Consider the following 72,089-nt stretch of genomic DNA (forward strand, 5'->3'; position numbering starts at 1 on the left):
GAATGCTCTGAACCCAAAATGCCCACCCCAGAGCTCATATTTGTCGGTATTCCTCTTGCCCATAGATTCCATATTGCTCATAGGCTACCTATGCAGACCTGCAGATCTGTAGGAGGAGCTGTATAGAGCCAGAGGAGAGATGAAGGACAGAACCTCACTTGCTCCTTTCTTCACATAGAAATAGTGAAGAAAGGTCTGTGCCTGGAGACCACCTCTTCTACCCTGTGGTGTTACCAGCCAGCAAGTCCTGCTTCCTACTGGCACCTTGTCAGTGGCACATACCTTTGTTTTACATGGCTGAGGTAGAGGAAAGGAGCCACGTGCTAAAGGAGAAAGTAGTTGTTAGGCTTCCCATCAGCTTTGTGGGTGAATGCATGTGAAAAGAGAGGACAGCTGCTGTCATAGCCTCTGGTACATCAATCATAAATGGGCTGCTGCTTGGAGTAAAATGTTCCGCAGAAAGAGTTTCACACACAAATATTATATAGGAGTAGAAACCCCCAGTTGTTAACATTTTAAGCAATACGTTTCTCATCACCGAAGCCTGCTGGAGACAGTTTTTCTCCAGTGAGTTGTAGCTACAGCCCTCATGTACCATGGCACGTTCACCATTGCTTCACTTGGGAGAGCTGAGCAGTAGAAATGTTTTTCTGCATGGGAAAGTATAGTATATGTTTGAAAATTCCCTGGGGCACAAGAGAACTGCTGAGTGAGACATGGGCTGAGGATTGACCTGTACAGGGCTGAACTTCAGAAGATGCAAACTGTTTTTAAATCAGTCATTTATTTTGCTTTAGTTCCAGTTAGTCTGACTTCATCTTGATAAACCAGAGGAAGCTAGATTACTTCCCAGGAGACATAAATCTTTCTAGCCAATGACAAATTAATGCTTCTTGTGAGTAGTCTGAGAATAATGCAATTCCTATGTAAATCTTGTAGGAGAAATGCTGTAAATTCTCAAACCTGGAATTCAAGAGAAGCTTTGTTTGTATACAAGGATTTGGCCCCTACATTTTCCACAGAGCTGGGTTATTCCTTAATCCAAAGCTCTTTACTAATTCTTCTGAAGCTTCTCTGAACTCCCCAGTGGCAGAAAATAAGGGTGATACCTGTCTGCATGTTCCAGCATATATGCAAAATGCCTGTTCTGTTCATTCCTCGGGTGACAAGAAATGGAAACGTTACCACTTGGCAATATTCAGCCTCCCAACTGGCTTTAGCTGGGATGATATGACAGGATAGATCATGTCAGATCTATTCATCTCAATCCAGATAGCAGCTCAACACTTGCAAGACTGAGTATGTCACATTTTAAACTCCATCACCTGGAAAAAAAGCTCCACAGAGACATAAGAAAATGAGGCCTTAGCCAAGAAGTTGACAATGCTTTCCAAAAGAAAAAATAGTTTGTTTTGAGATGCTTTGTAGGGAGGCCAGCCTAGGAATTCAATAAGATCACTCCTAAATGTGATTTGGAATATCGTGTTCTATATTTGGACCACTCAAAAAAAAATAAAATATATATATATATATGTATACACACACACATATATATACATATATATATTTGTGCATATCTACATATGTATATATACATATGTAAATATATACGTGTACTATAACGCATATAATATCGTATTTAACATTTTATATAATGTTATATATAAAACATACACGAGCATGTCCATGAATATATACATGTATATTTATATATATTTTTCCTATTGTGAAGTCTGTGGTGCATAAAATAAAGTGCACATATAACATGTATTTATATGTATAATAAGTCATTCCTACAAGTACACATAGAGAAGCAAAAAAACAGGATAAAAATACAGACCCAAAGCTGTGGCACTTAATATGCTTGCGTAGCTTTGCAATTATCTAACACTGTAACCATCATAATCAAATTCTGCAGTGGCTGAAACACACAGCTTTCATTGAGAGATAAAAGAAGCTATTGTAAGCTAATGCATGACCAGCAGCTCCAGCGTGTGTTGGTTTTCAGTGAAGTGAATGCCTAGAAACCACAGATCTTCCCCCACGCATCCAAGATGTTTCTGTTTCTCGCCTGGTTTCCTTAGGGAACCAGGCATATGCAATCATGCTGTCCATTTGTTCATCTGTCAGTCACTCCCTTGGTGGGGAATTTCAAACAAAGTAGGCAGAAGAGTAAAGATCTCAAAAACATTGTGATTCCTGAAATAAAAACAAACAAACAAGCAAATAAATAAAATAACAGAACAGAGGAAACACCCAGCACATTGCTTGTACCAAGCCCACCCACTTCTGCCAGAAAGCCAGAACAGCTGCAGCACGGCCCAACCACAACAGCAGCATTAAGACGTTTTGAACAGATGCACCATTTGGAAATGCGCAGCCGTGGTGAAGGGAATGCTGAGGGCATCATGGACAGGAAATATTGGTTGTTAGAGTGCTGTAAGGGAATTTCTGACAAAAAAGCTATCAGAGATCAAGCTTCATTAGCTCTGCTGTTTGTGCAACTGCTTTTCTTTCTAGTGACAATGAAAGAGGATGAGGAACACTTATAACGAATGACCTTGTCTTGCAGTTTGTGGTGCTTTAGAGCTCCTTTATTTTAAAGGATATTTACAGGAAGACTAACTCTAGGACTACATAAAGAAACTAGCCTTTAGAAACTAGCCTTTAGATTCAATTCCTTGTCTCCCTGAGAGCTTGGGCAAGTCATCAATCTTTACATGAATACCTTTGTGGTTACTATTTAAATGTGCTGAGGAGCTAGATCCTCAAAAACTTTCATGGATCCAGCCCTTTGCTTCACTTATCCTCAGTTCTTCATCAGTGTAGCCAGAAGAACAAAGCCCTAGTGTCCATCTCCTCTGGTGAGAGTGAAAACTCCTCCATCAGCAGGAACTGATGCTCACTGTGCAATTGTACAGTGCCTCATACAATGGGTCCAGGTCTCTGCTGGGACCTGAAAGTGGTACTATCATCCAAAAAAAAAAAAACAACAAACAAACAAACAAACAAAAAAAAAAAAAACAATAATCCTATTGTGGAGATAGCAGGCTCTGAGCTGGTGCTAGATCCCTTTGGTGCAGTAGTCCAGGGATGGGCTTGAGAAAGGATGGAAGTGATGATTTTGCAATCCAGGCTAAACTGAGGCTGTTTGACCCACACCCCTCTCATGCCAATCATCATGTTGGTCTAGTAGTCTGTGAGAAGGATGGAGGATGGGATTTTGAGGGGCAGCTCACATTAAATGTATTTGCTATATTTGCTTTCCACAGGGGCTTTCCAGTGTCAGTATGGTGGCTCAGGCTGCTTTGTTTGGGAATACCAGAAAAGATTCTACTCACTGAAGGATGAAAAGAAGCAATCATGTAGCTTATAAAGACGCCTTTTACCAGAGCTCTGACTAGAATTTATAGCAATTTCAGTGTGCATGCAACTGAAAACAGGGTGTGGTGCAGTTGCTTTATTTTTGATGTGTTCACGGGGATTGTGCTGTATATATGTAATACAGCAGGACTGCAACATTCAGAAACTCTGAGTCATCCAGTAAATTAAACCCTGTGACTTTTTCCCCCAGTTTTTTGAAGTTTTAAGACAGTTTATTAAACTGTTGGAGGCAGAGTTCTCTCATTAGCTACAAGCACATATCCATACACGTATCTTTTCAAACTGTTACTTTCCTAATTTAACAGTCCTGCAGAGCTATTTCTGTAAGCTTCATATGCTGAAATATATGAAATATTAATGGGAAAAACAGATCGGGTTGGCAGTGTCAGTCTGAGTTACACCAACAATGTAAAATGTATAGTTTGTTCATACAGCTTCATGGTGAGGTTTTGTAGGTGGCATGCTGCTGCTATGCTTTAAATACATTAAATAACCTCATAAGTGGTAAATGATTAATGGATCTATGACTGACATGTCATTTAGAGGCTTAGACAAGCAAAAGAAGGTAAAGTATGTTTACCACTGACATTTCTTTTTCCTTTTCCAATCTCCTCACCTGGCCAATGTCCAAGTGTGGGTTTGCAATGTGTGACAAAACCCTGAGCTGAAGAACACGTACAAATGAAAACAAAGAGACAGTAGTATAAAGAAAAAAAAAAAAATAAAAAAATATTGCTCTGACAGCAATTCCCTTACTGTGAATATTTTGGCAGCTTGAGAATGTCAGGTATTCTCCAACTCGTGTCGTTTTGTGATGGTCTGTTTCCAGCCTTTTTTTTTTCTTTTTTTTTTTTCTTTTTTTTTTTTTTTTTCCATCACCCTTAGTAGATCAGTCTAAGAGTCTAGACTCTTAGAGCAAAGTTGAGTGTGTTACTTAACCTCCATAAGCCTGTCTTTTTTTTTTGTCATCTCTCTTGAGAGTCTGTAAGAATAACCTGTTTGCAGCAGCCATATGGACAGAAATTATTCAAACAATGATAATGATGACAAGAGGAAACACATTTAAATTACAGATTCGTTATTCCATACCCCAGCATTTACAAATCCTCAGAGCTAACCCCAGTAAGGATTCCACCATTTAGTTATAGAAGAGGTAAATTATCACTATCTGGAGGTTTTCAGAGTTTTCCCACAAACCAGGTTTGCCTTTCAGCCTGAACTGTGATACCCACCAGAAGGAACTGGAACCAGCTCCAGTAGGAACTCAAAACACTTTCTGTGGCCTCCTGCATCCTGCAATGATGGGTCTGTGTGCTGGGATTGCTCATGGCTACTGGGGCACTAGGTGAGAAAGCAACCTCTCCCCAGCCTTCTGTGCCTTTCTTTGGTTGGGAAGGGAAGTCCTCTGCAATGTAAATACTTTTTGACCAGCCAAATCTCCAGAACAGATTTCAGCAAAGGTAGCACCTTTTCCTTCTGCCTCTACAGGCATCAGAAGTCTCATCTAGCTGATGCTTCTTCTGCTTGCACATATGGAGCCTCCAAGTACACTGTCTTGCATGAAGAGTGTCTTGGATGCTTTCACAGCCACTGCATTTGGACTCGTCTGGAAACCTATCACCTCCTAAGTACTTTGCACTTTCCAAATGAAGTACTGACAGCCAAGCTGGGCTCTGCTCCCATAAGAAACCCCACCCTGAGCCTCTGTGAGCAGTGGGGAGGGAAGAGCTGAGGGATCAAGTTTTATTGGCAGATGGTGGTAAAGAACTAAGACTTCTTGGAGTTATTCTTTAGCTACCACTAATAATAAATGAAAACACATGGTAATTGATCAAGTAAAAACTATTCCCCTGGTGGGGAGATGCAAGTGTAGGCAAAAGAGGCCAAGATGAGTCTCACCGGTGTGTGACAGGCTGGGTGACACCACTGCTCAGGGCAGTCTTACCAAGCCCTACAGCAGGTTGGCCATGCTCCATGCCAGGACCACCCCATGGGATGAAACCACAGCTTGGCAGACTCACCTTTGCTGCACACCTTGCTGCATGCAGGGTGCTGGGCCTCGCAGGGATGTACACTCACAGGAACAAACACCAAGCTGCTGGCAGCTCTTGATCTCTTTCAAGAGCCACCAGTCATGGCTGTAGGCTTTGTATGGAGCTGCCCTGTGTCTCTGTGAGTGCAACCACCCAGCAAAAAGCCCTTCCCTGCCCCCAGCTCTCCCCACACACTGACCTTGACCTGAATACCATAATCCCCTTCAGCCATAAGCAGTAGCAGGGAGTGGCAGGTCACCCAAGGATAGTTTTTCAGCTGTACTGTGGGTCAGAGCCCACCATGGTGGCAGTGACTGCGCTAGGTGCTGCTTGGGAAGGAATTGCTGCCTGATTATCCCCTGTCCCACCCGTTGAGCTCTCCTGGAGATGCTCAATGATGTTTGTTTCCGGCGTTTGACATGCATCATGCAGCCATCAGTGTCAAAAGTACACATGGTAAGGAATAGGGGATTGCCTCTTTAATTACACCCAAATAACAGCTCTCCTCCAGCTTCCTGCAGGTGCTGGGTGAGCAAAAGATCCCCATGCTGGATTGCAGGGAACAGACATCAGACTGTTTGGCAGTTGCAATCGAAAGCCTTTTTTTTTTTTCTTTCTTTCCCCAACGCTGGTCAGCAGCTGTGTTGTTTATAAAATGAATGGAGCCCTTAATGAAGGAATAGATAGAAACAGTGAGAGGCTGTGTCTCTCTGTTGCAAAGGGCTGAGGGGGAAGGGTTGATCTCTTAAAATACCCTGACATCCTTTCTCTTGGTTGTTTAAACATCAGACAAAACAGTTATCAGCTATCAACATAAAGCCTATATTTGGCTCTGTGGAAACACTAAATCCACACATCAAAACAGATGCTGATATGTACAGACCCAGAGAGACTTACAGGTCCAGCAAATGTGGGATAGTGCAACACAGTGCAAAACAGTGCAAAAAATGCAGCTGGCATGTGTAAGGGGGCAGGCCAAGTTACTCATGAGACACTGCTGGATGTGTTGTTGTGGTGAAAACAATTACGTTATACTGGCACATCACAGATTGCAACAGATATTCTGCCCAAGATGCAAAAACAGACAGGAAGAGGATTCCAGCACTGGAGAGAAAAATAAGCGGCTTTTCTATAAACTGTTTTCTCTGCAGCTCAGTCCATCACTTGCAACACGTGACATTAATCATAAACCCCCAAAACACATCTAGGTTAAAGTTTCCAGCTGTTTAGTTTCTAGAGACTTTTAAAGAGAAAAGCAGCATCCTTCAGCACAAAAGTCCTGCTGTGCTGACATGGTATTGGCGTGTCCAGATCCACTCCTGCTCTGCAAGGACAGGGAAGGGAAAGCTCTACTTAAGTTCAGTTGATTTTTGCATAGTAGATCTTGAGACCCAGGCAGAGGTGGGAAGAACTGATTTCAGCAATTACACTCTGTGTACTACAAGTGGTTCTGAAGAGCTTCCCTGTTGGTCCAGGGAAGCCCATTCTCCTCTTAGTAACCCCCAAAACACTGTGAAGGCTGAACTGTTTATTTTCTGGAAGCCTCCTGTTATCCACTTGGAATTTCCTCTCTGCCATAAGATCTCCTTGCTCCCTAGTGGCCATTCATCCTTTCAGGAAAAGGTGAAAATCCAACTCATCTTCACTAGTTTAATGCCACTACAGTCTCCAAGAAAGAGGAACTGAGCATTTTCAAAGTGTAGGAAGGAAGTTATTTAAAAATAAATTCTAATAAAACTGGAAGCCACTTACATCTCTTCAGTTTAAGTACCATTAAAAGATGCCAGAAGACCAGTACTGTGGGTAAAAAGGAGCCATAACTCCTTTTAAAAGGTAAGGCACCTCTCCTCTGTACTGTCCTCCAGCTTTTCTGTACAGGTACACACTGTTCCTCGCCCAATGAATACTTTTTGTTGCAAAGCTAACATTTATAGTGGTCCTAGCAACTCCTAGCTGCTCAGAAGTGCTCGCAGATCCCTTTGTGCTGCAAGAAGGATTGGATGCATTCCTCCCTGTTAAACAATAATAAACTGCCAAGGCTTGACAAGCACACCACGGTGTCCTTGTGGAAGGAATGATTAGCCATTCCCAGAAAAGCTCAGAGAAGAACATAACTTTGCCCTTCTTTTGTAAGATGAGCTGGCAGAGATCCCTCCCATTTTTCACTGGCAGTGGCATGGGCTGTGGATGACCAAATCAAGCCATTTGCTGGTACCAGTCCAGTGACAACTGCTGAATAATCACATTTAGCAGAACCTGGGCTCTGGCAGGCCAAATATTTGCTTTTGCCTCTTCCTATCACAGGATTTTTATTTTATTTTATTTTTAAATACAGAAGGAAGGAGCCACCAAAATAGTTCCAGCAAAGTCACAAAACCCACCTACCCCTGAAACTCCCAATACATTAAATCAGTCACTAGGTAAGAGCACCAAGGTAAGTAAAAAGGTGACCAGAGTGGTCTACCAGCACCCAGACTGGCATAAGAAAGGAAACCTATACTTCTGCTTTAAGGATAGAAGTAAAATCCAGTTCCTGTGAGGAAGTCAGACCACAAACTGCAGGTCTATGTGCTAGCCAGGATTGTATCTAAGGATACAAAGAAAACTTCTAACTTCAGATAAGAAGTACTCTGTACTGAGGCTTAATTTTTTAATGCATTTGTTAGAGCAAAATTATCTTTTGAATAGTCAGTAACACTTGATACTGAACTACATTGTGTTTTGTTAAAATAAAAGTAGGCTGCAGTAAAAAAAAAAGTGGAAAAAAAAGTTCACAGCATGAACGTAGGGAATGGCAGGGACAAGAGCACAATTAAAAAGACTTTGTTGCTAAAAAGCAATGACAAGGAACTACTAACCCCATTGAGAAAGATCATTGTACTCCTGGTAAAAGATGAAGACACATACAAGACATTGCAAAGTTACAAATTTATTTGTTTTGAAATAAATACAAATACTTCATTAAGAAACTTTTCTTGATAGACTTTACACAATAGCTTTATTCTTTCTTGAAATTGTCTGTTCTTCCCACAAACCACTATGGATATTCTACACAAAAGCTGAAGTTAGTCAATATAAAGTAACCTAGACGGTGTTCTTCTGAACAAGCAATCCCAAAGTATTAACATTTTCTATTTAACTGTTTTCTTGTTTATGCAAGGACTGCAATGCAGCAGGTATGCATTGGAGCTCAGGAAATCCCATCCCACTACATATGGAAGGACAAACTTAAGAACACCCAACTGTGAAAATCTGACTGGTAGAAAGATATCAAACCACTAGCATCAACACAAGTAACCCTAGGTATCAGGTGGCTATGTAAAGATGCAGAACCAGCAGATCATTACATTTATGCAGTCATTAAACACTGTATTGCTCAGTTACAGTGTTGCCATTCCATCACTTTGTGGAATATACTTCTCAGCACCAGCGAGAACTCAGAGTTTTAATTCTAGTAATTAGTGGCAGTTGAATGTACAGTATCTAATTACATGCCATTCCACAGTTATTCATCTCTCTTGACAAAGAACAGCTGGATCTGGCTTTGCTTACAGAATTCTGAATTTCTTACAGTTGTGCTGGACACAAAAACTTGAGCTGCAAAGATAAGAAGCTGTCTGAAGTAAAAATCAAGCTGCTTCTGCTTTGCTGGCATGTATGGCTACCCTACTTGTTCAAACTACACCAACTTCTGCAGTATTGTAAACCCTTTGACCCAAGATCCCAAAGAGGAGATGCTACCTTTCTTATAAAATTTAAATCTTGTCCTCATTTGGCTAAGGGGGGTTTAGGGTCTAGGAGGTGGGGGGGGGTGGGAAAGAAAGGAAGACCAGAACTAAATCTCAAAAAAGTGAAATAAAAAAGCTTAAAGATTTAGTTCGTCTTAAAGTCACATTAAATTTGTCTATTTTAGTAGTATATTATTATACATAGGAAAACAGGCTTGAATACTAATGAATTAGAAGATCTATAAATGCATGATACATTAACTTCTCTATCATTTGAAGTCAAGCTATATACAATGCATTCTACTCCAGCTTCAACATGAGGCCGTAACACATTTGTTTCATTTCCTTTTTTTAAAAGCCATCCACAACAGTAATTTCTCTCCCCCTCTTTGAAACTCATCTCAAATTGTGCCAGTTTACTTCAAGAGAATTAGGAATAAAGGGATGTGGAATAGTTTTGATTTTAAAGGAGGATATTAAGCATGTCTGGTTTGACTCTGAAGTGTTTACAACCATATCAGCTTTTGGCAAGTTTCCTTTAGAATTTGGCATCCATTGAAGGAGGGCACAATAGCAGCAGCTGTCTGAGTTACAAGAGTAACGATAGAGGAAATGAGATGCTTCTTTTCTTTGGTCCCCATCAGACCCTGGTGAACAGAGCTCATCTTACAGAATAGCTTGAGATTAATACCAGTTATGTTTTTGTGGTACACAAGGGGCATCCTTTACTTTTCCAAACTGTGACCAGTTTACACCTCCTGCACACACTTAACAGGACACTTCCATGGACTTGGGGCCTGATTGCTCAGCATTGCTTGCTGAATTCGGTGTCAGCTCAATGCGCGTGTCTGTGTGGGAGCGGTTCCTGGAACCCTCCCCGGTGTGGGATCGGCTCCTAGTTCCCTCCCCGGTGTGAGACCGGCTTCTTGTGCCTTCTCCAGTGTGAGACCGGCTCCTCTGTCCTTCCAAAGAGGTTACACTGGAGCCAGAAGCTGTGCGGGACCTCATCAGCCTGGTCATACTAGCAGAGGGCACTGGAAGAAAAGACTTTCATTAACTCCTTGTTGTGTAGACTTGGTAGAAACCCCTTTCTTACTTCCAGCCCTAACCACCCTTGGAGAAGCCTTCAGGGTTCAAAATAGTTTTCATGGTAGCTTCATGTTTAGAAGTAGTAGCAACGCTCCAGACATACAGCTAATAAACCCAAATTGCTAAGGCAAAATTGGTGGTCAGCAGTGAGGGATTCAAGACTATTTCATGGCATGCTTTTGTGGCTGCAAAAAGCCTGACGAAAACTGAGGAGACTCATTAGACCTCTTTTTACTTTCAGATGGTTAATTTTTGCTGGCAGCCCAGGCTAGAAATGCACCTACCCAACAACAGCTGTCAGAAGGGCATGTAATTTTATGAAATGTTGCCTGCTGCTTTCCTTGGGACAAAGCAGTTTTGTTTAAGGATAGCTTTATGCCTTCTCTCAAGCATGGAAATGTCCCATTCCATGACCTATTGGTCATTAAAGAACTTACAGAATAACATGAGTAATGTGTATTAGAAAACATGGCTTAGATAAGATGCATGGGAATTACAGACAATTGCTTAAATAAAATAAAGGCAAAAGAGCTTCACCTTCATTTTGGAGAAATACTTGGTGATAGCTTTGTAGATAGACTTCTATCTACTATTTAGTAACATGATTTGGACTAAAAAAATCCTCTTCCAAACACCACAGGTTTTTTGTTTTGGTTTTTGTTTCCCTTGCAAATGCATATCCAACAGGGAAAAGACAACACATCTGGGATCAGAAGGCTCTCTGCATGCCTAGATACCCAACAAACTCTGGAAGCTGAATGAACCATTCCATAATGCCAGTACTTACTGTATCCCATGCCTTGAACAAAGTATTTGAAAGCTTCTGCAAGCTTTGCAGGCTGCAAAAGAAACAGAGTATTATTGTACATGATGATCAACAATTTAGTTTCATTACAATGTAATGCCATAGATGTCTAATCTTAATAAGAACATCTTAAATATTCTCTGTGTTCTTCTAAATTTGCCCGAAATTTCATTTACATGAGAAAATTCCACCATTGTTCTCTCTTGTCTGTTCACTCACCCCCATTGTTTTAAATGAAAAGTCATTCAAGAGCATTTGAGAATAAGATTTTTGGAGAAGTGACTACAAGTGGTCTAAGCCGGGTCCAAACTCTACTCGTGCAGTTACTTAAGCTGATGAGCCAAAGTAAAACAACTGGCCTCATAAATATGAGGATCAATAATTCAGCAGTTCCTAACACCACATTGTATTGTGTAGAAATCTCGTTAGAAAACATCACATCCTAAAGCTGACTTACAGATCAGCTCTTGAAGTGAAGCAAGACTAGAACAAAGGTAAGTTTTTAAGTTTCCCAGCCTGCTTTTACTAGCAGCCTTGGAATGTATGCCTAAATATATTTTAGAAACTCCAGTTCATTCTCAGTCAAGCCAGGTCAGCGTATGTAAGAACACAGAACTGTTATTTCCTGCCTCCCACTTTCCTGATCTATCCTAAAAATAGTCCAAATAAAAATACGGTTTTAAAATGCTGGTGCAGAAGTCTTAATCCATGTTAGCTTAGTAGACAGGCATAAAATAATACCTCTGCATTCCCACCTCAGACCTTTACTTGGTTAAGACTTAATTAGTGGAAATAATATCCCCTTCTAATCTTAATTTTGAGCTTCATTGGTCTTTAAAGAAAAAAGAAAGCTCAGATGACCGACTGACTTCATTACTCATGAAATCATAACTGTCCTTTTGGCTGACATTTGGGAACAGCAAGTACCCAGAAGGAAAACACCCATTTATTGCAGTCTGAGATGCTGCAGAACAGGATTAGTAGGATTTCTGTCAGCCAAATCATACCTGGGAAACTTGGGGGAGCCCACCACAGTCAGCCATCTGAAATAGGGATGAGAACAGCCAGTTAGTGTATTGCCAGAGAAATACATTTATGCTGAGGATATATTAAAATGACCTTTTTAACTATCTGACAGAAAAACATTTCACTTTGTTGTATGAGTAACGTTCATGTAGATGAGTGCATCAAAGTAGCTCAGCATTCATGAAAGCTACAACTGCACCTCAGAAAACATCAAATTACCTTGATCCCCTGGCAAAGCATCAGCTGGAGCTACAAATAAATGTTTTTGATAGCAAGTGATTACCAGTTTCTTAGAAACTAGCCCATTAGTCCTTATTACAGGTTCAGTTCTGAATTACAATAATGTGATGCAGTATTGGCCTGAACGACAAAGAGAGAACAAACACCTAAACCTCAGGGGTGAGAGGGAAAAATGCTTTGCTGAGATTGTGGATGGCAAGCATCAGCCTGACTTGCCAAGGGAAACAAGGAAAGCCAAATTAAAAAAAGCTATCTTGAGTGCATGCAGTATTTTTGGAGCACTTCATTTTTCCTGCCACTCCACCCCTCAAAGTCAACCCAACAAAAACAGTCCTGTTCCAAGGAACACCACAAAGTGAAATCAGTTAAGTTGTGAATTACAGGAAACCCCAAATCCTATCTAGGATTAGTTAGCAGCAAAACAGCCCTGTAACAGGTCTGGCATCAGCTGTAACCCTGAATGAGGAAAAGTTGGCCACCGATAAGTGTTTCGGATAGCGTCAGATTTTTCCTTAGAATAAGTCTGCCATGGCCATGTGGTAGGTCAGCACTCAACCGCCTCACCATTAGGAGGAAAAATTACTTACAACTCATTGTTTATTATCATTATCACTGCCCAGTTCAGTAAACAGAGATACAGTAGAAGGTCCCAGTAGAAGCATGACAAAATTTGTGTCACCGTTTGTAATCTATTACACTTACTGCACTTTATGTCATCACTAATGAACTGAAGACTGCACCCATACTTAATGCCAAGAAGCAGCCAAAGATTTGGCTTCATTCTTTGCTGTTTTGACAGTCCATTTTATCAACTTTTTGGAAAACACAGAAGTCATTTCCAAATGTAAGCTGTCCTGGACTGCATTCAAATAAAAAGCAGGATGACAGAACTGTGATGGATAGATTAGTTATCTATTCACCTTACGCTGCTGTTGAGGAAAAGGCAAGGACAGAAACAGAATGTTTTTGCAATTCTACTCTGCTGAAGGTTTTTTCAAACCTTTCCAAATACCAACATCAACTTTGCCAGCTCTGGTCAAATTCATTATTGGTATGTGAAATACAGAGCATTTCAGGTCTCACCTCTAGTGTTTCAAAATAGAGGAGCTGAGAAATTCCCTGTTGTTAACCTTGATGAGAAGCACCCAGCTTGGTTTATCCCAGTAAAATGCTCTTATCCTGAAGGCACTGCTCTTCCACATCAGAACTGAATTTTGATCGTGTTACCAGTACTGTAGCACATTGGTTTGGTTCTGCTTTTATAGTTAATTGAGATAATATTAAATGAGGGGAATGTTTATTTAAAGAAACAACTTTTATTATTACCTTCAGAAGCGTTGTCCTTGTTGGGTCCAGCTTTGAATTGCATTCAACCTATATGAAATAAGAGTAACATAAGATATTGTATGCAAAATATTAATTATGAACTGCTGGATGAAAACAAACTAAATACCTAATCTTCTGTCTTAATACTGACTAAATTGGGTTTCTTAGTCTTCCGTATAAGGACTTTCTTTATGTGTGCATATATCATTATAAGGGATCAATTAGGTCAGTTAACACTTATGGCTATTCTTTTCCATGTACAAACAAACCCATTTACTGGGAATTAGATTTTTTTTGTGTTTCTGGGACTCCAGTGGCAACCAGGGTTGTTTATCTTGTGATTCGGGGTCATCTGGTAGCATCCCAAGTGGTGAGTAGCCACGTGGCCAACAGCCAGCAGGCGGGCATGCCTGTTAAGGCACAACAAGAAGTCATCCAGTCATCTGGGGCGAGTTATAATGGTCAAAAAGCAGCTCTTCGCTTCCATAGTGACCCAGGGCAGAACTCCAACACCACAGAACAAGTTAAAATGCCAGCAGCAGATTCCTCTCCGAAGGAAAATATTTGTGGTTCACTAGAATTGCTCTGGCAATTGTTCCTAACACAGTAGCTATTAAATAGTGGTACACAGAGGGTACAAACAGTCAGGAATAATGGCAGCTCTCCTGCAGCCTGAAAGAGGATAGCCATCTGATAGCTGGCGAGATTTGCTGCGCCTCTGGGAGCCCTGCCGGGCTCACTCAGCATCTTGGGTTGCCTGCCCATTAGCACAGTGGTGAGGAAGGCTCGATATACACACCACAGCATCCACTGCTGGGGAGCTGTCGCCAACCACCAGGAGGACGGGGCATCTGCAAGGAAACACACAAAAGCTGTGTTATTTCTGTGGTCCGGCCCAGGCTTGCCCTCAGCTTTACTTTGCGTCCAGGGAAGAATGAGATGGTTAAATGTGGGAAAATTGTTTATTTTTTATTCCAGAAACTTTAAGGACACATTAAATCTCCCATATTATGGAATCACAGAATAGTTGAGTTGGAAGGTCTAGAGGTCATCTGGTCCAGCCCCCTGCTCAAGAGGGCCTACCTACCGCAGGTTGCCCAGGAGCACATCCACATTCCTTTTGAAGATCTCCAAGGATGCAGACCTCACAACCTCTCTGGGCAACCTGTGCCAGTGCCCAGTCACCCGCACAGTAAAAGTGCAGATAAACTGACATACTCTGATACCTTGCCTGAGAACCTGTCCTTTTCCTCACCTTGTGGTAATCAGCCCTTCCCATTGCTCTTATTCCCTGTTTTATAAGGAATTGAATGTGGTAATCAGCATCAAAGTCTCACCCTACTTCTTGCTCCTCTCCCAGCTCCAACTTTTGGAATGTCAGCCAATTTCAACCTCTGGCAGAAAAACAGAGTCTCAAGGCCTGCCATGTTTAAACATCAGCAGCTGAGCAATGGACTGGACAACTATTTTGTTTACAAATTGCAGCATAAGTGAAAAGCCATCAGTAGAAAATCTGGTAGATAAACGTTCTCTGCCATAACTGCTCCATCTTCCAACCTAGAAATTCTGTGATTCTGTGATCTTCTTGAATTACTGTTTTTTAATTGGTTCTGGTCATGTTTCTTTGGCTGCATAGGCATGGCTTAAGTGCATCCAGAGCCATAGTTTCCATTAAGTCTCCGTAATGGGTGTCCCTGACAATATATCAACATATCAATAACAATATATCTCCAAAATGAAGCTACAAGACCCTTTTCTAGCACGGAAGCAGGGCAACTCAGCAACATCTTTGCAATGTTTGCATACCACACCCCCAGATCACATCTCTTTGCTCACATCATGTAGAGGTGAACTGATTGGAAATAAAATACTTACTGAAGGGTGACAACATTTACTCCAGGAACAGGGCGTTCAATCTCTAGGTCTCGCCGACTAAAAAAAAAAATGGAGAGGACAAACATTTTTGATACACACAAATTGAACATATATGCCCATATTCTAATTTACAGAAAGCACAGGGACTCACATGTGTTAATCTTATATATGTTGTAATCTCCATAACTGATGGAGAACCACTTTTAAACTGAAACATCAATATCTTTGTTCAGTCCAAGTGTACCATCTTTCGCCCCACAAACACACAAGGACCTTCTCCCATAAGCAAGCCACCTGAGATCCCTAAAGGTGTTGTCAACCATAACTTTATACTGGGGGAAAACAAGTAACTCCACCACACAAATAGTACTGGCTAAAAAAAGAGCTGGACAGACTCTTAAAACAGTTTCCAGTTAGAAATCAGGTAAATGTATTTACCTGGTGTAAGAGTTGACAAAGAGATGAAGGTTGGTTTGATTCATATCATTAATAATATGCTGACGGTAAGTATGGATCAGGTCAGGGTTGCTGTGAATCTCTTCCTACAGGGGAGACAGAATCATTCAGAATAGGGGCTATTTTCTGAAAAGATCTGAAGACATGGCACAGCAGTCGTGTATCAGACTCATCTCCACACAACAGGAGTGCACCCTTAGAGAAGGGAGAACTTGCAACACTCAGTGGTTTCACCCAGAGCTAACATTAGCCTCTGACTGTCGTTCCACATTTTTCAATTTAAGTTATCAGTGTGTTGTAATATCACAATCATACAGTTGCAAAACACTGTTGTAGTGCAGATGGTTACAGTCAAACAAGTGTGAGGTTCTAAAACAAAAGAGTCAGAGTAAGAAGCTCCATAAATGTTTCCACGATAAAGCTGATGTTCAAAGCTTACAAACATATGTAATGTGAAACTCATTTTCACAATAATAAATAACTAAGCTTCAAGGACTTAAACCACTAACATTTTCAAACTGTTTGGTTCTATAATCTTTACAGATTAGTTCCTTGTTCTGCTGGAATGGAGTTTTCCATTGCATTTACTAACAGTTTCAAGTCCAGCAATATGGCCTTATAAAATAGTATTGAAATAGGTTTGCATTGAAGAGCAATGTTTCTACTAGTAACCATTTTTCTCAGAGTTACAAGCATGTTACGGTATAAAAGCCTTTGGGCAAATTCTTCTCAGAATGTTACCACATACAATGCTTTACTCATGCTTAAGTATCAACTACCTAAACAGGGAGCTGCCACTTCTGGAGTTGTTACAACTGCAGTGTGCTTGAGTCTTTGGAACTCAGGAAGCCTCACGGCAATATACACACTCCAAAGTGCTGGGAACGCAAGTATTCATCCTATCCCACAGTTTAATTTTGTATTTTGTTGTTTAAGTAAAATGTTCTCCCCTCCTCCCAGCTCTAGGAGGTAAATAAAGATGACTGAATACATCAGAGGAATGTTTTGAACATGCTTACCTTTCCAAAAAGATGTGAAATGACCAAGTCTGGTAAAGCATTTGTCCAACCTGAAATCTGAACAGCAGGATTATCTAAGTATCTGATATTAAAACAATCTTTGAACAATTGAAACCTTTTAATTACCCATAAGAAGACCAATAGATATTTCTCTGCTGCTCTTATGTACAATATCCTGGACTGATTTTTTTTCCCTCGAATCCTACTATACCATCAGGTATTGTTTACGTTTTGGTTGTTCTCATAGGATGTCTTTACTAATTTGATTACATAGAAAACACACTACCAGTGACATGAGTATATACAGAATCACTCCCTGAAAGAAAATTAAGTAAATCAGCCAGATATGTGTAATTTAACCAATCTTGTCCCTAGCAATCAACACAGAGTACTTTGGAGCTGATCCCTAAAGACCATGGAGCTCTGGTGTTCACACAGTGCATGGTCTTGATTTGGAAGGACAGAAGGATACAGGGGGCACACTGTACACCTAAGGTTGTCAATAGCTAGGAGAGGTAGACGGCAGTGACACAGATGTGAAAGAATTTAATTATGGTGAGATATTGGATGAGATAACTAAAATGAGTCAACTGGTCTATCTCATTGTGGCAGAGATAATAAACAAAATTCCAGTTCAAACTTACCAAAATAAACTGGTATGCTAAACTTTTTTTTTTTTTTAAAGGAGTAATCAGCATTGGAAAAATGTTACATCCCTGCTTTGGAAAGTTTCTCCTAGTACTACAAGGCTGTCATTGCACTTAATATCCCCTTAACACACTTAGAATAGGTTGATTATATGTGTGGTTAAAAGACAAAACACCAATTTTTGAACTTCTGTGTTTATAACAACCTCCATTCATTAAAACATGACCCTGAATGATACAATAAATGTATTCCATCAGCTTACCCTGAAAAAAATGTTTTCATAGGTTAAGTGAGTGACATGCAATGTATCAATTATACCTATTTCTCCATTAGCTCCAGGAGGCCATCTGAAACCAGCTCTCAACCTGTTTTCCCACACTGTAATCTTACAACTACAAAAGAATAAAGTGTACAGGGGCTTTGTTTGTGAATATCACTTAAAAGTCTGATTGTACAGACAATCTGACTATTGTTACTGTAGCTAATGCCCTTTTGAGTCTTTTTAGCATCTCAGATTCAGCTAGATGACTAAAACCAGGAATATATTGTTTTGATTTTTTTTTCTGTGCTCCAATTCACTTCTTGGACTATGCTTGTAAACAAAGCCACAGACAAGAGAGAAAAAAAAAAAAAAAAAAAGAAGAAAGAATGTTACACTAAGATTCAAGTTTAATTGGAAGAAAGTTGTTTCCAAAACTATTCCATGTCCAAGATAAAGTATTTTTTTCATTACCAACTCTTAAGAATTGTCCGTACCCAGTAGCTCCATTATACCATAGGTATCTGCTTCCTAGAAGTACCAATTTTATTTTATTTATTTATTTTTATCACTGGCTCTACAGGAGGTATGTTTGTAAATGGAAAAAATAAATCCAAAAGGAATTAGTCTGTGATATTTTGTGTCTGCAGCCATGCCTTAACACACAAGCTTGCCCAGCTCCTCATGCTTGTCATGTTCACAGTATGATTTATTTTTCTAACTTAAGAATGTTTACCTTTGTCGCTGCCCAGTCCATCCAACCTTCAGCACAAGGGTTTACATTAATGAGAACTAATCCCTCCACCATGTCTGCATGGTTTAACTGAAAAAAAAAAGAAAGAAAAAAAAAGAAAAAAAAAAACACCTTTGAGTTAAGATTTATCTTGTGTCCTTTGCAAGCTGACAGACATCATAAAATTTAAATTAGCAAATTATCTCCTGGGAAGGAAGGCAGTAGGTCTAGTTTTATCTTGCACAAAACAAGCATATGTATGGAAAAAAAAAAAAAAAATCATTAAAGCAATTCAACGGAGCAGCTGGAGAATATTAAGATTTAACTTCTTCTCCACCCTCAGTTTAAATAGAGAACTCCCATTAAAAAAACCTTCTGCAGACTAACTGGCCTTAAAACGGAAAATCTAGGTCTTCTGGATTAGCTATCCCGCAGACCATGGTATTTCACTTAAAAGCCTGGCTGCTTACTTGGATGGATACAGTAGAGCAGGAAGTCTCTGCAGACCCTATGGAGGCAGCAATACATCTAGAAAATCAGGTTCGAGACTTTAAGAAAGCTCCATGAAATGAAACTTACAGCAAATCTGGTCAGGATGTAGGCACCAGCTCCAGTTCCCATTCCAATAACAGTCTTCAGCCTGCACAGCAGTTGCATGCCATGAAATGAAAGAGACAAATCAGTAAGGGTGCACTGAAAATAAGTAAAACTCTGTCAGCAGCCTTCCTCTTGCACATGCCAATGGAAGGACAGGTTGCACATTGGGCAAGCTGTGGACCCTCAGCAATGCCAGTAGCTCCAGTAAGGAGCTTGCAGAGCAAATTGGATTTCAGCAGATTCTTGGGCCTATGGTCTTCATATATTGCAGTGCAGCAACAATCCTCACTTATCTTTAAGTAAATACACTGAGCAACCACAGCATTGTTCTGGTTCTGTAAGGAAATGGCTACTCTCTGCCAGAAAAACTTCTAAGATACAGTCCTGAGGTCTGCAGTCAAAACACAAAGCCCCCCACCCCAGGCTCCCCTATCCTCCACGACAAAGCTATCAAACTGTGATGCTGATTCCTCTCTAGCAGGGAGCTGGCAGGGAAACCTCTTATGCTATCCAGCTGCTGGGGCAAGCAAATTTAAACTTCATAACTAAGCAGGGCAGAGACAAACTAAATATTTGCATTCACTGAAATTGGTTTTAAAGCACCACCTTCAAGGTCTTAGAAAATACATGGAAGGGGAGACTAGACAAAACCACTCAGAAAAACATGCTATACGATGCTTTTAGGAAAATGCCTAGAGAAAAGTTTAATTCTCATTACAGTATTAAATCGAGGTTCCGTAAGTACACTCCAGCTTAGTTGATTTTCAAGATATTGACATTATGTTAGCATTTTTTTTTTTTAAAGAGAACAGCAGAATTGCCAATACTGTGCCTTGGTTTAATAAAAAGAAAAAAAAAAGTGTTTCAAACAATACATTTGTTTTAAAAATGTAGAGAGACCAAAGAAGTAAACTAGTCCAAGGTATTGCTACAACTAGTTTGCATGCTGAACAATGTTTAAATTCATGTGCTGGTCTAAGACAAAAGCTCCACCAGCAGTGCAGCCTGTCTGTTCTCCAAGGCTCCCTAACCCTGAATGTCAGATTCTCTTCTTAGTTTGAAAACCCACTGGAGGTGCCTACTTGCAGTCTCCACTGCACATCAGGAGCACTAGTTCCTCAGAGAAGGTACTTCTCATGCATAACTTCTGCTAAAACTATGCTTTAAAGGAGGACACTTGACTAAACTTGCTGCAGGTACACAGCAAAGGAACACTGCCTGTACCAGGTTCCTCAGCATCAGCAGTCTGGCTTATGTACTAGTAGTACAAGAGGCTTGAAGAAGCAGGAATGACCCCTAAAGACACTCAAGCCACAGAAACAAAACATTAAGTGTCTTCAGATGGGTCTACATTTTTTTCTACTAACCACACAGGAAAACGTGGGTTGTTACAGTGGGAAGAACAGATTGTCTGTGTCCTATCTCTGTCACGGCTACACAGAAAATGTACTGGAGGAAACCCCTAAATTATGCACATGTGATTTCACTTGAAGCTGCTTCCTGTTTAAAAATAAACAGACTTTTCAAAAACTGAAAGGGCAAAATATAAGCTTCTTCAGAAACAAAGGCAAAATAGCCAACTGTAATAAAAGAGTTAAAAAAGAACCACAACAGAAATTATAGCAAAATGCCAGGAAGCTTCAGGGGCAGAACAGAGGAATACCTGATCTTCCCTGCTCTTTCTTCAGTGTGCCACATAAAAACAAGAATGAGGAAAATAAGTCAGGAATTCTGCACTCACCCAAACTGTTTCAGGATTCCAGGAATCATTTCAGCCAGCTGATCCATGGAGGGATATACATACCTACAACAAATACATGTTTGTGGAGTTACTACACACATTCAGTAGAGTAGTCTGGTATATTTAGAGACACACTGGTCACTGTAGATTTAATAACAAATGTGCCTATTACCATATCATTAACAGCATGAACTGAATTTAAATCAGGAGCAAGTACAAGTAAGTGATTTAGCAGAAATATGTATGTACTCAATATGGTGCTTTATGTGAGTTACAGGATGATAGTCTAGTCCAGCTAAAAGCAAAACAGACCATAATGAATCTCTTCCAAGAAAAAGTTAACATCAAAAATTTATTAAAGAGTTTGGACTTAAGAAGTGAGTTTCCAGCCACATTCACCACATTTGTACTTTTGGTTCACCACAAAAAGGTTTCCCCATGTTGCAGAATCACAGACTACAGCAATGCAATCTAGATCTTTGGCAAATAGTTCGCATGCATATTTTCAGGGACATGCATTTCTGCAGATAGAAAATTAGGATAACTTTCTATTAATATTCATGGAGTAAATGAAGCCATAGAAAGGTCTGTGAAGCTGTTGAAGAAATTCGACAAATGGCTGTAAGTTAATGTCTCTGGTCTTCTGCAGAGTGGCAACAAAATTCTGAGAAGGATATATTTAACAAAACTTTGACCAAGCAGCACAAGGAAAAAAAAATCCACCCTAAGAAGCCACAGAACATCTGCCTAGGATACATACAAATTTCTGCTTTCCATCAGAACTATACTTAATGATTCTCTAGTCTCCCCCCACTCCCAAAAACAAAAAAAAAAAAAAAAAAAGAAAGAACATTGCAAAACTGTTTTACATGGTTTTCTTAGATTTTCTTGTTGGGAAAGTAAAGCTTGTCATGACTTTCAGCCGGAGGGCTAAGAGATAGTACAGTTTCTTGTGCTGTCATCATAATGATTAAGTAGTGGTCTTTACTAGCACAGACCACGATCTTTGCCCTGTGCAGCTGACAACCCAGAAGTGTTAATGCCTGTTCAGGACATGAGGGTTAAGACACTTAAAAGCTTTTGGTTCAAACATATACAAAGGGAAGTGACTAAAATAGCTTTGTCATCTGCTTGGGTAGACAACTGGGCCATTGCAGTTAACACTTGCTGAGCACCTGGCCCATGATAACCTCCTCAGCCAGACTAGCTTAACAATTAAGAAGGTAAATAGACTGGCTCATGCATTAGGGTATGTACAAGCTCCTTAATACCTAGTTCTTACTGTCTCTTGACTTCTGCCCTCACTTGGCATGTTGGCTCCTTCCTTCCTCAACCAAGCTGACTCCTGTCCAAGAGGCATCTTCAGGCAAACCATCTCCTCTGACTAAATGGGACAAGTATTTTGGCAAAGACAGCACTTAACGACATTCAAGTTTCCAAGAGTTACAACATCATATATGATACATAGTCGGGAGGATGCAGGAATTTACAATATCCCAAGGGTTACATCACTTTGTTACTGTCCAGCCACTTGGAATTTCTAGTAAGCTTATCGAGTTTATTTATCAACATCTACCATGCTAGTATTTCCTAAAAGCCACAGACTTAGGAAAGACGTGATATAGTACTAATGCCTATTTTGTTTACAGAAACAATTTAGTTTTGTATTTGTATTCAAGATTTCATTACAAAACATGGCAACCCATTATTTAAGCTGACAGATGTAGAGATATGTCACGGAACTGCTTTACAAGTGTGGTTGTCAGCAATAAAACACAAAATTACAGCCCCAAAGTTTACTGTGAATTGGTAAGACAAAACAGAGATTCAGAAAATTAGAAATAGAATGTGTCAGTGTTCAAAAGCCAATTACTCTTCTTTCTGCAATTGCTTTTCAATTGAATTGCCGATTAATGCTCTTTTTCCAGCCACTGAAAGAGGATAACTCTGAAAACATGGGCTGTTTCTGTGATAACTCACCCAGTTTGGAAAGATGGTGCACCATCCTGCTGACCAGGTGCATCCACATGGCAAACTGCAAAGTGCTGAGTGATTTCCTGCATATCCTCAAAGTTGAACAGAGGATTGAAGCAAGTTTTATCTTGAAAAGAAAAAGAAAACATGGAATATTTGTGCTGAGAGGAAATTTGTTCGATAGTAAGTCTGCATCTATAATAAAATCATTTATTTCATTAATGTTATCTCTAATATAAACTTTTCTTAACTGCAGGCCAGGTTTCAACAATCAGCTGAGCTATGGTATAGCCTGGAAAAAGTGACAATCCTTTATTTCTAAGGAGGAAAAAACAGTAAAGCCCTGCTACAAAGCAACCTCTGAAAAGTTGTTTTAATTCCTTGAAGAGAAAAAAAAAACGAAAAGCTCTCTCTTCATGGCCAGCTAAGGTTTATCCATGTTATTTTGGTCCTTGCCAGAAGTATTGGCTTGGTGCCCCAAAATCTAAAGAAATCATTATTTATGCGAAGGTAAAATAGTCATAAAATGCCATCAGAAATATTCACCCTGGGTTTTGGCTTAGGTAAAATTATTCATTTACTTGTCCAGTCATTTTTCTTTGGATTATGTCAAAACAGATGGCGAGAAAAGGTATCCAACTCTGAGATCGTGACTTGTGCTTTTGCCCAAATATTACAAGATAAACATTATATTCATGTCTCTCAAGGCAGGCAACTCAAGACAAAAGTGTCCTTTTGGGATACTTAATTCTGTAGGACCCAACTCTGAGATGATTTGATTTCTGATGTTTAATGAATATTAATGTAGGGAGAAGGTTAGCATACTTTCCTTCTGGAGTGGAAAGCATGAACTCTGCAGCACCATCTTTAAGACGCATAGAAAACAGTTCAATATTTTGTGTGTGTTTCTGAATGTCCTCTTACTACACAACATGCAAACAAAATCATTAGAGAATATACAGTATTTTTAGCTAAAATCCAGCTTTAGGAGAATATATGAGTTAGGGATAAAGCTTCCTTGCCTTTTAGAAAGAGAGAAAGTTTATTCACCATACAGAGTTTGTATCTCTAGAAAGAAAAAAGTTTTATTCAGAAGTGAGACCTAGATCTCTTCTGTGATCCACAGAAAATCCAAAATAAAGTAAATCAGGTCTACTCAAGAAAATAAGAAAAAGATCTTTTTCTTATTAGCAATATCGTCCCCTCTCCTTTCCAATCCAGGCTTTACAGATTTGCAGATGTTTTTAATATTAAAATTCATATCTCATTAAGAAATAGCAAATTGTATGAAGCAAACAGTACTGTGAAAAGAACAAACTTGAGCAGATCTGGACATATAGGTCATTATATTCCTATATAATGACCTGGATAAGATAAATGGCACTTAAAGTTATTTTATTAATACTGATTTGATATGCAATTCATATAAGCGCATCGCAGCATAAGACTGGTTTTCAGACAGGAATCTACAAGCCAAAGCAACAGCAATGTCCTTATCAATCCTGCTGGCAACACAGAATCACAGAATGGCTTGGGTTGGGAGCCATGGACCTCAAAGCCCGTCCAGTTCCAACCCTCCTGCCATGGGCAGGGACACGTCCCACCACATCAGGTTTCCCAAAGCCCCATCCAGCCTGGCCCTGAACACTCCCAGAGATGGGACATCCCCAGCTCCTCTGGATAACCTGTCCCACTGCCTCACCACCTTCAGAGTAAAGAATTTCCTCCTCATATCTAATCTAAATCTCCCCTCTTTTAGTTTAAAGCCATTATTCTTTGTCCTATCACTGCACTTCCTGACAGAGTCCCTCCCCTGAGCTAACATAGCCTCAGCCATTCTTTACAGATATTTTTACATCATTTATAGAAGGTTGTTACAAGCTATCAGAGATTCTTTTCCTCCCTTAAGTGAAATATTCCAATTATTTACATTGGTAGGATAGAAACTGAGAATTAAGCTGTCTGTAAGAAAAATATTAGATTAGGCACGTTTGTATACAAAGAATGGTGCCATGTAACAGGTTGCAATGGACATAAGTTGGCAAGGACCTGGGAAAGGTTTCCTAACCTCCGCAGTTTCCATACCTTTGACTACAGCAGTAGTGTTAAGTAACCAGGCCATAGCTGTACTATAAAATAAAAAGCCTACTTACGATTCAGCCCAATGTCGTGGTAGGTGAGAATAGCAGGTCTGTTCCCTCTGGGAGTCCCGCACATGGTGACATGGACCGAGCCATGCACAGTCTCCACATCTTGCTCCTGATAAAGAACAAGGGGAATCTGTCAGCAGCTTGTCCAAGGGCTCTGATTAACACCCACCGCAGCAGTACAGCTCCTGCCTTATCCCAGGGCTGTCTGCAGCCCCTCTGGCCCCAGGATCTCTGCAATTCCTGTGCTAACGCACCCCATGCCTCCCCACAGTGTGGGCTCTCTGCTGACATTTTACATGTGGTTGTCATTTACTGCAGTCCACAGACAACTGCAGAAGCACTCAAGCTGCTAGCTCTAACCAGATATTGAGGAAACACTTTCTGACCACAGCAAAAGGCAGAGAGGAAGAAAAAAAAAAAAAAAAAAAAAAAAAGCAGTTCGGTGCAATGATGCCTAAAACAACAGCTTACAACTATGGCCAGCAGCATTTGCAAAGGTGCAGGTTGCCAAAAGAAAACACTTCTGCTTTCTAGGAAAATGATTTTAACTGAGCAAGCAATTATTATTTCCCTAAAGAACAGGCTATTAAATAGCCTGTATTCACCATAAAGACTTATCACACTCCGGGACCTTGCGGTTTTAGTAAAAACACAGTAAACATAACAGCTACATGTGTTAGCTTTATGGCTTGCTATTGTTTAGATCTAAGCACAAACACAAATGAATAAAGTTTGCTACAGAATAGCATGGCTATACCTTTGATATGGTGATTATCACAGAAACAACCTTTAAAAGCCCAGTGCTATTATTTGACATAACTGGATTTTGTACTATTTAATGAGATTATAACACACGTAGTATCAAATCAGAGACACTCTCACTACCATCTTTTATTTACTGGATGTATGTGTAGGTTAGAGAGACTTGTTGCATACTAACATTCTTGACATATGGAATAGTCTTAGTTTCTTTTACACTTGCTCTTAAGATAGGTATAAACAGTTTGTTAGCTTGTCAATGTGTTTAAAGGGAATCACAGAACAACAGTTGGCCATGACACATTTACAGTACTGTTACATTTATGTTATCAAAGCAGTATGTATTTAGTAGCCAGCCTTAACATTTCATAAGAATGTTTTCCGTATAGGATACAGACATCATTGTCATTCGGTACAGTATACAGTCTGCTCTGTGCTTACTTGACTTGCTCTGTGCAATAATGCCTGGAGACAAAGTCCAAGTTAAATTCAAATCTGTTACAAATTACGCCGTAGAAATTAGCAGCATACAGCCTCTACAAAAGCCTTTACACAGGAAAACTCAGAAGCTCTTCAAAGATCTGAAGTATTGATTCAATCTAAATCTCAGCTCAGACATTTCATACATGAACTATACCATGCATTTTGTTGAAAATAAGGATGCTAGGCAGCACCACACCACATTTCACCTATTTTCCTTGCAATTACACATTCAAATCAGTTTTGAGTTGCAAACATACAAAGACTCCCCCCTTCTCTTGAACAACAGGCGAGCTGTGTATCTCTGCTAGCTGAACTATACTATAACTAATGCTTGGCTTTTATGTCTCCTTAGAAATTAATTTCTCTGCATACTCACTGCATTATTTAGCAAGTAAGCTGTATCTTCCATATCCAGTACCATCTTTAGCAAAACAGGGTGATAAATCCAGCAAGTCAGACAGAAGACAGTAGCTGGTTTCGAATTTGCCCAAGCAGGAAACTGGGTTATATAGGCAAGCTGCTATTCTGCATAGGCTTATGACTCCCATAATGCCCAGCTAGAAAAACCAAAACAGACTAATTCAGGACAACGTCATTCTTAAATAGGATTTGAGTCAGGTTTGACCAGGAGAAGTGCTTATTCAACACAGCTCAGACATCAAAGATGAACTAAGTCTCTGCCACATAATGTACAAATGGCCAACTTTCAAACCTGGGAATTAGTTATTAGTACTGGTTTTCCTGCTGTTGTTTCAGTTAGGCTTTGATAAGCTTAGATTCATTTCAGATTTTGTTAACTCAAAAACTAAAAGACATTAAAAATATTCTGAATTAAATTGGTAGCAAGTTCTTTCCTGTAAGTCAAGAGTAAAGTTGCCAATAAGAACACAGTGCAAAGATTTTAAAAACTTACTGTAACTCAGAATGATCCTGTACAACAGCACGAGAAGAAAGAATCTGACATTCAGTATTTGAAATCTAGTATTTTCCAAACTAGATAAGCAGTATTTAGTCTACAGTATTGCTACTTCAGTCTTGCTAAAGTTAACGTAAGTTTCACTTTTGGTAGAAAATAGCATGTTGTTGTTATATTCATTATTTAATACTCCAGAATGTATTTGCAGTAGCAATAGATAGCAATTAATAAAATTAGCAATTAATACTTTCAACATTCTACCTTCCTTCTGCATTTAATCATAGAATAATAGAATCATTTCAGATGGAAACAGACCTCAAAGATCGTCTGGACCAACCTAGGTTATTCAGGTAATTTTCAATACAAAGCATAAGAATTGATAGGTTGGAAACCTTAACACCAATAAGGAGAGTAACACGCCTTCTGTTAAATGTGGAATATTGAAATTATTTCCTCCTCAGTTAGAGTCTAATGAGCATTTCATATTGTCAGGTTTTTATTGTTGTGAATGCTAGAATTTTCCAGCACTGAAAAACCTAGAACAGTTTTTCTGAGGAGAGATCAACTTTCAAGATTCGGGTTCTTCATCCTTTGCACGCAAAAAACAATCTGTTTGTGCCAGATAAAGCCAGACACTTGAACCTGCGCATCCCACTGACCTCCACAGCTAATCATTCTGGAACTAGAAACCTGAGACTAGTTCAAATTCAGTGTCAACTAAAAATAGTTCAGAGATGAACTGAAGACCATACTGCTAATTACTGGCACTGTCAGTTTAATTCCTCATTATCTTCACAATAAGGCTTCTGTAATTCAAGAATGTTGTGCTGTTTTTCATTAGCATGAATTCTTAGGTACAAATACCCAGAAAGTTCTCCTAAAAAACAATTCAAGCCAGTTTCTTCAGTGATGTCAAAAAAACAACTCCACGTCCCTATTGATCCTATTAAAGATCAAGAGATTTGTCTACGTGATGTCGGGATGGATGTTTTCAAAACACAGAGCACTGAAAACAGATGGCAGCACATCCCAATCAACGTCAACATTGTAGTAAGAAGCTCTTCACCAACTGATTTGTATTAAAACACTATCTTAGAAAAACATCCAAGGTACACTAATCCGATAGAAGGATAAAGACAAGCATGCCATCTGTTCACATCTCTCACTTTAACAGAGGTGCAGCCTTTCCTTAGTGCCCTAAAAGCACACACACAAATACTCACGATACATGCAATTGAGTGGTTATCTTAGTTTAAAAAGGAGTTGTTCCCTACTAAAGAAAATTTTCTCTTTTTGACATGACATTTTGTCCTGCAATTAGAAGGGGGAAACAATTTAAACACCAATAGCACAAGAGTTTATTTATTCCTTCTCCCCTTTATCCTGGCTAAGGAAGACATAGATTGAGGAACATGTTTATGAACAGTTTACTGTTTTCTAAAGTATGGAATACTCAATGCTCTCTAGAAAGAGAAATTACACACATGGCCCATTTTGTTAAAACAATGTATTTTTTATTTTAAATTAAATACTGTATTCCACCAAGATTATTTTAAAGCTTTCAAAAATACTTAATCCCCAATTACTGTCTCATGCTTTTATTTAATTTAAATTATATTATGCCTGTCAAATATATTTCCCTTGTCTTACCTCAGAACTGAGAGAAAAGCTTCAGAGCTCTTTTAAAAATTGCTAGGAGACAGTGTATTTTACTTGAGAAATTTAATATACTAATACCTGCTTATGCTATTTTTTATTTTTATTTTTTTTACTTTTTTTTTCCCCTTCATATCTTGAAGATGAAAAGCATTTGAGCTTTTAATGTGAAATTACAATGTTGTATTTCAAAATCCCCCTTATCCTTGTTATTTTTCCTCTAGCTTTTTCTACTCTAAAACAATTATTTGTATTAATCTTAGGTTCTGCTAAAATCCCAATGCCCACCCTTCCAGGTATTAATTTATTTATTACACTTAATTAATATTTGTTTTAAATTAACTATTAAGAAAAGGTTCTCCAATTTGGGTTGTGAGTTGGGTACTTTAGTGTCATGACCTTATGTTTAAATGCAAACAATTCTGTTAAGGTAGAAACCAGGACATTTTTTGGAATGTTTCTATATGTACCTGTTACACAAGCAACAAAAACATTGATATAGGAACTGCAGTAGATGATTATAATAGTTCTGTCCTGGCATTCTTCCTAGCCTATTTTGCATGGGGTCACACTGCTCTGCAAAACAAAAAACCTCAGCTGTCCCCCCCCTCCTTTCCTTCAGAGACTTAAAACGATCCTAAAGGAAAACCAGGTCTAATAAACTGAAAAGCCCCCAAAACTACAGCCATAATGCCACGAGGACCAGCTGATTTGTCTCCCGTTGCAAGGTGACTGTTTCCTTCTCCCCTTGAAGGCAGGAGGATGAGGGAAAACAGAAATGGCTATGCTGATGACCATGAGCCCTGAACTGCAAGGTACAAACTCATCTCTGCCACCTACTGCTGTCACATAGCTCAGAGTTTTCCTTTGTTATCGAGAAAGTGGTCTCCTGACACTGCTCATTTCTGAAATACAAAGCCAAGGGAATGCATACAGGGATACGGAGTCAGTCCTCCATCAACTCCAATATTACCAGGTAAGTGAACAGGCAAATATACTAATCTGCAAATACAATAAAGAAGTACTTGGCATTAAGCCAACATAAAACAGCACAGGGCATGCTGCCCTGCACTAATTGATCTCGAATTGTGCTAGAACAGGCTTCATGAGGAACACTCCCCTTCCTGGGAGGCAGTAACTTCACTCACATTTTCAGGTAAGTGCCACAGACAGAAATACTGACAGAGAGTACAGCCGTGGTACATCACAGCTGTCAGTTCTGCCATTCACCTCTTGTCTTGGCCATTCCCTAGTAACTCTGTGAAAGATTTCCTCCAGAGAACAAGCACACATATCTTGCAATTTGCAGCATAATATTGTGTCATACAGTGGGTGACTTCAAAAATAGAAAGTATGTTTTAACTCGGGTCTGTCTAAAATAGCATGCAAAATAAGAGCCTACTTCTTTCCAAATCTGAATAACTAGATGAAATGTATTATTGGAACAAAACCACCTCATGGACAGCCATTACTTTTCACTAGTGGCAGAAACAAAATTATTTGTACATTGCTTAACTTCTCTGCAGAAGGACCAAGCAAGTGATACAGTGGACATCCACATACATATGTAGACACATATGAGAAGCTCCATCCTACCAGGTCCTGAGAACCTACTGTCCTGCCCAGGTCCCTCCTTCTCCCAAACATGGCTCATGAGACAGGTTGTTCATTAAGCTCATTTGTTATCTTCAGTGTCAGTCCTAAGTGACCTGGATCCTCCAGGGACACTCAAACTTATCTAATGAACTAAGCAGTCAAAGCACTCACAACATCTTCAAACCACTTTTTTCATAGGTCAACCACAAAGAAACCTAAAGATGCATAGGTAGGGTTTTTGTGGTTTTAAGCACCAAAGCTAAGCCTCCTTTCCAGTAGTAGTTCTTAAAATAACAGATTGAGGCTGTTCTCACACATTTTTCCTTCTTGAACTAGAACAACCAAAGATTAAGGTCTAAGCAAGAAAGATCATTAAAAAAGCAGGAGCTGGCAGAGCAAGGCTAAATGACAAGAACCACGGGCCTGGATTAGCGACATTTAATCCAAAACATGGGGAAAAAAAAACAAAATGGCTTAGAGAATTTGATCTTGCAAGTTAAAAATCTATATATACGCATGGTTTACAAGCCAAGCAAATTTATTCCAAGAATAGAAATGAAATACAGGTCACTTCTTGATTTTAATCAAAATGTTGCAGTATTCCTGTTCAAAGACTTAATCCTTGATTCAGATTTATTTAGAACAAGTGGTCAATCTGGGACAAAACAGTGAGCTTCTCCCATGCTGTGATCAGTCCTGCAGGAAGTCTGATGAGGAGAATTTTAACCTATATTTATCAAGACTTCAGGCAGTGGGTTTCATCATTAGAAAGGATGAATGAAGAATTAATATGAACTGTATTTTTGCTACAAAAGTAAGTGCCATTGAAAGAGGATGAGATGTTTGAGAGACTTGCCTCTCCTGGTTTCCAGGGAAAAGACTGCTGCATTTCTACTAGATTTTTAAACAATTTGGACAGCACTGAATAACAAATAGAGAAGTACTAATAAAGTGCAACATGTCACAATGTTCAACAGGGTTATTTTTAAAGGACCTCCACTTGCACATACAAGAGACTAGAAAAACTCAATAGCTCTCCTTACACCCCTTTGATAGACAACCAGCAAGCCTCATTGCTCAACTCATACTCGTCCCCAGTGGTGGGAATTCAATGCTCACTCTTCTTGTCAAGGCAGGTACATGTTCACTGCTGTCTCTCTCAGTTCAAACCAGTCTCCCTCCAACACTAATCCATTTCCTTATTTGCAGTTTAAGAACCATCAAAAACAAAAACTCAGTTGTAATCCCAAATAGAGATAAAATAATACAAAGAGGGAACTACAAGAATTATAAAGTCACCTCTCAAAAACAAGACATCTGAGGAAAATGGAAAGCTATTACCATTAGCTACATTAGCTACTACCATTTGACCTGGTAGTGCACTTTACGCATGTTTATGTGCTGGCTGTAAATAAATATACAGAAACTGCTGTCACTCTTGGTACAAACAAAATTGATTCCTTAGTGCCTTCCTCCAGTCCCCATGTTTCAGGAATCTTTTGGAAACTTTTAATGACATAATGGGATACACAGAGAGACATTTCCTCAGAGGAAATGCAAGCACACCACTAATGAAAGCAAATTAACTGGGGAAATTGTGTGCTCATGTGGGAGGAGTATATTTTGCTTTCACTGCCATTGCTAAAGAATCTTTCTGTTAGCAAGAACAGAGCTGCTTGCAACTCATTCACCTCTTTTGGATGAGGCTTTCCCAGCTTTAGTTTGAAAAGACCTCCTGCAGTCCCCTTCATATCATTGCATAAGAGCCCCATTCAGACCCTGTCTCACAACTACAGTACTTTTGATGAGCAGTCACTTATTTCTGATCACATTTTGCCGTTTTCTCAAATGTCAATTCAGTTTCCCTTTATACAACAACAAAAAAGAATAGCTTTACTTGCCTGAACATCGAAGTCTGGTAGGAGGCGAGTGATAGCCTGTGAAGAGATTTTAAAACATTAATTCATTTAACTTTTGCAGTTACAAAAATCTGCACTTGCATATACACTCTGACACATGTTCTAACCCACTGGTTCTGCAGCAGAGAGCGCTATCACATACCCTTCACTGAATTAATAGTTTTAGTGCTAAATATCAAACTTCACCCAAGAGCTTTACCCACTCATCACCACAGATTATGGAAGCAGTAAAATAATAGTCTATAGAAAAGTAAAATAAAGTACAAAAGCTGGCACAGGTGAAGTTATTACTGGAGTCACTGGACAAGTGATAGCTATAAAAATTGAATGTTTCTCCATTTCTTGTGGTAGCCACAGGACTGCCAACAGCTCACTTAAGTCCTGTCTAGAATGGAAAGTCTTTGAACATGCCCTGTGCTCTTGCAAGATGCACTTGTTTCTGGGATTTGGTTGTGTGATGTGGAAGGTTGGAAGGGTTTTACCCAGCCAAAATTAAAAGTTCTTATGCTCGGGAGGCTGGCTGGACAAGAAGAAGTCCATTCCAACCTGTGACTGGCTATTGCTGTTACTGAGAAGCTCCTATGCTTGCCCTGCATCTCCACCAGAAAAGGAGTAATGCAACATCCTCCCCATCTCTCATCTCATTCCTTGAGGGAAGAAATGCCTTCAGGCCTCAAGGAAGAAATGCCTTAAAGTCACCTCCACCTAGTAAAAGACAAGTAAGAAGTCAGTTAGCTTCACTGGGGGTATGAACAAAGTAGGAAGAGCACTTCTCACACTGCAGACTATGGCAGGGAAGCCAAAGCCTGAGAAAGAAGTACAAAGATAAAAAGAAAAATCTAGAAACCTGGCAAGGAGATCATGCAGTCCCAGAGTCCTACATAAATTAAGGACAAAAGGTGTCAAAAGCAATGCAACTGCTGTCCATACCATCTCAGAGGATGGACTTCAAAGCATTGCAATACAACCCACAATTATGACACATCTCTAGAGCCATGATAGTTAGGTAATTAAGTAGTATAATGTATATGCAAACAGGTATCTGAGGTGCTGACTGAGCTTGTGGAAGTCATTTTGCACAGCCTGAACACAAGACTTGAAGTTTACTCTTTACACTGTTTTTAATCTTGAACAATGTGCTGACTTAATGGCATCCATCTAGACAGTGTATGAAATAAGAATCCATCACTGTTCAGAAACCTAGTACACAATAAGCCAGGATGTAACTTCAGAGAGTATCATGCACTCAACACCAGCTCCACGACTAACCCCAGCCCATGCTGAGTGTCCTTCAGGGCAATCATTTTTTTTCCACTTTCTCAAAATATATTAACAAACTTCCTTCACTCTGTGATAAGAATGGCTGCACAGGTGATCAAACCAGAGTAACTCTGCTAGTTTCCCCATGTAGACAAAAATTAAGGCATCTGTGAATAAAAGCATACAGGGTTCCTTGTCAAGATACCAAGTTTTCATCTACATGCAACAGAAACCCAGTAAGTTCTTCAGTGTTTTAAGACATTTCTGAACTTTAAAGCAAAGACATTTCATTAATATTAGGACTTCTCCTTTGTTTTGTGGTTACAGAACAACATTGGCACTAAAAAGGGGTCTTAGTTTCTGAAGTTTGAGTGGTACTTTCACTGGTATCCAGACAAACTCTGCTTTCATGCAATGTTCTTGGCAAAGAAACTGTGTTTAAAGTTTCTCTTTTCATTTCATTACATTCATAAATAGAAATCATTTTCTGAAGTGTTTACCTAAAAAGAGTTAGGAAATAAAAACTTAAAGTAGAAGATAAAGCAATGAGCAATCCAAGTGTAGAAATCCAGAAAAAACCCTCACCACATTTATATACACCATTGTCAGGAATTACAGGCATTGGGAACAAAAGAAATATCTTAGCTTTGATTCAAGAAAAAAGCTGAGAGTTTCCGTCAAATATTGCACTGAATTAATATGCAATGAACACACACAGGGTATGACTACCATTGAACAGAGTCAGACAGCCAGTGACCCCAGACACTGTGGGCAGAGATTTGGAGAAAAATATGAAAACAAATGGAAAGTTAACAATGGAATAAAGACAAAAAAAAAAAAAAAAAAAAAAAAAAAAGACACCGTGCAGATATTTCTGTGCTGCAGTCCCAGAGGCATGGCTGTAGCTTGTGCACCCCCAGCTGGCTGCAGACCTGGTAAGAGTGTGTCTGTAGCAATTCATAGCTCAGGACAACCTGAGCAGACTAGGTGGGGCAGAGGTACCCAGAGGAAATGTAAAGGCACTCTCTGCATATCTGCACCTCTTTGAAAGTCAGCAGATAGAGCAAAGCGTGTATCTCTACATTGAGGTGTCTACAGGTATAGATGAGTTTGGCCATCTGGAATTGTTCAAAATAGTTAAAGACACTCAGAGCTGTCATTATTCAGAAAAAAAAAAAAAAGGAAAAAAAAATCACAATCTGATTAGAGAAACACAAAACCAAAAACTGAGAAAGCAATAAACACAACTTAATTTTGCTTTATTATTAAAACACCCCTCTCGTTGCATTTTCAGTTTCTCTTGTCTATTTTTCCATAGGAAAAAAAAAAAGTTTGTTAGAACTAAGAATACATGTGCAGTTCCAACAGTAACCCTGAAATAAGACAGACAAGCTCTAAAGAGCTTTAAACTAATTACCTCTTCCTTCTCCACCAGAGGTTTCACCTCTGCGAGGTGGGCATCCTGGAACTCTGTTGACATGGTCAGTAGCTGGTATCTGTGAAGATGAAAAAAAAGATTTGTTTTCAGCTTGCACCAAAGATTAAATATAGAAACAAATTTCCATCAACCTCCACTACTACTTGATATCTCAGGTTATAGTTTGAAAGACCTTTGCAAGAAGGTTATGAATCTGTTATAAAATGCCTCCCTGGTTTATTTATATACACGCTCCTGCACAACAAGAGATTAAAAAAATGTTAAGGCTGCAAGATCAAAACAAAGCTTTGGCAGCTTCAGAACTGAAGATGCTGAATAAAATAGGGCAAGGACCAGCACCACTCTTAGCATACAATCACACAACAACTATTGTTTCACAAGTGAAATGAGGCATAACCAAATCTGCTCAAACGCCTTCTCTTGAGCTTAAATGCTCATCTCTGCAACTCTTTTCTTAGATGCAGACTCCATCTCCAAGATCTCTACTTTAAGCAAACTGAATTGAATGTTCATTAGAAGAATTTTGCTCTTGTACCAGTGTGCTCCGTTCTTTGGGACAGAAACACACTACTTGATCTGAACAAACCAAGTAGTAGCAAGTACTGAGTAAAACCAATATTCCTTTAATTACACACTGAGATGTATGCAATAACACTATTTTCACGCTCATCAAAGAAGGGAACAAGACTGCTGTATCCTGCCCTAGGAAAGTAACAGCAACACACTACCCAGGCCTTGTCTGTGGAAAGCTTAACAGGGCACATGGATGTGGCAGAACCTGAAGGACTGTGAAGACGAGGAAATTCTTTTTTTATAGTTTTATTTGTGTAGTCAGATTTGAGATGTTGAATATATTTTGCCAATAGAAATCTTTTGACTAAACTGCAACCACATTCCCAGCACACTTGCACCACCCCGAGTGTGCAGACAGACCTCAGGTTCTGGCCCACACTTCCATGCTTTTGGCCAGACACCTGCTTAATCTTAAAATGTAACTGTTTGAACTAAATTCGTGTTTTAACAAGGCTTATATTTAAATGCTTAGGCAATTTTCTGCCAAAGGGTGGAAACAACCGCTATAGCCCCAGAGCAGATGACTGCCGAGACAAATGGAGCAGCAAACTCTTCTGCAGATGTAGCACACTTTCTGCATTTTGACCAAGCTGTACTTCAGTCCAATGAATGTATCAGTCCAAAGAGGGAGTTCAAGAAGAATGGCATGTTTTCATTCACAGAGATAAAGGGCAGAGGGCTGTTCTGTGAAGCTCAGATGAATGACCACAAGCAGTTCTCAGAAGAGATACTGAGAGAGTTTTAAAAGCAAGATGACAAATACAGAAGTCAAAGAATGTTTGTTACATATCCTCTTGCCCGCTGGAGAAATTAATGCTATATTGTTTTTGTGCATCTTTGGACATAATTGAAAGTTTATTAAGTATTCATGTGTTTTATTGTGTAATTATTTCTTTTAAAAAGTTTAGAATCATCTCAACCGAAGTATATGAATGGGTACTCATAAGCCAAAGCAAAAGTCTTTAATATGTTTAGAAATTACTGATAATTGAAACTAAAAACATTTCAATTATTAACAATTTTTATCAAGAGGGATATAGAATAATAAAAATGATTCTTTAAACCATGATTTGCCACCTCCTGATTTAAAACTGACTTAAGTTAATCAACCCTGTTTGCATAAACAACCTAGTGCTCAGGAAGGGCCGTGAAGCCCACAGGAACAGTCTACTATGAGCATTCTTTACTATCAGGGTGGTGAGGCACTGGAACAGGCTGCCCAGAGAGGCTGGGGATGCCCCACCTCTAGAGGTGTAGTAGGTAAGCTTGGACAGGGCCCGGGGCAACCTGATCTAATGGGTGTCATCCCTGTCAATGGCATGGGGCTTGGACTAAATCTTTAAGGCCCATTCCAACCCAAATCATTCTATCATTGTATGATTTTATGATTCAAGAGCTGGCAGTATCATTTCACTCAGCCCCAAGGGTTTACTCCATGCACTTTTTCCAGGGCTATAGTGAGAAAGTTTGCAGGATGTTGGGATGCTGCAGGAAGCTATGCAGCAGCAGACATTGATTAAGAGAGAGAATGCTGAACAAACACTGGTGTCCCTGAATGCACAAACAGCTTCAGATTTTAGGAAATCTTCTTGGAAGCTGTACAACTGAAGGAATTTTTTGGCAAAGAATTATGATGGGGATTTTAAGCTTAGAGAAATACTTCATGGGTATTTAACTCCACCAACTGAGGCCTGGGGACAGAAGCAAAACTGTCCCCTTCCCCAGTAATTTGTAATCCAAATTTACAACAAGGTGCCAGAGCTACTTAAACAGTCAGGAAATTCAAGACAGAGTTAATTCCCCAGCACTCGCTCTGGTTCACCCTTTTTCTACAGGTTTTCTATTAAGTTTTGCTCGTTAAAGTTTTTAATCGTAAAGAACAAGCAAAACCAAGTTTTCCAAAGTTTCAAGCAACTGAAAGTGACACTTTAGAAACAGTGTTACATATTTTTAAAGTTAGAGCTATCTACGCAGTGTAGTATTCTAAACAGTCAGCAATTATGTATGGCAGAAAAGGAAAACGAATGTTGTTGCAATATTTTCAAGTAAAAAATATTTACGTGCAACTAGCTGCTTTTTTTTTTTTTTTTTTTTTTTTTTTAAATCAGCTAACTATGTGAATATAGAAATAGCACCTTAAGATTCCACTTCAGTCTTCAATACAGGCTAGAAGTACAAGAGATTTTTCATGTTTTCCCTATGCAGGAGGAAAGTAAGAAGCCAGGCTCCCTGCAGTTTTCCAGTAAGAAGTGGCTCAAGGAACAAAGCCACAGCTAGTGTTTGTGGAAGAAAGTTGTTTACCCAGGACAGCTTCAGATTTTCAGGGAGTCACAGCATTGACTACAAATGACCAAAAAACTGTGCCAAAAAGAACATGGGTGCCTTTTATAGCTTTAAAAAACAATCCTGTTTTCATAATAGTTCAAAGTTGTTGCTCTATGTTTCCGAAAGAACCAGCACTAGGAAGTGCTGACCAGCAGATTACACTACTGCCATCAAGCCTGCTGAACAAAAGCCCAACGTGCACCACGTTCTCACTTTTGGAATGATACCAGATCTTCAAGCCACATTATGTTTTCAGGTCAGGCATTTACAAGCGCTGGGTTTTCTCTCTCTGCATCAGGAATACCTGAAACATTCCTATCAAGGAACAACTTTGTGATAAGCCAGCACAACAGCACGTTATTTGTTCATGAGAGCTAGCAAACAAAGCTCTGCTATCTGACGCCATTGCAAAAACCTTCTTGTTTTCTAAAGAGAAAGATGCTGGAGAAGTGGTTTTTATACCACCCATGTTCAGCACAAATTTTATAATCTCTAAACAGATGCTTTGTGCTCCCCCCTTGTGTAACAGGGTAGCTTGAAGCTATTGTAACTGCATAACTTTCCTAAATAGATAACCATACAAGCATTCCTTTATACGCATGTCAAAAGCACTTGCTTCACAGAAGTATTCAAAATACAAAGTTCATTTATATCTGCAAGCATTAGTGTGAAGTTGCCAACTTGGAGAAAAACAAGTTTTTTCACTCCACTTGGCCAACTCAGCCTGCAAAGAGGTCCCGAGTTCTCCCCTTCTGGATGAGCCACCTCCACCCAGTGGACTTCCACCACCTTGTACTCAGCTATCAGCTGAATCCATTACAGATGCAGCTCAGAGGATTAAGTTTTAAAACAATAATTCTTCTGACTAAGAAAAAATAAAGGTTTGAGACACCTTTGCAACTGGCAAACTGCTTTAAAACTGATTGCATATCTGACTTTGCCAGTTAGCAGGAACAGCAGCAAACAAGCCTATGGAAGCAAGGGGTGCATAGGGAAAGGTGAAGTCATATGTGCAATACTGTGTTCACTAATTTCATTCAAATAGACTTTTGCGTACCCATTCCAGCTCAAACTCACTGCTCCAAAAATGCCAGAGTAAGTGTCCTAACTAAGGCTAGTAGCTCAGAAATGATTTTACTGAACCTGGTTATTTTGCTCTTAACAATTGAGAATATATCCCCTGTCTCTCCATACTATTGGTGGAGCCTTGTTTTGGCAGCAGGGGATACAGGATTGATGAGCAGTCTGGCTTTTCACAACAGGGATGCCAACAAAGGAGCTAAGAAGCCACATGTCAGATCATCCATCCTCAGACACCATCAATGGTGCAATCATAGATAATCCTAATATACATGATTTATTTCATTCCAAGCACAGAAACCAAACAAGTTCAAAAATCCCTCACTTCAAACATTCCTCTGCTAAAGACAAACACAGGGATGTTCATGTTAATGCTACAAGGTGCATCAACCAGCAGGATGGTCTCACATCCCTGAAAGACTGGGGGTATCACTACAAGCACTACAGGATTTACCTCTGTACTGATATCCAACCTTTTTTTTTTTTTTTATTTTTATTTCCATGGTATTGTGGAAAACAAAGAACAGGAAAAGGCTCCTGCCTGAATGCTTCATAAAGAAGGCAATTTCCTCAAAGCAGCGTGTTTAAACATTGGCAGTAGACATTCTCCTTTTGAGACATAATACTGATGTACAAAAAGCTAACCTCACCACAGCAGTCTGACACCATTTCAACCACAGGCTGAGCAAGCAGGAGGGACATCACTTTACACATAGGATTAAATACTCATGACCTTTTAAAGTCAAAGAGAGGATGGAGAAGGCCATGGGCAGTGAAGGTGATGGCTCCCAAGCACAGGCGTTGCTCTCTTTTGATAGAGAGGGATAATGTAAGACTTGGACCCAGGGCCACATGCTGGAGGCATTTCCAGGTTGGCAACATCACTCAATGCTTCAACATCTAAAAGCTCAAGTGTCCTGAGAGGCACTAAAAAGTCCTCAAGCACTAAAGCAGGTAGGAATTTGGGGCTCCGTTATTCTGCAGCAGCTCAAAGCCTTACTAAACAAGCTGGACTGGGGATAGAAGGTAGAAAACTAATATCTCCAGAGCTCTGAAAAAGGTAACTAGCAATGATACCCATTGAGTCCAGGTCAGAAAAATAGCCAAGCAACTCAGGCCTCTGACAGCTAAGCAAAGAAAATTATTGTGACATTCAAAAAGCATTTGCAACCTTACACATGCTAAATTAGACTTTTTCCAGTGATTAACACTAAGTGCTGTAAACTAGTCTGACTGTAAATTGGAGAGGAACTTGAAAAAAAAAATATCTCCACTACACAGGCACAAGTGGACTTCACTTAATAGCAAGTGTATGGTTATGCTCCACAATGCATGCTCTCATTACGCGTGGTTTACATTTCAGATATTTCATAATAAACTTGACAAATCTAATCTTCCTGTTTATCATTTGTTTGAAAATTAATCATCTTGCAAGCATCCAAAACTATTCATGCATAAGCATCTGCCCACACTATGCCCTGTTTAAGCTATTCTTTGTTACAGGCTCTGGTGTCACAAGGTCCTTTGTGTACTGTCTGACTACTGATTTTCTCTGACATAGTTTCACACAATAAATCATGAAAGAGGTTTTAATAGAAATGACTCTTCCAGAGAGATCTTCCCTTTGAAAAAAAAAAAAAAAAAAAAAAAACAACAACAAACAACAACAACAACACACTTTTAATGGTTACATAGCATCCGACTAAGCAGTTTGAACAGCAAGTGTCAAAAGTTGAAGTTGCTCGGCTACTTAGGACTCACTGCTTCTCCTTAGCATGTAGTTAGTACATGATCATCTCGATTTGCAACTAGAAGTTAATAACCTGATAAGAAGGAAGGAGTGTGACGCTTACATCACTTAAAGTTTCAAATCAAAAAGGGTGATGACCTAAAGCATATTTTTAAATGTACTAATATCAGGAAAGTGAAACAATTACGCTGCCTCAGGGTGGCAGGGTACACTCTGGTTAAAATACATCCCGCGCATCACTGTTACCCAGCCTTCTTAAAGCACAGCACGCTGCTGACCCCCAATTTAATTATTTTTGTTGTTTCTATTTGGTTTTATTTCTTTTTAAACCCCTTAGTGAGTTACTCCACAATCACACTTCAGTGAAAAATAAAAGCTCAGGCTGATGTCTGGAAAAAAGAAAAAAAGGTTCTTAATAGCATAATGAAGCATAACAACAGTTTTCAAAGGCAAAAATAAGTAGGGCTTAAAGTTTTAGACATTTTAAAATTCAGATTTATGGTGTGTGCTAATCAATCTGATTAGGAAACTGAGACATTTTAGCCAAGAGCTTGAGTCCTGTGCCAAGTAACAGCCAAGTTAAGCCACAAGGAGAAAACTGATGATGGATCCAAAAACTGATTTTTGATGGACTTCTGTGAGCACTGCCTGGGCGCAGGACCACAGCGCTCCCTGCAGCTACACTTGCCTGTGGCTTTATCATACCCCTGTGGTTAGAAAACTCCAGGCTTGTCTTTAATCCTTTTGTTCTGTTTTTTTTTTTTCACTTGTGTGGTGGCTGGCACAGGCACCTGTATAGGCACAGAGCTGTTCTGCTACAACCACTCTGGGATCAGACAGAGCCTTTGAACTTACAATTCCTCATACCAGGGACTGGTTACTCTTCACATGCACGATATGCTCCAGCAGCTGAGCACTGATAAGAGCATCAAAACAAAGTTAACTGGAAGCAACCCCTTTCTCTATTCCACAGATGTTGAGCAAAACTGAAGAAAACTGTTGCAACTGTGCTGTTTGCACAATACTCTTGCTGGGGGATGCAATGAAAAATGTTCCTTGGAAAGCTTGAGGTCCACCCATGCTTCATGGGAGTAAAAACTGACACTGGGAAGGGTCACAGTGCTAGCAAAAAGACATGCCTTCCATACCCCTCTCCCCTATGCTGTAAATCCCTACCTTCTCCACAATATAACAGGCAACTGTTATAGTCCTAGTTGGCATGATAATGGAGAGTTTGCAATGTTTTATTTATTTTTTTCCCCTCTCTCAATTGTAGCAGTCCCTGATATTACCTAGAGTATTACAGCTCAACTCCAGGAGGGGCAAACTACAGACCTTGAAAGTCTTTGAAATTCATAGTTCTTTAGCATCTGGCATCTGCTGAAACTGATGGAAACTTGTGGAAAGTGAAATCTCCAATACTATGAAGTTTTTTTCAAAGAGATTAAAAATACAATTGCCTGCCCAGGACTTTTTAGCTATGAATAGCACTGTCATCCCAACCCACCTCCTCAAGCAACCACTGTTTAGTGCTGACACGGTTGCAAAAAGTCCTTGCAGACTGTGATGAACCAATGTATTGGTAGGAGAACCCAGGGCTTTTGTGAGAAGAAATTCAACGTCTAAATAGCAGCCTAAGGTTACTTCAAAATTCATTATGCCCATCTGTTCTCATGCCAAAATTGTGCCTTTGCACAATTTTATATATTTTTTTTTTCTTTAAAAACAACTCCAGGCTGTGGGTGGTGGAACCACAGGATGGAAAGAGCAAAGAGCAATCAGATGTCTTCCTAGACTTTTTCTTATACCACCAAAACAGCATGTCTCCTCTCACTGCCCCAGAACCCTCCTACTATCCTCTCAACATCCCTCACATCCTTTCTACTCCTCCTTAAATGACTGCAAATGTAAAGGTCTTAAGCAAACATTAAAGGCAATATATTGGTTCAAACCCTGACACTCCCCCGCACCTGGGCATTAGGCTGGATTTTAGGGGCAGTTTAAATAAGGAATACTGCAAAGACACATTAAGCGTTTCATAACATGCAAGAGACAACTTCTGCCACAAAGATTGCACTCTAAACAGACAAGAAACAAGCTATTGTTCCTGCAGCTCACCAGTGTCAGGCCATGCTCCCCACCCCCTCTTATTTTCAATCTGCCATGCTTTAATAGTTCATAGCTTCTGCCCAGCTGCAACTACTTCAAAAAGTGGGTGGTTCTGTGGAAGTTAGAGGCAAAAACATACTGAGATTATTCCAGAAGGGACAGGCTTGTAGTACACTCAGAGATGAAGAATGTTATCAGGCTCTAGTCTGCATCCTTGCAAGTACACAGTGGTTTCTTTATATTTGTTTTGTATTTTCATGTTGGTGTTGCAAAGATGAGCAATCATGTTGCAAAACATCAAAACTAAGGCTGATGGTATATCATTATTTTCATGTATTCATTAGGTCATCCTATATGGGTTACGGCTTCTGAGTTCATAGACTACTTGTTCTGCTCCTATTAAAATTACTTGATTATTGATGTTACAAGTTCTCTTTATAATTCTTGCCAAAATGTCTGGGCTGAAGTTTTCCATGACAAGTGTCTTGATGGTGTTTGTTTGATTTTCAGGAGAAAAGAATTATGGATGGATATCATTTTCTTCCTCTGAACTTTCAGTCCACTTTTCTGGGAAGACCTTTAGCATTCCTGAACTTCATCAGGACTCAGATTTTGCGCAAATGGCCATTGCATTAAGGACACATCTTTAATTCTTCCCAGGAAGTTCCCATTATAGTTACTCAAATTTAAGCATTTGCACATACTGAACTACTCAAGGCTAGATCTGGGTAACAGTCATATTACCTGCAAGCCTCAACATCTAGAGATACAATATAATCTTCCTAAAGGCTGAGCACATTCCTCCCTGTATCACCACATATGAGACTGGTGAAATAAGTGTCTAAATTAGTGCTATCCAGTGCCAAAATACTCCTAGCTTATCAAAATAAAGACTTTCACATTCCTTCAGGATGGACAAAAAGCAATTCTTCTTCCTCAGATGAATTTTTGGAAAATCTCACCCATCTATGCTCCATCATCAGCATCTGTTATATCAGGAAGTAAAGTTCAAGTTACCACTTTTCAGATGTTTGTAAGAGGGGCTGGAGTCATCAAGGCACATGTTGCTATCTGGCATTTTACACACAACTTTAAAAAATACAGGGTGTTCTGAATGGAAGAAAAATATGTGATGTTCTTAAATGAAATAATACAGGAAAAATATATTTGTAATATGCTAAAATATAAAGGGTCATCATAAAGCTCATCACTGCCTTTATTTTACTGAATACCCCAATATGGTGCAACTTTGTACAAAGATACAAATGCAACCTAAAATTTAACAGGGATATGTTACATACAAAATATATTTAGAGCAGTCTAGAACTCTAGCAATATTAAAAATGACATATTATTAGTTTGACAAGGTGCACTGGAGCTTCCTGAAGGCAGCAAACCAAAAAGCCACAGCAAGAGCAATCCTTCCTTCCTCTAATAGTATGCTTCCTGTATGGATGTCTGCTTACTCTGTTAACAAATAAGGTTTACTTTTAAAGTTTTATTCTACTTTCCTAACTACTTTTCCATTGCCTATCATTCCATACACTTGTATATACATGACATGGAAAAAAAGGAGGTTATTGGTGACAGCTAACATGGCTTCACTAAGGGCAGATCCTGCCTGAGAAATCCGGTGACCTACAACAGGTTTACAACATTGGTGGATAGGGGAAAAGCAACTGACATCTACCTGGACTTGTGCAAAGCATTTGATGCTGTCACCCATGATATCCTTGTCTCTAAATTGGAGGGACATGGATTTAATGGATGAATCATTTGGTAAGGAATTGGCTGGATGGTTGCACTCAAAGGGTTGTGGTCAATGGCTCAATGTCCAGGTGGAGATCAGTAATGAGTGGTGTTCCTCAGGGGTCAGTATTGGGACCAGCACTACTTCATATATTTGTCAGTGACATGTACAGTGAAATTGAGTGCACCCTCAGTGAGTTTGCTGATGACACCAAGCTGTATGGTGCAGTTGACACATTGGAGGGAAGGAATGACATCCAGAGGGACCTGGACAGGCTTGGGAGGTGGACATGTGTGAACTTCATGAAGTACAACAAGGCTAAATGCAAGGTCCTGCATCTGGGTCAGGGCAATCTCAAGCATAAATACAGGCTGGGCAGAGTATGGACTAAGAGCAGCCCTGAGAAGGATCTGGGGTGTTGGTTGATGAAGAAGGTCAACATGAACTGGCAATATTTTCTTGCAGCCCAGAAAGCCACCTGTATCCTAGGGAAGAAAAAAAAAAAAAAAAAAAAGCAGCATGGCCAGCAGGTCAAGGGAAGGGATTGACCCACTCTCATGAGACCCCATCTGGAGTGCTATGTTCAGTTCTCCATCTACAGAATCTTATTCAGGTGCAGATTAAGAACCCTATCATTTATTTATTTTTTTTTTGGAGGGGGGGAGGGGTTAGAGAAATAATAATAATTGTAATAATAGAATGTACAAACCAAGTGATGCATAACGCAATTGTACACCACCCTCTGACCAATGCCCAGCCCACCTCTGAGCAGCAGTCGCCCCCCACTCTAGCCAGCCAACCCATATTAGTTGTTCAGCATGACATCATATGGCCAGTCTGGGCCAGCTGTCCTGGCTGTGTCTCCTCTCAGATTCAGGTGCACCCCCAGCACTTGCAGGGCAGCATGAGGAGCTGAAAAGTCCTTGGTTCTGTGTGAGCACTGCTCTGCAACAACTAAAACATCAGTGTGATATCAGCATTATTCTCATCCTAAATCCATAACACAGCATCATACCAGCTACTAGGAGGAAAATTAATTCTTTCTCAGCTGAAACCAAGACAAATGGCAAGGAAATAAATAAATAACACCACCACCATGGCCGCCCCCCCCCCAAAAAAAAAAAAAAAAAAAGCACATGGAAAAAAACACTTTAGTCAATTAGGTTTTCATGCTGCTCTAGGTTCTAAGGTTTGCTCTTTCCATTAACTTTTACATCATCCATACAATACTAGCAGACTGGCCTGACATATCCATGGTAGAAAAGAAGCTACAAGAGCTATACTTTTGAAGCTATACTTAGTTCAGACAGGAAGTAGCCAGTTAAAAGCTTGGAAAAGTAGAGAATATCCAATTTTAAAAACAGGGCTTGAAAAGGAAGATCTGTGTGGACCGACTTCCAGCTATAAAGAGAAAGAAAATGACTGGCAGATGAAAAAGATATATTAAAATTGTGACAATTAACTGAAAGGAAGTAGCACAAAACCCGAAAGAAACACAGGAAACATGATCAGCCACACAAAATTAGAGCAGTAAAATTGACATACATCCTGCTTTGTACAAACAGATACAGCTGTGGAAAATTTCATCAGCATGGGCAGACCAGTTGTGCATCCACAAGCACACTGTGGATCTCCTCTGTGTGGAGAATGTCCCGTTTGACAACAAACTGCTGGGTATTATCCAAAGACAACATTCCCATGCCAGTTGGGAAACAAAACAGGCCTGATCCTGTATCAGCCCTTTGCTAGAAGTAAAACTCATCTTCATTGTTAACAAAAGAGCTTGCACATTTGAGTCTGAAAATTGGATAATTGCAGGCTTTACTCTCTAACCACTTGCTGTGCTGAACTAAATGGCAGATAATGGTACTGATTCTCATGGATGCTCAGAACTGGGTTTAATTATGTCATAATAACACTTAAATGAAACTTGTTCACATATCCAGGAGAAGCTCTGAATGGTTTCTTACTGCTGCTCCAACTCTGCAGCCAAAGGGAATTAGCAGTAGGGATTACCTCCTGCTGACTGGCCCCACTGAAGTTATCCAGGGCTCTGGAAGTGACACAGATTAAAAAAAAACAAACAAAAAAAAAAAAAAACAACAACAAAAAAAAACACTATTTGAGAGAAACAACAAGTTCAATAGCTATTTTATTCATAGCTATTGATTTCCAAGAGACCTAACCCAGATTTTAGTAATCCATAGCGACACGCATTACCAAATCTGAAATCAGGACTTCCTTCTTCTAAGCCTTTTAAACAGTTTCAGAGTATTTCCCATGGCTTTCTAGTAGTAGAAAACAATTTATTTTGAACTTCTGAGATAGAGCTTTTGACAAGAGCGCAGGGTTAACTATTGCTTCCTCGATCTGCTGGAGGTCCCTGTGCAAAATTCTAGAAAGTTCTTCACCAAGAAGGTTACAGGGACATCACCGTCATGCATTTGGTAAACTTACAAATGCACACCTAAAAGGTGAAGCTAAAGGGCAGTCTACTTACAATACCATTTACTTGGTCAAACAGCTTTACTGACAGTAGAGAATGTGCTCTTCTGTGCTTCTTTGAAATTTCTAAATTAGATGTAAAAAAAAAAAAAACTGCCATCTGGAAGTTTTATTTGGTCTCAAGAAACAGCATATAATCACTATTAATATCAATCAGTCACTGCATCTGTCATTATCTCCTAGTCCCTGCAGTTTACCTTTCAAATGGACAAATCAGTGCAACAAGAGAAGTCACCATTGCTGCATACTGATGGGATTGAACTAATACAGACCATCAGTTTCACAGGCTTTCTCTCTACTGATGGCAAAAGTGTTTTTGCTACCGTAAGCTTCTAGCTATATATATGATGTAAACATTGCTGATCCAGTATAATTAGGTTTTAGTATTTTTGAGAATTTTATTTTTTCTAAGTTGTCTTTTTTTCCTGAAGAACCTCAAGCCAGTTTCACCCATCTGTATAATTTCTTTCACTCTGTCTATTTTGAGACAATAAAAGCAGGAAATATCTCATTACATACATGCTCCATATTTAGTGCAACAGGTTCACAGGCTCTAATGAGGTTAAGCAAAAGAACAGTATTCTCTGTGGGAAGTTAGAAGTTTGCCAAAATCCCTTAAGCTGGTCATGAGAAGATATATGTTGCACTTCAGCCAAATAAATTAATCACTGTGGTTTAGATATATGAATCAAAAGATTTTTATCACATCAATTCACCGATTAACAGTGTTCTGATTCTTATTTTGAACTGATTCTTACTGGAGTACTGTGTTCAGCTCCAGTGTCCCCAGCACAAGAAGGACATGGACCTATTAGAACGAGTCCAGAGAAGGGCCATGAAGATGACCTGTGAAGACCTGTGAGGGTGTTGTGGTTGTTCAGCCTGGAGAAGAGAAGGCTCCAGGGAGGCCCTACAGCAGCCTTCCAGTACCTAAATGGGGCCTACAGGAAAGCTGGAGAGGGACTCTGTCAGTGAGTGGAGCAAAAGGACAAGGGGGAATGGCTTTAAACTAAAAAAAGTTGATTTAGATTAGATATAAGGAGAAAATTATTTACTGTGAAGGTGATGAGGCACTGGCACACATTGCCCAGAGAAGTTGTGGAAGCCCCATCCCTGGCAGTGTTTAAGGCCAGGTTGGGTGGGGCTTTGGGCAACCTGGTCTGGTAGGAGGTGTCCCTGCCCACAGCAGGGGGGGTCAAACTAGATGATCTTTAAGGTTGCTTCCAATACAAACCCTTCTAAGATTCTTTGATAAGCCCACCTGAACAACTAGAGCAAATTAGTCAACTGCTTATAACTGTTCTTGAAGACCAGGCTACCACGCTAAACTGTTTCACAAAATACACTGTGAACTTCCCATGTAATTGTCATAGTGCAAAAAGGAACCTTCAAAGAGTAAAATATCTTCCACCAGAGTCAAGAAAATTGGTGAATCCTGCCATTTTTACTGAGCATTCATTTGATCTACCCAAATGATCTGCTTTAGTGTTCCTTTTTATTTGGGCAAGAAAAAAAAAAAAAAAAGCATTGTGCATGGGAGAAACAACAGAACATAAGGAATCTGTTTTTCTATGGTGAGGATGCTGATTCTCAAACACAGGTGTGCACATGTGGCGGCACACCCTCAGCAGGGGCACCCACATCACTTGTTCTGCTATTGTTAAATTCCTTGGGCACCTCACATTTTAACATCTCTATCCTACTGTCAGTTGGGGTGAAGTTATTTCACTACAGGAAATTATTTCACTACAGGAAATAAATTAAAATCCCAGCTTTCAAGACTTTCTAGACCCCTCTCCACTAGCTTGGTTTGAGGCCAGCTACTCCAGAGCATGTCCATTCTCAAGGGCACCTCTCAGTTCACTTATTATTGAAATTTTGCTTCGAAGTTTCCAAACTGAAGTCCAGCCTGTTCAGATGTCTGTAACTGCAGTGCAAGCAACTCAGATTCAGAACTCATGGCCTTTAGTTCCCCACCTATGACATAGCATCTGTTCTGTTTATACTGAAAAATATTAGGTATGAAAAACATATACATCCTAAGTAGTTTCTTATTAATATATTAAAGCCTGTTTTTACTGCACCAGTATTATCCAGGAAACTCTATTTGTCAAATCACATACCAATTCTTCCTGAATCTATTCATTAATTATTCTTGAAGGCCACAGACCTTAGTATTAGTACTTGGGAGATTGTACGAATGTTTAAGGAACACTATTTTTGTAGCATCTACTACTATTTTACCATTTTATCCACTGCCACTAAGCTCTTGCTGTGCTCAAGTCAGAGTACAACATTAGCTACCTGCTGTTTACTTGAGTACTTGTGATAAAAACAGTGTATCAAACTTTGTTAGACTTTAGTTAAGAGAACACAAGATGTTTAAAAGCATGCTCCCAGAGCCAAGTTCAGACTGCACCAGCTTAACAGGTGTTTTGCTGTAAACGGCCAGTAACAGAGTAGACAAAAAGCAGCAAGGCAGCCTTACATGTTTACCTGAAGCCTTTGATAGCTCTTGTTTACAGGGTATTTCTATTGCTTGCCCCAATGCTGTTTTTTCAGTAGCTGTATCTTTGACACAGTTGTATATTAAGTAAAAAATTCAGAAGAAATTGAAACAGTGTAATACTTAGAGAATCTGAACAAAAAGCTTTGGGTTGTCTTTGACCTCTTCCATGCCTCTACTACTGCATTTTTCAGGTTCAAAATACAGTTTTTATTTAAATAGACAACTCAGAGAAAAAAAAAAATCCAAATAACATAGCTGGTAAATACTTCCATCTCAAAGTAATAAAGAGTCCAGTTCTGGGGATTGGGTACAAAATTGGGCACTGAAGACTTCTTAAAACAGTGGGTAAGATAGGGAGTGATGCAAGTGTTTCATAAGAGAACCATAATACAATGGAAACCACTAACCTAACATCCTCACTAGCAGAAGTGAAATCTCTTATTTCATGAGATCCAATACATAGGCTTTGCCTCCACTGCAAGCACTGCAGTGAAGTTCTATGAACCTTAGCAGTGCCTGGAAGCGCTCAGAGTAAACTGCACCTAGTATCACATATTAAGACAAGAACCCCACAGAAACAACTGACTAGTAAAAACTGGACACCAATCAAGTCTGTCATCTGCTCCAAATCCAATGTGGAGCTGTAACAGCACAGAATCACAAGCAACAAGCGCCAGTAGTCAACTTCCGTAATAAAGTATGTGCCTTCGTTTCACAGCTGTTTACCAGCCCAGCCCGCTGCTGTCACGGGAACCTCAACCATGGCAGCAGCATCCAGCAGCTGCCCCATTTGCCACTCCCACCCACCAGTGCACAGCCCCTGTTCTGCAAAGAGCCACTCACTCCTTCACCTCCTCAGCCTGCAGCCAGCAAAGTCCCCTTTGGAAGAAAAAGAAAAGAGATAGAAAAGGAAAGATAAAAAGAAAAAGAATAAAAGAATAGAAAAAGAAAAAGAAAGGAAAAAAAAAAAAAGAAAAAAAAAAGAGAAAAAAAAAGAGAAAAAAAAGGTTAAAAAAAAAAAGAGAAAGAAAAAAAAAGAGAGATAGAAAAAGAGAGATAGACAAAGATAGAAAGGAAAACGAGAAAGATAGAAAAAGAAAACGAGAAAGATAATAGGAAAAAAAAATAAAGGAAAAGAAAAAATTATAGAAAAAAGAGAAAGATGGAAAAAGAGAAAAAGAAAATGAAGACAGTGGTTGCGTGAGTGAGTAGATAGATAGATAGATAGATAGATAGATAGATAGATAGATAGATAGATAGATAGATAGATAGATAGTCGCGGTACTTGCCGCAACAGCTGCTCTCCGTGCGCTGCCGCCGCCGCGCTCCGACCGCCGCTGCCTGAGCCCGCGCGTCGGATTTATAGCCCGCGCCCCGCCCGCCGGGCGGCGCTGCCCGCCGCCACCGCCGCCGCCGCCTCCCCGCCGGGAGCACGGGGCGGGCCGCCACCCGCTCCGCCGCTCCGCCTGGCCCTTCCCGGCGCCCCAGGGCTCCCCCAGCCGCCGGCCGGTGCCTGCAGCGGTTACAGCCCGCACGCCTGTTCCGCGCAGGGTCTCTGTATGTCAGCTGGCCCCCTCTCTTAACCCCACGTCCGCCCCTTTCCTCGGGGTCGTGCAGCCCAGGCGGGGGGAGGCTGAGGGCTGAAGGGCTGAGACCTTCTGCCCTGCTTCACGAACTGTTTACTATGCGGGGTGTTTCGCACAGTTCGATGAGGAGAGGGGAGTTTGAACAGGAGGTTTTCCCAGTGGCCAAAGTGTAGCATTCCTGGGAAAAGATGAAAAAAGGACTGCAACTGGGGTGTTCTGGCACAGGTGGTCAAAATCATGCGGATGTGTGTAATCCTATATAAAAATAAGTCTGTTTACCAAATCCTGAATTGCAAAACTTATGCTCGTATATTACCATCACCACTAGGAATGAACACTGATTTCAGTAGAAACAAAAAAATGCCTTTGTATGTTTCTGATGAAGTTCAGAGGGTACAACGGGTGCAACAAGTGCTGTGTGAGTTTCCCAGAGAACAGCTCTTTGGCAAGAAGCGCAGCTAATCGTTTATTCCAAAAAGGGGCCCTAGCCTACTGAGTAAAGAATATCTCTATATACACAGTTCTGCGTGTAACTACCCGCGAAGGGACAGGTTAAACTGTGACAGCCCGGGCTGCTTTTTCTGTGACTTTTTGTAAAGCACGCTTACTCCATGTGTGTGATTTCACTTAACAGCCTCACTTTTATGACAGGTTACTCTGCCCCAAACTGATGAAATCCATAGAATGTTATCATACTCCCTCGTGTAGTGGCTTGAAGACAAAATCAGAAATTCCTGAAACTCTGGTAAACTCTCTGCCTTTGTTTTCTTGCTACACAATAAGCTTATTAAGTCTAGTCTACAAAAGCTTGCTGCTGTTCAAATGCATATTAGCTTCTCTCCTCCTAACCCAGCTTCTGCACCTGAGTCAAAAGTGCCAACTTTGGAAAAAGAACCTTGGAAAACTGGTTCCTATTTCACCATGTTGTACAGCTCGAGCTATGAAATATTATTGTTTAATAAATCTAATTTCTTATCAGCTTTTCTTACTTTTGATTAGTTAATGTATGCAAGGATGAAAAGCATTTCTAAAACAACAAAAGAGAAGCATTTGTCATTCTAAGACAAACAAAGCTGCTTTGTGCATGCCTTTTTTTTTTTTTTTTCATAAAAGGGCTAACCTTTTTCATACTCATTTTAAACTACAAGGCCAGGAATCCAATGAAACCATGAAAAATAATTTATAACTGAGCCAAGTTTGAAGTCGGATCTTCAGAATGAAGTCATCTAATCACTGGCTCACTGTGTTTGTTATGGAAGATCTGTCTAGCGCAGTGGCTCCTAAAGTTATGGAACAAGTGCAAATACTAGAACAAGAAGATGGGCTTGACTAATTTTCCAAGGGATTAATCCTTCCTTCATCTGATCATGAAACAAAATCCTAGCTCAGAAGCATTCAGTCCTTCAGAAAACAGATCTGGGTCAGTGTCTGAACTATGTGGTCTGGCCTATCCTCAAGCAGTTTTTCAATCTGCTGTACTTGGCCGCTTTTTAGGGAAGGGGCCAAAAGCTCCAGAGATTCAAATGGAATGAACCATTCCATGGGCAGCAAATGAAGATTTCTGCAGTAAAAACAAGTACTGAGCTTGGAATGAATGAGAGAACTGGCATAAAGTGTTTTATTTTGCTTTGACCTTTGCAGTTTGTTATTTAGAACACATGTAGTGTTGGACTCTCAAAAATATTGGAGACAGACAGACAGAAGCCCCCAGGAGCTGGTAGCTGCTAGCCCAGGTAAGTAGGAAAGCCTGTGAATGTGTGCAGCCAGACTGAGCCCTTGCTAGTTCAAGCACTGTTCCTACCTATTTTGTTAGTTAAAAGACTGAGAATAACACAGTGATTCACAATGTCTTTTGAGGGTGATTGGTGGATTGCAAAAGAAAATGAAGTCATTCCAAAAATCCAAGTTAGGAAGTATTTTACTATGTGAAGATGTAATTGCTGAAGTTTGTACTCAGAGTGCCAAATCCTGCAATGTGCCAGAAAGGAGCACAGCTAAAGCTTGGGGAACATTGTTCCCCTTGGCTTCAGACAGTCTCCTTAGAATACAGGTAGAAAAAAAAAGGAATTTAAAGGCTTAATTTGCTTGAGTGGCACTGCTGACAATGCAGTAGCCACTGCCTCTGTGAGATTTTACCCTGTGTTGGGCTGCATAACTGCTCACACTGCATTCCCATAGTGGCTGAGTGGCTCACGTACCATTAGCAGAACATGTGGAGACATGTACTTTAGGAACCACTGTGCTAGGGAGACAGACAAGCTGCCACCCACATGGGACAACTGGCAAGCTAATGAGCACTTCTACCATAAATAAATTTAAATTTAATAAAACAGATTTATCTAGCTGGCATGCACTTGCCCTTTTCAAATCAGCATCTCTTTGAGAGATAGCTGTCCAGTCACTATGTCCATTCCTTTACCAGATCAACCAGGTCGTTCAAACTCGACTGAAAGCACCACTACTCTCCAGTTCTGTCTATGGCTTCCACTTGAGATTGCCATACCAATCTCCAAGATTTTTAAAAATGAAGTAAACAAGTCACTGATTTACTGTTTTACTAAACTGGGCTATTACACACTTGAAGGCACATAGGCACAAAGACGGGAAATGGCATACTAGAGAAAGATTCCTGTTCAGTACATAATCATATGTGCTAAGCAGAAACCTGCCAATGTGTTCAAATACCTGGAAGTAACAATATTTTAGCATCCAAATAGAACTTTAAAGTCATTTACTAATCAATGCTTACAAGGCTCCAGGAGAAAGAGGATGGAGCAAATGAAGAAAGACAAGAGTAGAGACCTAATTTGAAGGGTAGCAATACAATCTGTCTCAATGCTATGAAAAGAGATTTTAATTATGAGACTGTTCTTCTTTCCTTAGACATTATATTTATTGCTATGCCAACATTAACACAGGAAATTTCAGTAGTTGTGCTGCTACAGCAAAGAAGAAAAAAGAGTTGAATGAAGTAGGAACACAACATTATTGTTGTTATTTAAAAAAAAAAAAAAAAAACTCCTTTACTTTAGAAAGATTTCTGCACGCTATTTACATTTAAGCAGTGGTAATATTATTAGTCACTGCAAGAGTAACTGGGTGTTCCCTTGTTCTCACTAACAATACAGCAGGGATAATTTTGGATTAAGCTACATGTTTTATGAAAAATATACTTGATGTTTGCTGGTTCATGTCAAAAGAATTCCCTGTGTGACCCATCAAATATCACACCTCATCCGGGGGGAGTTTTATTCTACTGCAGCCTTTTGTTGTTGTCTTTGGATCCCTTGATGTTGTTGACATGTAGCCATATGGATCAGTTGTTCTCCAAAAATTATCCAATGCAGCTTTGAACCAGGGCACCGACCTCAATAAAAATTATAAATAAATAACACAACAGATCACAGATTCACATGCCCTTGTCACAGATTTCCCTGATATTTTTCATATCCCCACATAAGTACTTATTTCCAGTTTGGAAACTGCTTTTGGCAGGTTTATCTGGTTCAGTAAGAGCATAGATGTGGGGTGAGTCATTGGTCTTGCAATATGAACTTCCTACCATTTGCAAAGGAAGTAGCAGATTTTTAATTTTATTTATTTTTCTATTCATTGGGGGGAGGGGGGGAGGGGGGGGGGAAGGAGGGAGAGGGGTTATTTGTTTAGAAAACCAGAGTTTTCTCTGCGTATTAATTTGACGAATGAAGTAGCTGGTTTTGGTTTTGATTTTTGTTTTATTTTGTTTTCAATCAGTATGTACCTTCAAGAGATTTCTGTGGAGCATTTTGCCAAGAGGAGCATTTTTTGCAGGGCATTCTGTGAACTGGGGTGGGACCTATGAGCAAAATTCACAGCAGGACTCAACTGCGGAGTGACAGGGCTCCCCAGCTCTGCATTCAGCACTCAACACTTTCACTTCGATGCATGGGAACTACTAAGCGCCTAAGAACTGGTTTTCTGAGAAGTCAACATGATGAGTGCTAAATATTAAAGCTAGCCAAAAGAAAGTGCCAAGAAAGACAAGATCTAAAATAGACTTTATGTTTATTTCCACATAAGGTTTTTGGCTCTGAGTTTTTGGCTCTGAGAAAAAAAAAATAAAATACTATAGTCTGTTAGTTAGTGCTTTCTCCAGTGCTGCTGCAGTGTCCATAACCTACAGATAGTGCAGGCATCTGAGAGACTCAGTTTCAGATGCTCATGCAGTTAGGTTTGAGCACAGTTCTCCTGCTTACCAGGAAAAAGTCTTAACCACAGCCTAATGGGTAGTTACATACCCATTGCACAACATTTTCCTTGCAGTTTTTCTTGTTGAAGCTGCTAATGCATTTTGTAAAAATTCATCAAACCAGAAGGGAGAAAAAAAAAAGAAAAAAAAAAAAAAGAGAAGATTTTTGTTCTGCAGCTCACAGATGTCATTGCAAAGGCAGGGAGATTGTTCCACATCCCTACTACAGTTAGAAAGACTTGCTGCATAATACCCTGATACTTCCACTCCTCCTTTAATTAGGGCTCAGATTGCAGTGTCCACATTAAAGCATGTCTCTCACACCAAGAACACGTTAACTTTTTCCAAGCTGTCTTTTGTGCAGAGATTAAGCCAGGAGGGACTCTCTGAAACTTGTACACAGTTAGACAAAAGGGAGGAAATCCCAACTAGGGTTTCAGTTAACATCTAGAACAGCTCCTCTTCCCAGGATGACAATGGTTTCACACACATCAAGCAGTGAAGACCAGCATTTCCTGGATTTGGTAGTAGTCCAATAAAGGTTTTAAAGGTTTCAGTGGTACCTATGTTTTAGACTTAAGAGGTTCAGGTGAATTCAGCTTGCACGTTTACCACAATTGGAGTGCAATGCACTGCTACTATCTTGCCTATTTGACCTCTAGTTTTCCACTCAGGCAGGTTCTTTGCTACTAACTATCTTGCCTGATTTTATCATAAGATTTCTACTGAGGCAGGTTAATTGTTTTTCTCTTCTTTGTCACCTGCTTGCCACTGAGCTGAAGCAGCAGCAAAGTGCCGTTCACACTGTCCTCTGTGGAGCTGTTAAGCTGTTTGTCTGCTGATGGCCCCAGCAGGAAATGTTTGGTGACCAGCTATAAAACTGCCCTCTTGTTTGCCCAGTGGGCTAAACAGAAGTCTATTTGGGGCTTCTGGAGATTAAAAAAATTGGTTTTGTGGGTACCTGATAGCCCCTTTCATGAGGTTATTTAGGCCTGCTGGAGGAATAGTGCAGTCATAAGACCTGTCTACGTGTTAAACACACACACCTGTATGTACAATCATATAGTGTTTGTTTCTTTAGGGATCTAGGCTAAATACACAGATGAATGTACTAGTTCCAATGCAGATATAGCTTTACTGAGCTGGCATGACATGTTATTCTTCTCTTACTCATGTTGATTCTTTTCATGCCAACTATGAGCAGGCAAGGAAATAGAGAGAGCTGTTTTAACTGTGAACTAAAAGCAGTACTGCAACCCTACACAGTAGTCAGAGGTAGGAGGAATGAAATACTTATAAAGTTATAAATGAGCAGAAATTCTTCTCAGCTCTCAAAGGTGGATAATCTTCTCCATCCCATAACCAACAAGAAACTTTGCATTAATAAGAATGGATATACTTTGGCTAAAGAAACCTAATTAGAGAGTACTCCCTTCAGCATTTGCAACTACCATTTTCCATTCTTTTTCTAAAAGTAGCATCTTTAATGCTCTTCCAAAAAAAATGATCTCCAAGAAGACAAGCTACACAGGTCACTAATTTCTGAAGCACTGGATAGGTAGAGAATTTTACAGAGCCCACCTGATGACAACAGTTACTCATCTACAATTTATAGCATCAGTTATCCTCCTTCAATCTACCTGGCTAATGTCTTGGAGTGCCAGGAACCTGTATCCCCACTCACTGAGTAGGAAGAATTTGAACATCAGTTGCAATTGCTGTCATCTTCTGAAAATTCAATGTCAAGTTTAAGGATGTACTTTTAAGTTGCACATGCCTTTTCAGAAAAGCTGATTTCACATATTAGGAAATAGAAATAGGGATTCTATATACTTGAGCATTTAGAGAAAAACCCCGTGTACTCTAGAAGGAGAGAATTAGGGATGTTCAAACTGTGCTCATTTGTGGTCAATTCCGGCAAGTCAGGACAAGAAATATGTGACAAACCTGGATATTTCCACTCATTTATATGAAACAGACTTTGAAGAGACTTGTTCTTCAGTAGAGACGTGACCAGGGAGGTGCAGGGTAGAAGTGCCTGGTAAGTGACATGATAAGTTAAGTAACATGATAAGAAACCAGGCAGAAGACACTAAATGCAATTTGATGTCTTTTTGATACTCTGTGATCTTTATTTGGCTAAGAAAAATTGTTCCAAACCTGAAGTACCAGTACACCTCTCTCTCTTTAGACCCCATCTCTCATGATTATTTTTTGAAAGAAGTTTTTTTACTAGCTATAAATCTGGAAAATAATTCCCTCCCCTTCACCTCACCTCCCACTCAGTCTTGCTGGGGTGTTGCTATACACACAAATATAGAGGCACAAATACATGTGTGTGTAACCAGAATGCTTTCTTATTCACAGCTTCTCTGAAGTAATATCAAATACATATCTCAGATGAACTTTGGAACCCACCAGGCCCAAGACGATTTGAAACCAAGCAAAACAGGCTGGGTGGTGCCCATCAGTTTAAGGAGCACCTAAGTACAAATCAGAATTCTCTCCTTATTTAGGTCCGATAAGGAAGAGCTGGTAAAAAGGCCTGATCAATGTCTAATCTTCCTAACACTGTAGTCACATGCCCTCTGCTTCAAAAATACACTTAAAAATATATACCCTTTTGGCCTGTGCATAGATTTACATAGCAATAACACAGCCAAGCAATTAACTAAAAGTAAGTCTGGCTCTGCAAGACAATTTCCTAAACGGCATGTATCACTTGAAATCAGTTAGATGACTACAGCTCTCTTTTGGTTATAAATGCTGTTCTTATAGCTTTGAACCCAAGGTCATGGAAGCACGAAGTATTATCATGGCACCGTGTCCTCACAGCTGGCCACACCAACATGCCTGGGACCAAGTGCTTTTATATGTTCATAGTTTTGGGCTTCTGGGCATAAAACACAATCACCTATGTAACAAATACCTCATGTTTCTTCCCTGTCCTGTGTTCAGGTAGAGAAGATAGATGTTGATTCCCTTCTTACAGGGGAGAGACTTTGTTGTAAGAAGAACGTGCTGCAGTGGACATAGGACACAAAGAGCGACTACTGATTGCAATGTGGTTTACTGGGTCTCTTTAGGCATCATTTGACAAAGACCAGGTATGCTGTTTTAAGAGGAAATAATGGAGTATGGACAGGAGAAGACAGCAAAAGAAAAGCTGATTGGAGTTCTTTCAGTAACACTGGACTTTGATTTATTATTATTATTGTTGTTGTTGTTATTATTATTATTATTATTTATTATTTCCAGCCATTTCAAGGCAGTTGCTCAGAATCAAAAGATAGCTCTAAATCAGCAGTTCATTTATTTAATAACTTTAAATGTTGTTCCCTATTAAACAGGACATGGAAAATCTGTTTCAAATTAGCAAATCTAATGAGTCAGAAAAAAAAAATAAAAATAATAATAATAAAAAAAAACCACTTCAGTGTTAAATTTTTGACTTTATGAGCAAAATCTCAACCTGAACTGATGCTGTGTCCATACTGCTAAATATCATAGAATCATAGAATATCCTGAGTTGGAAGGGACCCTTAAGTATCCCTTATATATAGGATCCCTTATATATAGGATATAGAAGTGTTTAAACCCAAACTCTGGCCCTGACTCTAAGTGGCCCAAACTGGCTTGAGCATCATGTCTTAGGACAAGTGCTCTATGATAGTCTGACCATGTATACATTGTATGGCACTTGACCCTGGCTTTCTTCTGTGCTATGAGTGATGTCCCAATAGTCCTCAGACATAATCATTTTTAATGGTGGGTTGTTTTTGTTTGTTTTTTTGTTTTTCAGTTCAAAGGATCTGAAATAATCTGAGGGTGGTATTCCAACCCACAAGAGTGAAATTTCTATGGCATGAAGCTGAGGGGATGTGTTGCATACCCCAGGGTATGCATGACACCATAGGAACATACTGGAGGATGCAGAGCCCCACGGAATAGCCCTGGGGTGGAGTGCATAGGCCAGTCTTATCTATAGTGCTTGGTGACAGCTTCTGGGAAGAGGCTGGACCAAGGGAGCAAACAGCAGTTAAGTGGTGTGGGCTTTCAAAGGTCTGGGTTTGAGCTCATGTCTTTTTCTCTTTTAGCCTAGACATACCCAGATAAACTAGGCAGGCTCCTCTGTAGGCTTTACCATCCCATGCATCCAAACTCCAGTTGGGTACAATGAACACAGGGTGACAATGGGTGTTGCCGAACAGAGCACAGTTCCTGCAAAAACTCTATTTTTTTTACTTTTTTTTTTTTTAGAAACAGTCAGGAAGAAGTCAGAAGAAGGCTGACTATGTGAGTGAAGGGAGACTGGTGGATATAATAAACCTGGGCCTTTTTGTAAGGCTTTTGGCACCATCACCCAAGGTATTCTTCTCAAATTGAGGAGTTATGGGATGCATGAATGTCTTAAAAATGAATATACTGCCACATTCAAAATCAATGACAGAAAGCCAGTAACAAGTGGAGTGTTTTGGTGGTCCAGTATTGATCAAGATCATCAAGATTTGGATCACAAGATCATCACCATCTGCTGCATGCTGCAGCAAATTCAAGATGATGTTCAGTCAAGGAAAGTGATTGTTATACCAAGAAGCAAAGGTTTAACCCAGAAGGGCTTTGAGAAACATGATTGTGCTAAGAACTTCATGATATCCTGCAAGGAGAAGAAGTTCAGTGTCTCAGAGTAGAATAACCCCACACATCAGCACAGGCTGGAAAATGAATTGCTGAGCCTTAATGAAAGGGGATCTTGAGACTTCAGTTGATGTCAGAATCAAAATGAGCCAAGAGTGTGCTCTCATTGCATGTAGTACAAAATGCACATTGGGTTACATCAGGAGGAGCATGCCCGGGAAATCAGGGGAAATTATTACCTCATTTACTCATCTCTGGTGAGACCAGTTATGAATCAACCAGGATGTCAAGAGCCTTAAGGAGCCTGGCAAAGAGCTTTCAGTAGTAGCAGAGAGTATTATTAGGCCACAAGCACATCTTGGGAAGTTGAGATCAGTTCTAAGTTTAATAAATTAACATAAAGCTAAGAAAACAAAAAATAAGTTCTGCTCAGTGAAATTAACAGTCTGAAAGGAAAGTCATCACTGGAAGGCATAGTGTAGACCACAGCAAGGTTGAGACTACCACCATAAAACAGAGAGTGAACAAGGAGTGGTACCAAGACTGCTTAAAAAGGGGTATTCTGAAGTCTTCATCTTAGTAGCCAAAATAACCAGTCACTGGCCTGAAATGCTACAGTGTAGCATGTCATCTGGATATAGGATGTAGGCTAACAATTTTTAAAAGCCCAATACGGAAAATGAGGAAGCAGAAGTTCTGAGATACTGTTACAAGACAATTAGTAGTAAATGGCTATATTCCATGCCCAAAGGGCAGATTGATTTTGTGCTCTTCTAAAAAAGGATCAAATATATATTTTGTAAAAACAAATAGAGTTTTGGTAGTAACAGTGAAGAATGTTTTGGCTCTGGGTATGGAAAAGTCCAGAATTTTATCTACATGAAACAAATACATATGATGTTTAATGTCATTACAAAACTGAACAAAAAAGCAATTATTATTATTATTATTATTATTATTATTATTATTAAATTATTATTAAATTATTAATTAATATAAATTAATATACAACTTAATTAATATAAAATATAATAATAGTGTAATTATTATTATATTTAATATTATATAATAATAATGATAATAATAATAATAATCAGAAAACAATTTTCAGAATTAAAAATCAGAGAAAATTTTTGAAGAATATTAGTCATTGCAGACCCAAGTCTTAAAGTTCAGAAAAAGTATCAAATAGAGCCAGCACCTCGGGTTTAATATGAGCAGGTCAATCTCACTTAAAAGCTGCACACATTGCTTTTTGTTTTGAATGAATGGTGGAACAACACTGGCAGAGCTACAGCGGTGGTCTTTGATGAAACAACAACAACAACAAATAACAACAAAACACAACTGATTAAGATTATTAGTAGGGACTGGCTGCATAGACTATTGCCAAGCAAGAGATCCCTAGGGAATAGAACTTGATTCAGAGGCACCATACCACAGAACACTAACTGGAACAGAGAAGAATTTAGGTAAATATGCTGAGAAGTACAGGAAAGACACAATCACTGAAGAGTCTTCAAGCTGTCTTGAGGAGTATGCGATGAACAGAGATAGCATACCAACATACCCAAAGCTTGTAATTTTACTAGAAGTAGAGGCCAAGTAGAGCAGGTTTTGTAGGAACAACCAAAACCACTGTTTACAGTAGCACTGGAAAAGTTGCATCTTAAATGCCAAGTTGTGTTTATTAGCTGGAATGTATAAGCACTTCCAGTTTCTGTCCTAAGATAACCTTGTCAGAAAATACAGCACTAAAGCATGTCATGTGTCTCTTTACTTTATTGCTTACTATGTAGTTGGTAATGGCCAGCAGCAATCACAGTTCTGTGGGCATGATCTCCCTCTGTCTGTGGTGAAGTACACATTAAATATGGACATGATACTGTTGCTTTCTGTGTCCTCAGTCCTGACAATTGATCACCAGTGCTATCAAATTCAAAGAGCAGCTATTCAAAATGCTGGGCAGCAAGGCTGTGTTTAGCCCTGGTCCCTTACTGAACTCTGTGGCTTCCAGCATAACTGAGGATTTAATTTAGGTTTTCGTCACCCAGCACTGAGATACAACATCTAGAAATGCAAGGCCACAGGTGTTTAATAGAGTGTAGCAAAGCTTTACAAATAAGTCTAATTATTATTCATTAGCATTGCTATTACATTGCTGGATAAAGCTAAGGTTAGGAACCCTGCTTTGCTACAGTTTAGTAAAAATAAATATTGAGAGACAGTTCATGGCAAAAACACTCATTATTGAAATGGTGAGGACATTCCCTATCATCTTCTACATAGGGGACTACGGCCAGAGTCTAAGCCTTGAGTACTTCCAGGTTATTAGTAATTACAAGTATTAATGTTAACACAAATATTAGTATTGTGGGATGAGGGGATTTTGAGTGCATGTAAATACACTTTGTAGAAAGACCTGAAAGTATTAATCCACTTACTGTGGTTCCAGGGAGCTTTGCAAAAGGGGACAATCTAACCACCAGAAAACTACCTTGTGTCATGAAGCTTTCACTGGATTGCCTCACCTTTGTTGATGAACCCATCTGAGCCACAAGATCATGTTGTTAACAGCATGAATAATACTGACTTCATCCTGGGAGAATAATATGAATGTACTGAAACAAAACATTTTGATCTGTGAGGCCCCATATCTGAAAAAGACAGCCTGTACAACAGTTTGTGTCCCTTCAGCTCAGAAAGACCCTGAGCAAACTGATAAGGAATCACATGAAGCACACTAGTTTCTGAATGTAAGATTTCCTGTTTAGCATGCTTTCCCTGCTGGAATGCATTTATTGCTTTGTTTGTCCCACACATCATAGTTTATTTTCTTCTCAGAAGAAGCTCTTTAAAAATTATCAGAATTTAAAAGAGGACAAAAACCTGTTGCATTTTTTATGACCAATCTTTAAATGGGGTATCTCCAGAAATATTTGGACTGGCTTCAAAGCTATTTTTGTAGAATCTTAAGTAACATGCTGAAAGTTTTCTTAACCCAGAAAGGAAACCTTGATCATAGCTAGATATCACATTGTGAAAAGCATACAACTCTGTTTGCTGCAGTATTTAGAACAGTATGAGTTATAGTCCATTGGGAAACATGCCTTAAAAATAGTATTATGTAGCATGGACAAAACTGAAGACTATTTACTAGTTTCTTTGTCTGCAGAACCATTGGCATACCTGATTCTTTCTACTGGCTTATCACCTTCATTAACTTAAAAACATAGAATCCCCAGGAACCTAATTTAATATGATTTTCTATCTACGTTGTTTGATGTCGGTTTTCAGAAACTGGGATACGTGACAGTTCTTGCCCGCCAAAGGGGGGCAGGTTCTTGACCCCTTCCTTCTGTGGGCATGATGATTTTCTAGGATGGGTCCCTAGGATGGAACTACCTGCAGGAAGCCCACCTAGCTCTGATCCACCAGCTCTCCATGAGCTCAGGAGTTTGTTTAATGACAAATTTGTGATCAGGCAGAGGGGGAATCAGGTGGACTCTGCCCCAGATGGATGAAGTTTGTAACCTCTGCTGCTGGAGAGCAGCCTCACCATGAGGTTAAATCCTTCAGGGCTTTCTTTCTGGAAGAAAGAGTCCACAGCCTTGGCTTAGACCCTCTTTCACGTTAATTTGTAGGAACAGATTATCAGAGTGTTGGGCGAGGGCAACTGCTACAGAAAATTCATCCTCACCTATATCCAAGTGGCTTCAAAGGAGTGTCTCACTGTAGGGGAATAGCCACTTAGAGTGTTACAGAGTAATTTTTACTCCCTGTGTGGATGATAACACAGAGCCAGCCAAACACTAAAAGCCCAAGGGGAAAGAAAAAGTGGCTCATGGTAACTGTTGGTACCAAAAGCATCCTGAATTCACCAGCTGCCAGTGCCTCTTAGAAGTTTGTTGGAACCTTTTTCAACAAAAAGGGAAGTGCACTTTTCCAGAGGCTGCAGGGTACTGAATTAGACATTTTTAGAGCCACATAGTTGCCATGCCCACTGCCAACACCCATCAATGATGTACTTGAGAGTTTTCCTGGCTAAATATCAAACCTCCCTGAAATAATCTTCAGGAACCTCAGTTAGTACATTCATTTAGTATTGCAGAAAAGTGGAGCCAGCAGATTTGGTAAATATTTAAGATTGGGATTAGCCACTATTTTAAAACACTTTCATCTGATAGATGTTCACATGTTCTATGACACCCCAAATCCTTCCCAGAGTTAAATAACAATAGTTGCTTATTACTGATTCTGTATTAACTCACAAATTATTAAACTTAAATCAGTCCCTTTATGTTGGAGGTTTGCTTACAAAAGTGGAAGAGGAATTAAATGCTATTCAGGCCTGATTTATTTCCACTGAGATGGTACTTCCAGTTAGAAGGAAAAAATAAACATTGTAAAGGGTGCTTTGTTCAATCTATTTATTTATTTAATAGAGACAGATCCCCGAGCCTGCTTGAGCAGGGAGTATGGTTTAGGTGATCTCCAGAGGTTCCTTCCAACCTCAACCTTTCTGTGATTCTGTAGTAGCTGGCATAAAACTCACCTTCTCGTCATTTGGGCTGTTTTTCACTTAAAGGATAAATGGAAGTGGTAGCTGTTGCTTTTGAGAAAGTTTAGCTGCTTTTAAGATAGTTCTAAGTCTAGGAAAGTCTGCTGATGAAGCAAGTAGACAAGATGACAAGGGGTCAAGATGGTCATATATCAGTGTACAATGCAAAGACACAAACTGAGTAACTCTGGAAGCTGAACAATGCCTTTTTCTGTTTATTGCTTTGTGCTCAATCTACTGATAGTGCAAATATTTGGAGAAGAAAAGCAGCATAAGCATCACAGAAGCATGTAGAGAGACTAAAGCATCCTGGAAAACAAGGGATGTGACCCTGCAAGAGCCTGGAAAAAAGGGTTTTGAGCCAAATTCCTGTGGAAGGAGTCAGAGAAATTCAGGCAGCTTCTTGTATTTGTAACCACTGAATAGCACAAGTCTTCGAAATGGTGGACCTTAAGGACTGCACTGAAACATAGAGGGAATTCAGAAAAGATACTACTGGAAGTCAGTACTACTGGAAGTACTAAAGACTTGTTGTATACATTAAAAACAAAACAAGACAAAACAAAACAAAACAAAATAAAAAAATAATAATAATAATAAAAAAAAACAGGCTGGTAGCCTCAAGCCTTTGAGTAGGAATCAAGGATTTATTCTATTGATAGGAAACCAAAGTTGGAAAGAAATTCTCAGCATTTTCCAAATATTACTGTGTTGTTTTTTTGTTGTTGTTGTTGTTTGTTTGTTTGTTTTTTAATTATTATTATTTATTTTTTTCCCATTAAATTGAGAAGGCTGCCAAGCATCTTCCAGAAGAAAGAACATAACCAGTATTTTCATATCAAATTGTAGAAAATCAGTGTTGAAGGGGACTTGAAGTGGGAAAATGTTTTCCTGTTTAGAAAAAGAATCATGTAAAAGTTGCCATCCCTTATCAAGTTTATTTAACCTCTTTTAAAATCCTCTAGCAATGCAGTTTGAGGATTCCCTTGGTAATGTCTTCAGAGACATATTATTTGAAAATATTATTTTTTTCCTATTAGTTCTTTCTTATCATAGGCTGAGGGCACCTAGAGAACAAATTTTCCTTCTGGCTTTTAACGCTCTTGGAAACATTTCCATGTGCAGGAGAGTTAGCTGTTTGGGGATTTTCCTTCTCTGTATTTCTGTGGTGTTTCTACTGATTGTCATCTCCAGCAGCCTTTTGAAAAGCAAAACAAGCTTAATTTTGAAAACATTTCCTCATAAATCATGTTTCCTGAAGTGCTTGCCAGGATCCTAGTTTTCCTCTCAAGTTTTCTCTGTGTTCTTTACATCTGTTTTGTTGTTTTTTTAACATGCAGTCATGCAGTATCCAAAGGTGTCACTGAACTTTTAGACCTTAGAACTACTTACTAGTCTTAGAACTACTGATGGGTCTATCTATAGGTTTATTACTCAAAGGGGTTAAATGAAATGCAAAATTTACCTTCTGTGTCTGACTTACAGCACTCCTCCTAATGTGTCTCAGGAAAGTATTTGCTTAGTTGCACAACTACCTTTTTTTTTTTTTTTTTTTTTTTTTTCTTCATGTTCAGTTTGTATATCTTTTTATGTTCTTGCTGCCTTTCTGGCTTTTTCCATATGGGCTATGATTTTTTCCTTCTAAGTTAATAATATATATATGTTTTCCTTCTATTTCATGTGATCATTTTGATGACAGGTTGGTACCAAGTGCTCACTGTAAGTTTGATTTCTATTTTAGTGATACATATCACTAGCTGAAGGGGGCTATTTCATGTGTCATCCCTCTTGGGTAGCAGTTATTGCAACCTGCTCTCAGTCACACCTCTGAATTTTGTTGTTGATATGCAGTAGCTTTATCTAGCCCGTATGATGCTGTTTTCATTATGAGAATGTTATAGTGAAATTGTATCCAAGGTTTTATTACAACTGCAATAAACATGTAAGTTTTCATCTTATCAGTTGGATGGGTTTTCATGTCAGAGAAGAAACTAAATTTCCTTAACATGTTTTATTCTTGACAAAACTGAACTGGCCACTTCTTAGCACCATATTATCTTCCGAGTGCTTACAGGCTATTTCATAATTTGTTCCAGCAGCTTTCTGAGTTCAGTAGAATTCCCTGGATTTGTTCCTCTTCTTCGCTTCCACCTCCTGAAAAGCAAATGTGACATTCCCCCCTTATAAGTCCTCAGAGCCCACAGCTCACAGCTGTTAACATATAAAGGTTCTCTCTTTTAAGGATTTTTCCAGCAAATGCAGGTAAAGAACACAATTCATAACACACTTGCTGATTTCAGTTATGTTCATCTGTGTTCCTCTTTCTTCCCAAGGTTTTAGTTTGGTTGATATATTTTATCTCATCCTCCAGTGTAGATATTTTAACCAGAGTTTGGTTAAAATATTTCTGAGATAATGCCTATCCCACATTTGAATTCTGCACAAAGAGACAGAGTTTTTGACACACTCTTGATTGCATTTTGATAACACAGTTCCTACTTTAACAATCTACCATTTGTCATAACCATGCAGTTAGCAACAAAAGCTCTCTGTTAAGCATGTAATGCCAGACACAATCCCAGAAATCAGTGCTACTAGACAGAGAAAACTATGCAGCATAAGAGGTAGGAAGAAGCTAGATGAAAAACAAAGAAAAAAATATGGAGTTGTTGTCTAGTTTCTAGATAAATACAGATAGATGTTTTATTATGTTTAAAAGTGGAATATTTCCCTTTGGCAATAGAAATCAGAAATCTAACGAGGGTGAATATTCCAATTAATAAAACAAAAATTGCAAATAATATTTTGCTTTACTCTCCACAAATATATTTGGTTTTAAAAAAACAGCAATACCCTAAGAGAGGTCTGTGTGACAAAAAATAAATTCTAATGATTCTACTGATCACAATAAACTTTTGTTAAATTGAACAAAAATTTGTAAAAATAGTGACGCTTCCTCCAGCACTGTTGCTTTACAGACCAGAATAACACTACACTGCAGCCCAGATTCAGCTGTTGGCCTTAATAGATATTGTCTTAGAAATGTTCAAAAATACAGTATAACAAAACTTCAGTTATAGACAGGGGTTTTGGTTTTGGTTTTATTTGTTGGTTTGGTTTTGTATGCTTGCTTACTTGTTTTGGTACATATTGCTCTTTAAATTCAGAAAATAATCAGCATAGGTTCTCAAAAAGATATCATAAAAAAGTGAAAAAAATATTCATGGTACTTTTAATTGCTCTGTAGAAACCTTGCAGCACACTTATTAAATGTGGTATCGATAACTTGCAAACAGCAGAAAATAACATCATTGACTCAGAGCTTCACATTTGAATTCTTAAAAACAGTGTCCAGTGAAGTGTGTAAAACTTCATTTAAAGGGAATTAGCAGTGGTAAACTGTGTCCAGTACATAGCAGCATTCTCTGTTTGTATCACTAAATTGTGCAACCAAGGAAGGATTCAGTAAGTAATGGCCCTTTATACTGTGCAAGAAAAAGCAAAATCCCCTTCAGGATGCTATTATTCCTTAATCAAGTCTTGTTTAAATTATTGCTTTTCCCAAAGGGAAGGGATTTGGGTGACCTTTTCAGGGCATCATATTGAAGTGTGTTTTGTTTACTGAGCACTTTTGAAACAGCTTGGACCAAAATGCATTTTTGCTAAATAAAATGTATCTGGACTGGTTCCACTACCCTCCCACTCAGCGAAGCCCACAGGACTAAATGGGTGTAACAAAAAGAAGAATTTGGCCATTGCCCTACAAGTCCAGTGATTCATACTGGATCACATAAAACTGGCTCCCTGGTAAGTGACTGTAGCTGAGGGCTGCTGCTAATGTTGAGCGTTCCTGCTACCACACAGCATGCAGGATATCCTAGGAAGGGAACTTTCCAGTGGATTCACAGAATTCCTGAATGGCTGAGGACATTTATTCCAACTCCCTGCTCAAGGAGGGACACTCAGAGCCCAGGACCATGTCCAGGTGGGTCCTGAAGGTCCAAGGAAGGTGACACCACAAACTCCCTGGGAAACCAGTGCCAGTGCTCCATCATCTCCACAGCAAGAAGTGTTTCCTGATGTTCAGGTGTAGCCTTCTGTGTTCCACTCTGTGCCCATTGCCTCTTGTACTGACAGATTTGCTGCAGAGTTGAGGGGGTAATAAGTGTCCTGGCTTGGAGAAAAGAAAGGCTGTGTCATATTGCTAACTGACTTCTCTTCCAAGCCGAATATTCAGACTTAGACTCACAAGATCATTCAGGTTGGAAAAGATCTCTAAGATCATCTAGTCCAACTTTTAACCTAGAACTAAAGTCCACCACTAAACCATGCTAAATTCTCAATATACAAATTTCTTGATGGTGACTCAACCACTATCCTGGGCAGCACATTCCAGTGCCGCACAACCCTTTCAGTAAAAAATTTTCCCCTAATATCCAACCTAAACCTCCCATGGTGCAACTTGAGACCATTTCCCCTTGTCTTATCATTTATCATACTTCATGCTTTTGGATTTTTCTCTATGACAAAGTCCTTGTTTATGGGCCTGGAAGAAGTGTGGACATTTTAGTCAGAATCTCATCATCATACCAAGATGGCCTGGTATGGAGGTGGCTGATTGTTCATATCTGTATCTTTGCAGGTGCTCTCCACAATGTAGAGACAGACATATAAATCCACACCTGGGATTTATATGTGTCAGGGTTCCTCTGTGAGACTGCATCCTTGAGGCTGCTCATCCCACATAAGCCTGAATATACACACTCCTGCAGATGAGTTCTTATCTTATGGGAAGGGAAGAAGGGAAAGGATATATCTACAGTAAATCCTTTCCATCTATTTACCAGGTATTTGCACCTCTGTGTTATTTTCAGATCCTCTCAGCTGAGATCTGTGGAAGCACAGTCCTTTCCTTTCTTGGAAATGGGAATACCATATGGCCCTATGCATTTTATTTTAGGATATCAATGTACATTATATATGAAGATTTCCTAATCCAGTAGATTAGCCAGCCAAATTAGCCAACCATGTTACCAGAGAGTTTTCTTGTTCCTGGAGGGCCCCAACCCTGGATATGTTCAAGGCCAGGCTGGGTGGGGCTTTGGGCAACCTGGTCTAGTGGGAGATGTCCCTGTCCATGGCAGGGGGGGTGGAATTGGATGAACTTCAAGGTCCCTTGCAACCCAAACCATTCTATGATTTTATGATTCATTCCATGATCCTAATTTTCTCAACCAGGGAGCTATTCTCTCTGCCTGGAAAAATTACCAAGAAATATTGTTTCAGAGAAAATGTTTTGGAAGCATCATCCCAAGTGGGGATTAGTCCTGTTTCAACTAGGGTAATCTGGAATAAAAAAATGCACACATCTGAGAGTGCTTGCTGACATGTGAATGCGTATAGGTGAGACTGACTCATAAAAGAGCACTAGAGGCTGTTTTACAACAGTATTTCATAATGTATCTGATCCAAAACAAAGCAGGATTTGCTTGCCCTCAGGGATCACTGTGTACATACAGAGGAAACAAAGGGCTTACATCTTTCAACACAAAATATTTCAGTATAAATAGCTCACAGAAATGCAGCTAATCTCTAAGGCCTTCTGTCAACCAGCTGTAGAAGGGGAAGGAAGGGAAAAGCCTTTGGTGAAGAGCATCTTCAACATTCAGGGTGGGCTTTTTTATAGGAGGAAAAAAAAAAAAAAAAAAAGAGCCTGGCACTTGTTTTCTGCATCCAAAAAGCATAAAGGGTGATTAAGCAGGAAAGCCTCGTTCAGAAACTACTGACTATGTCTTCTCTGTCCATGAGAGAGAGAACTGTGGAATAGGCTGTGCTCTGGCCTTATCTCTACCTTGTTAAATAAAAAACATCCAGGGAAGGAATTGATGCAAATAATCCCTGATTGACAATAATACAAAACCACTTTTTCCTCTCCCAGGATCTGTTTTGGAGCAATCCAGCCAATGCTGCCTCTGACAAAGCCCTGACCTGGTGTTGGTGATACTTCTCCAAGTAGCTTTCTCCACTAGAAATGAGGGCACAACCCAACCAGATTTGTCTCTTCAGGACTTGCAGTACCTTGCAGTACCTTTATTATCATATCCACTGACTTGGAACTCCCAGGTCCCCATGCTTTTCCCCAGATATGTGATCTCAGTTTCAAACTATAAAATCACCACCCTGGTGGACCTTGTGGTAGGACCAAGGTTTTTCTTCCTACAATGGGTAAGTATTTAGTGGTGTAAATACAATGGGATGACACTACTGGTTACCTGATGCCTGGTGAACATTTCAGTGAAACTGCGGTATTTTAAGGGCAGAAAGACAAAACCTAACAAATAGTTTGACCATCTAATACCAGACAGAGGGTTTTCTAAGAGACATGCAAGGAAGAACATCCTCTAAAAGTAAAGAAAGGGAAGGCAGCTAGGGTGGGCTTTGCGTGTACATACCTTTGAGGTTCACAGACTTGTAAGAATAACCTACAATTTCTATTCAAACAAAAATACAAAATTACATAAAGCACCTGAGCACAATTCTGGGTGTTAAACTTATAAAAGACTTCTTTATATGTTAGGTTAACAAAGTTTACAGGACTGACATTAACTCTTCAGGTTACACAAACTGGATGACCACCAATCTCAAAGGACCCACCTTCAGGTTTCCAAATGTTCATGATAAAATTAAGGGAAATCAGGGACAGATTTCCAAAGGGATAGGGAAGAAAACAGAACAGAGGAATGGTTTTGTTTATTTGTTAGATACACATGCAGAACACATGTTTCTCTCAGTTTTGCTTCAAGATAGTTTAATCAGCAATGTGTTAGCCTGGGAAGAAAGAGCAGCTGGTAGAGGGTTTAAAAATACCCTTTTCCTTGCATACCTTATCTGGTGGTGTAGCTACTGAGTATGTAAGTACTGCAACATAACTGTGGCCCAGAGGCCTAAGAGCTCAAAGCTGTGAAGACAAAGTGGGGGCAACCACTGGCAATCAGTGCTTTATTTTCAACCACTAAGCCCTTTTCTGAGGTGAGCGGCAAAAGGAAGGAAAGGTTGCTCTCACTCAGCTCCTTTAGCAATCACAGTGGCATGACTGATCTGGTGATGGTTGCAAGAAAGCAGAATTGCTCAGGAGAGTTATGAAATTGTGAAAGACAGCTTCTGCCAGCTTAGTTTATCTCTCTTTTAATATGCATATCCCCTGCTGCTACAAAGAAGATAAAGAGCAGGTTCTTTCATTCAGCTGCACTGGGGAGAGGTTGGCTTCCCTGCTGGTGGGCTCTCTGTGAAGGAACCAGTCCTCCTTGACAATGGCTAACTGCTGGGAGAGGTGGTGGGCAGAAGTGCCTACGTGTAAGGAAAGGC

The 72,089-nt window shown here is 39.6% G+C and overlaps 1 protein-coding gene across 1 annotated transcript; it reads right to left on the bottom strand.

Annotated features, from left to right (window-relative positions):
* Positions 1-8,336: 8,336 nt before the first annotated feature.
* Positions 8,337-51,034, bottom strand: NDRG1 (N-myc downstream regulated 1). The gene is made up of 16 exons (XM_084281495.1): positions 51,001-51,034; positions 35,090-35,168; positions 32,395-32,430; positions 25,087-25,192; positions 22,940-23,060; positions 20,960-21,022; positions 19,201-19,261; positions 18,625-18,711; positions 16,982-17,038; positions 15,945-16,048; positions 15,507-15,563; positions 14,431-14,482; positions 13,632-13,679; positions 12,047-12,082; positions 11,022-11,073; positions 8,337-10,179 (listed from the first exon to the last, which is right to left on the bottom strand). The coding sequence occupies exons 2-16, from the start codon at positions 35,150-35,152 to the stop codon at positions 9,914-9,916; spliced, it is 1,209 nt and encodes a 402-aa protein (XP_084137621.1). The 5' UTR covers positions 35,153-35,168; positions 51,001-51,034; the 3' UTR covers positions 8,337-9,913.
* Positions 51,035-72,089: the final 21,055 nt, after the last annotated feature.

The sequence above is a fragment of the Netta rufina genome (assembly GCF_964035555.1).
Source record: "Netta rufina genome assembly, chromosome: 2".
Classification (NCBI taxonomy): Eukaryota; Metazoa; Chordata; class Aves; order Anseriformes; family Anatidae; genus Netta; species Netta rufina.

Coding starts and splice junctions, on each gene's coding strand:
- NDRG1 (XM_084281495.1), bottom strand. CDS start 35,152: ATGTCAACAGAGTTCCAGGATGCCCACCTCGCAGAGGTGAAACCTCTG. Junction 18,712..19,200: donor ACATCCTGACCAGATTTGCT/GTAAGTTTCATT, acceptor TTTTTTTTTCAG/TTAAACCATGCAGACATGGT. Junction 12,083..13,631: donor CAAGGACAACGCTTCTGAAG/GTAATAATAAAA, acceptor TCCCTATTTCAG/ATGGCTGACTGTGGTGGGCT.